At 45.1% G+C, this 72,089-nt stretch overlaps 1 protein-coding gene across 1 annotated transcript; it reads left to right on the plus strand.

Moving 5' to 3' along the window:
- Positions 1-11,084: 11,084 nt before the first annotated feature.
- LOC139832564 (uncharacterized) lies at positions 11,085-60,690 on the plus strand. The gene is made up of 2 exons (XM_071822349.1): positions 11,085-12,078; positions 60,635-60,690. Exons 1-2 carry the CDS (start codon positions 11,085-11,087, stop codon positions 60,688-60,690), a joined length of 1,050 nt encoding a protein of 349 aa, XP_071678450.1.
- Positions 60,691-72,089: the final 11,399 nt, after the last annotated feature.

Below are 72,089 nucleotides of genomic sequence, written 5' to 3' on the forward strand. Positions count from 1 at the left end.
TTTGATGATTGCTACTTTGTTGAATTTGCTCCCACTACAACTAATAAAATTGATTATGCTTATGTGGAGAGTAATAATTTTATGCATGAGACTCATAATAAGAATGCTTTATGTGATAGTTATATTGTTGAGTTTGCTCATGTTGCTACTGAAAGTTATTATGAGAGAGGAAAATATGGTTGTAGAAATTTTCATGTTACTAAAACACCTCTCTATGTGCTGAAATTTTTGAAGCTACACTTGTTCTATCTTCCTATGCTTGTTACTTTGCTCTTCATGAACTTGTTTATTTACAAGATTCCTTTTCATAGGAAGCATGTTAGGCTCAAATTTGTTTTGTATTTGCCTCTTGATGCTCTCTTTTGCTTCAAATACTATTTCTTGCGAGTGCATCATTAAAACTGCTGAGCCCATCTTAATGGCTATAAAGAAAGAACTTCTTGGGAGATAACCCATGTGTTATTTTGCTACAGTACTTTGTTTTATATTTGTGTCTTGGAAGTTGTTTACTACTGTAGCAACCTCTCCTTATCTTAGTTTTGTGTTTTATTGTGCCAAGTAAAGTCGTTGATAGCAAGGTTCATACTAGATTTGGATTACTGCGCAGAAACAGATTTCTTTGCTGTCACGAATCTGGGCAAAATTCTCTGTAGGTAACTCAGAAAATTATGCCAATTTACGTGAGTGATCCGCAGATATGTACGCAACTTTTATTCAATTTGAGCATTTTCATTTGAGCAAGTCTGGTGCCTCTTAGAAATTCGTCTTTACGGACTGTTCTGTTTTGACAGATTCTGCCTTTTATTTCGCATTGCCTCTTTTGCTATGTTGGATGGATTTCTTTGTTCCATTAACTTTCAGAAGCTTTGGACAATGTCCAGAAGTGTTAAGAATGATTGTGTCACCTCTGAACATGTGAGTTTTTGATTATGCACTAACCCTCTAATGAGTTTGTTTCGAGTTTGGTGTGAAGGAAGTTTTCAAGGGTCAAGAGAGGAGGATGATACAATGTGATCAAGAAGAGTGAAAAGTCTAAGCTTGGGGATGCCCCGGTGGTTCATCCCTACATATTTCAAGAAGACTCAAGCATCTAAGCTTGGGGATGCCCAAGGCATCCCCTTCTTCATCGACAACATTATCAGGTTCCTTCTCTTGAAACTATATTTTTATTCGGTCACATCTTATGTACTTTACTTGGAGCGTCTGTATGTTTCTTGTTTTTGTTTTTGTTTGAATAAATGCTTGTGTGGGAGAGAGACACGCTCCGCTGGTTCGTATGAACACATGTGTTCTTAGCTTTTAATGTTCATGGTGAAGGTTGAAACTGCTTCGTTAAATTGTTATATGGTTGGAAACGGGAAATGCTACATGTAGTAATTGGTAGAATGTCTTGGATAATGTGATACTTGGCAATTGTTGTGCTCATGTTTAAGCTCTTGCATCATATACTTTGCACCTATTAATGAAGAAATACATAGAGCTTGCTAAAATTTGGTTTGCATAATTGGTCTCTCTAAGGTCTAGATAATTTCTATTATTGAGTTTGAACAACAAGGAAGACGGTGTAAAGTCTTATAATGTTTACAATATGTCTTTTATGTGAGTTTTACTGCACCGCTTCATACTTGTGTTTGTTTCAAATAACCTTGCTAGCCTAAGCCTTGTATCGAGAGGGAATACTTCTCATGCATCCAAATCCTTGAGCCAACCACTATGCCATTTGTGTCCACCATACCTACCTACTACATGGTATTTCTCCGCCATTCCAAAGTAAATTGCTTGAGTGCTACCTTTAAACAATTCAAAATTTATTACCTCTGATTTGTGTCAATGTTTTATAGCTCATGAGGAAGTATGTGGTGTTTATCTTTCAATCTTGTTGGGAAACTTTCACCAATGGACTAGTGGCTTCATCCGCTTATCCAATAATTTTGCAAAAAGAGCTGGCAATGGGATTCCCAGTCCCAAATTAATTAATAAAAATAGACACTCCTCCATGGTATGTGATTGTTGGACGGCACCCGAAGGATTCGGTTAGCCATGGCTTGAGAAAGCAAAGGTGGGGAGGAGTGTCATCATAATAAAACTAAAATAAAAAGGCACTCCTTCATGGTATGAGATTATTGGCAGGCACCCGAGGATTCGGTTAGCCATGGTTTGTGAAAGAAAGGTTGGAAGGAGTGCCACCCAAAAATAAAATAAAATGGGAGCCGCTCTTTGAAGGTTTGTCTGGCAAGGGGGTTAGAGTGCCCACTACCATTCGTTGACAACAACAAACACCTCTCAAAATTTTACTTTTATGCTCTCTTTATGTTTTCAAAATCAAAGCTCTAGCACAAATATAGCAATCGATGCTTTCCTCTTTGAAGGACCATTCTTTTACTTCTATGTTGAGTCAGTTCACCTATTTCTCTCCATCTCAAGAAGCAAACACTTGTGTGAACTGTGCATTGATTCCTACATACTTGCATATTGCACTCGTTATATTACTCTATGTTGACAATATCCATGAGATATACATGTTACAAGTTGAAAGCAACCACTGAAACTTCATCTTCCTTTGTGTTGCTTCAATGCTTCTACTTTGAATTATTGCTTTATGAGTTAACTCTTATGCAAGACTTATTGATGCTTGTCTTAAAGTACTATTCATGAAAAGTCTTTGCTATATGATTCACTTGTTTACTCATGTCATTTACATTGTTTTGATCGCTGCATTCATTACATATGCTTACAATAGTATGATCAAGGTTATGATGGCATGTCACTCCAGAAATTATCTTTGTTATCGTTAACCTGCTCGGGACGAGCAGGAACTAAGCTTGGGGATGCTGATACGTCTCCGACGTATCGATAATTTCTTATGTTCCATGCCACATTATTGATGATATCTACATGTTTTATGCACACTTCATGTCATATTTGTGCATTTTCTGGAACTAACCTATTGACGAGATGCCGAAGGGCCAGTTGCTGTTTTCTGCTGTTTTTGGTTTCAGAAATCCTAGTAAGGAAATATTCTCGGAATCGGACGAAATCAACGCCCAGCATCCTATTTTTCTACGAAGCTTCCAGAACACCCGAGAGTCGCCAGAGGGGGGCCACAGGGGCCCCAGATGATAGGCCGGCGCGGCCCAGGCCCTGGCCGCGCCGCCCTATAGTGTGGTCGCCCCTTCGACCTCCTGACGCCACCTCTTCGCCTATATAAAGCCCCTGGACCTAAAACCTCGATACGGAAAAGCCACGGTACGAAAAACCATCCAGAGCCGCCGCCATCGCGAAGCCAAGATCTGGGGGACAGGAGTCTCTGTTCCGGCACGCCGCCGGGACGGGGAAGTGCCCCCGGAAGGCTCCTCCATCGACACCACCGCCATCTTCATCACCGCTGATGTCTCCCATGAGGAGGGAGTAGTTCTCCATCGAGGCTCGGGGCTGTACCGGTAGCTATGTGGTTCATCTCTCTCCTATGTACTTCAATACAATAATCTCATGAGCTGCCTTACATGATTGAGATTCATATGATGATGCTTGTAATCTAGATGTCATTATGCTAGTCAAGTGAATTTTACTTATGTGATCTCCGGAGACTCCTTGTCCCACGTGTGTAAAGGTGACAGTGTGTGCACCGTGTGGGTCTGTTAGGCTATATTTCACAGAATACTTATTCACTGTTATGAATGGCATAGTGAAGTGCTTATTTATATCTCTTTATGATTGCAATGTGTTTTGTATCACAATTTATCTATGTGCTACTCTAGTGATGTTATTAAAGTAGTTTATTCCTCCTGCACGGTGTAATGGTGACAGTGTGTGCATCCGTGTTAGTACTTGGCGTAGGCTATGATTATGATCTCTTGTAGATTATGAAGTTAACTATTGCTATGATGGTATTGATGTGATCTATTCCTCCTACATAGTGTGAAGGTGACAGTGTGCATGCTATGTTAGTACTTGGTTTAGTCGTGTTGATCTTTCATGCACTCTAAGGTTATTTAAATATGAACATTGAATTGTGGAGCTTGTTAACTCCGGCATTGAGGGTTCGTGTAATCCTACGCAATGGTGTTCATCATCCAACAAAAGAGTGTAGAGTATGCATTTATCTATTATGTTATGTGATCAAAGTTGAGAGTGTCCACTAGTGAAAGTATGATCCCTAGGCCTTGTTCCTAAATACTGCTATCGCTGCTTGTTTACTGTTTTACTGCGTTACTGCTGCTTGTTTACTGTCCTGGGCAAAGCACTTTTCTGGTGCCGTTGCTACTGCTCATACTTATTCATACCACCTGTATTTCACTATCTCTTCGCCGAACTAGTGCACCTATTAGGTGTGTTGGGGACACAAGAGACTTCTTGCTTTGTGGTTGCAGGGTTGCATGAGAGGGATATCTTTGACCTCTTCCTCCCTGAGTTCGATAAACCTTGGGTGATCCACTTAAGGGAAACTTGCTGCTATTCTACAAACCTCTGCTCTTGGAGGTCCAACACTGTCTACAGGAAAAGGAGGGGGCGTAGACATCAATACGTCGGAGACGTATCAGCATCCCCAAGCTTAGTTTCTGCTCGTCCCGAGCAGGTAAACGATAACAAAGATAATTCCTGGAGTGAAATGCCATCATAACCTTGATCATACTATTGTAAGCATATGTAATGAATGCAGCGATCAAAACAATGTAAATGACATGAGTAAACAAATGAATCATATAGCAAAGACTTTCATGAATAGTACTTTCAAGACAAGCATCAATAAGTCTTGCATAAGAGTTAACTCATAAAGCAATAATTCAAAGTAAAGGTATTGAAGAAACACAAAGGAAGATTAAGTTTCAGCGGTTGCTTTCAACTTGTAACATGTATATCTCATGGATAATTGTCAATGTAAAGTAATATAACAAGTGCAATATGCAAGTATGTAGGAATCAATGCACAGTTCACACAAGTGTTTGCTTCTTGAGATGGAGAGAAATAGGTGAACTGACTCAACATAAAAGTAAAAGAAAGGCCCTTCGCAGAGGGAAGCATTGATTGCTATATTTGTGCTAGAGCTTTGGTTTTGAAAACAAGAAACAATTTTGTCAACGGTAGTAATAAAGCATATGTGTTATGTAAATTATATCCTACAAGTTGCAAGCCTCATGCATAGTATACTAATAGTGCCCGCACCTTGTCCTAATTAGTTCGGATTACCGGGATTATCATCGCAATACATATGTTTTAACCAAGTGTCACAAAGGGGTACCTCTATGCCGCCTGTACAAAGGTCTAAGGAGAAAGCTCGCATCGGATTTCTCGCTATTGATTATTCTCAACTTAGACATCCATACCGGGACAACATAGACAACAGATAATGGACTCCTCTTTTATGCATAAGCATTCAACAACAATTAATTTTCTCATATGAGATTGAGGATATTTGTCCAAAACTGAAACTTCCACCATGGATCATGGCTTTAGTTAGCGGCCCAATGTTCTTCTCTAACATTATGCATGCTCTAACCATTAAATGAGTGGTAAATCTCCCTTACTTCAGACAAGACGGACATGCATAGCAACTCACATGATATTCAACAAAGAATAGTTGATGGCGTCCCCAGGAACATGGTTATCGCACAACAAGCAACTTAATAAGAGATAAAGTGCATAAGTACATATTCAATACCACAATAGGTTTTTAGGCTATTTGTCCCATGAGCTATATATTGTAAAGGTAGAGGATAGAAATTTAAAGGTAGCACTCAAGCAATTTACTTTGGAATGGCGGAGAAATACCATGTAGTAGGTAGGTATGGTGGACACAAATGGCATAGTGGTTGGCTCAAGGATTTGGATGCATGAGAAGTATTCCCTCTCGATACAAGGTTTAGGCTAGCAAAGTTTATTTGAAACAAACACAAGAATGAACCGGTGCAGCAAAACTCACATAAAAGACATATTGTAAACATTATAAGATTGCACACCGTCTTCCTTGTTGTTCAAACTCAATACTAGAAATTATCTAGACCTTAGAGAGACCAATTATGCAAACCAAATTTTAGCAAGCTCTATGTATTTCTTCATTAATAGGTGCAAAGTATATGATGCAAGCGCTTAAACATGAGCACAACAATTGCCAAGTATCACATTATCCAAGACATTTTATCAATTACTACATGTATCATTTTCTGTTTCCAACCATATAACAATTTAACAAAAAAGATTCAACCTTCACCATGAATACTATGAGTAAATCCTAAGGACATATTTGTCCATATGCAACAGCGGAGCGTGTCTCTCTCCCACACAAAGAATGCTAGGATCCATTTTATTCAAACAAAACAAAAACAAAAACAAACCGACGCTCCAAGCAAAGTACATAAGATGTGATGGAACAAAAATATAGTTTCACTAGAGGAACCTGATAATGTTGTCGATGAAGAAGGGGATGCCTTGGGCATCCCCAAGCTTAGACGCTTGAGTCTTCTTGAAATATGCAGGGGTGAACCACCGGGGCATCCCCAAGCTTAGAGCTTTCACTCTCCTTGACCATATTGTATCATCTCCCTCTCTTGATCCTTGAAAACTTCCTCCACACCAAACTCAAAACAACTCATTAGAGGGTTAGTGCACAATTAAAATTTACATGTTCAGAGGTGACATAATCATTCTTAACACTTCTGGACATTGCACAAAGCTACTGAAAGTTAATGGAATCGAAAAATCCATCAAGCATAGCAAAACAGGCAATGCGAAATAAAAGGCAGAATCTGTCAAAACAGAACAGTTCGTAAAGACGAATTTTATTGAGGCACCAGACTTGCTCAAATGAAAATTCTCAAATTGAATGAGAGTTGCGTACATATCTGAGAATCACTCACGTAAATTTGCATAATTTTCTGAGTTACCTACAGAGAATTAGGCCCAGATTCGTGACAGCAAAGAAATCTGTTTCTGCGCAGTAATCCAAATCTAGTATGAACCTTACTATCAACGACTTTACTTGGCACAACAATGCACAAAACTAAGATAAGGAGAGGTTGCTACAGTATTAACAACTTCCAAGACTCAAATATAAAACAAAAGTACTGTAGTAAAAACATGGGTTGTCTCCCATAAGCGCTTTTCTTTAACGCCTTTTAGCTAGGCGCAGAAAGGGTGTATCAAGTGTTATCAAGAGATGGTGTATCAACATTACCTTGGGCTATGCCCTTACCTTTCTTGTTATTTTTCTTACCTTTTGATTTAGGGAATACATGTCTTCCCTCCGGTGTAGAGGTGAATTTCAGGGTGCCTTCTCCCATATCTATGACTGCTCCCAATAGTTTCAGCAGGGATCTTCCGAGTGTGATTTGTCCTGTTCCTACACATTCAATAACAAGATAATAAATGGATATTGTTCTTCCAAGAATGGTTGTATGCACACCTGCGGCTATTCCCTTAGGGATTATAACAGAGTTATCAATAAGAGTTATTCCTTCTCCCCCTTCGACAAATCCCCAAAGTTTCAAAGATTCATGAATACTCTTAGGCATAAGGCAAAATTCAGACATAATATCACAATTGGCATGAAGAGTTTGATCACCGATAACAATTTTAATAGTAGGATCCCATAATGAAGGTTCAGAGTTCACTAAAACTTGTTCAAGACGGTTACGAACATAGCGATAGTTGTCATTCAAGCGAGATGCACTTGTCTCAAGAGTGTTTAATCTATTATAAATGCTAATAAGGGCTGAATCAAAGTTATTAGCTGAATCATGTGATGCAACCAACTTCTTTATGGCATTAAAAGCTTGATCCCCATTGCAATGAAGGAAATCTCCTCCCACTAAAGCATCCAAGGCATATCTATAGCGAATCATAAGACCAAAATAAAAGTTACTAAGGAGCAAACTTAGAGTCATTTGAGGTTCAGCTTTACGATAAGAATCAAAAATTCTGGACCAAGCATCTTTAAAACTCTCCTCATCCCCTTGTTTAAAAGTGAAGACTAATTCCTCCGGTGAAGAAGTAATAGGTGCAGAACTAGACATGGTAACAAAAGTAAAATGCAAGTAACTAAGTAAAATGCAAGTAACTAATTTTTTTGTGTGTTTTTGATATAGAGTATGCAAACAAGACAGTAAGTAAAGTAAAACTAGCAACTAATTTTTTTGTATTTTGATTTAGTGCAGCAAACAAAGTAGTAAATAAAACAAAGCAAGACAAAAACAAAGTAAAGAGATTGGAATGTGGAGACTCCCCTTGCAGCGTGTCTTGATCTCCCCGGCAACGGCGCCAGAAAATCTTCTTGCTGCGCGTGGTTGACGTATGTCTTTTCCGTTCAACACGCGTCCGTTGGGAACCCCAAGAGGAAGGTGTGATGCGTACAACAGTAAGTTTTCCCTCCGTAAGAAACCAAGGTTTATCGAACCAGTAGGAGCCAAGAAGCACGTTGAAGGTTGATGGCGGCGAGATGTAGTGCGGCGCAACACCAGGGATTCCGGCGCCAACGTGGAACCTGCACAACACAACCAAAGTACTTTGCCCAACGAAATAGCGAGGTTGTCAATCTCACCGGCTTGCTGTAACAAAGGATTAGATGTATAGTGTGGATGATGATTGTTTGCAGAAAACAGTAGAACAAGTATTGCAGTAGATTGTATTCGATGTAAAAGAATGGACCGGGGTCCACAGTTCACTAGTGGTGTCTCTCCCATAAGATAAATAGCATGTTGGGTGAACAATTTACAGTTGGGCAATTGACAAATAGAGAGGGCATGACAATGCACATACATGATATGATGAGTATAGTGAGATTTAATTGGGCATTACGACAAAGTACATAGACCGCTATCTAGCATGCATCTATGCCTAAAAAGTCCACCTTCAGGTTATCATCCGAACCCCTTCCAGTATTAAGTTGAAAACAACAGACAATTGCATTAAGTATGGTGCGTAATGTAATCAATAACTACATCCTCGGACATAGCATCAATGTTTTATCCCTAGTGGCAACAGCACATCCACAACCTTAGAACTTTCTGTCACTGTCCCAGATTTAATGGAGGCATGAACCCACTATCGAGCATAAATACTCCCTCTTGGAGTTAAGAGTAAAAACTTGGCCAGAGCCTCTACTAATAACGGAGAGCATGCAAGATCATAAACAACACATAGGTAATAGATTGATAATCAACATAACATAATATTCTCTATCCATCGGATCCCAACAAACACAACATATAGCATTACAGATAGATGATCTTGATCATGTTAGGCAGCTCACAAGACCCGACAATGAAGCGCATAAGGAGAAGACAACCATCTAGCTACTGCTATGGACCCATAGTCCAGGGGTGAACTACTCACTCATCACTCCGGAGGCGACCATGGCGGTGAAGAGTCCTCCGGGAGATGATTCCCCTCTCCGGCAGGGTGCCGGAGGCGATCTCCTGAATCCCCCGAGATGGGATTGGCGGCGGCGGCGTCTCTGGAAGGTTTTCCGTATCGTGGCTCTCGGTACTGGGGGTTTCGCGACGAAGACTATATGTAGGCGGAAGGGCAGGTCAGGAGGCGTCACGGGGGCCCCACACGCTAGGGCCGCGCGGGCCCTCCTGGGCCGCGCCGCCCTAGTGTGGCAGCACCCCGTGGCCCCACTTTGTCTTCCCTTCTGTCTTCTGGAAGCTTCGTGTGAAAATAGGCCCCTGGGCGTTGATTTCGTCCAATTCCGAGAATATTTCCTTACTAGGATTTCTGAAACCAAAAACAGCAGAAAACAGCAACTGGCTCTTCGGCATCTCGTTAATAGGTTAGTGCCGGAAAATGCATAAATATGACATAAAGTATGCATGAAACATGTAGATATCATCAATAATGTGGCATGGAACATAAGAAATTATCGATACGTCGGAGACGTATCAGTCGCGGCCTTTTGTCGCGGGCCGTATTACGACCCGCGACACCCCTTTTGTCGCGGGTCGTAATACGGCCCGCGACAAAAGGGCCATGCCTATATATATAGACACACAGTCAGCCCCCCCACCTCATTTTTTCCTTGGTGGTAAAGGTGGAGGTGTATGCTAGCTCATTTTTTCTACATGTGCACAAGAGGTGTTTGATGGAATGCTTGTGAGAGGGATGCCACTTGATTTTATTTGATAAGATTTCTCCTCTTTTTGATCCTAAAAGGTTAGCAACTATTTTCTCGACTGTATATGCATAGTCCGTACAATACTAATTTTAGCAAAGTGATTGCATCTGATACATATATAATTGTACTTATGATGCAGATGAGTCATCCATGGATGTACGGTAACCGATGTGCTCCCGCTTTCAGAGAGGGCGTGAATTCTTTCCTGCTTGTGGTCGAGGCCAACAAGTTGAAGCAAGGTTTTATGTGCTGTCCATGTCTAAAATGTAAGAACGAGAAGGATTACTCTTGCTCAAGAGACATTAAGAGCCACCTGCTTCGGTTTGGATTCATGTCCAGCTATAATGTTTGGACCAAGCACGGAGAAGAAGGGGTTATGATGGAAGACGCCGATGAAGAAGAAGATAATGATGACCAATACCGATCTATGTTCTATGAATGCGATGATACCGCAATGGACGACAATGGAGAAGAAGGAGGTGAAGAACAGGCATCAGATGATCCTGTTGATGATGATCTTCGTCAGGCCATTTCTGATGCAAGAAGAGACTGTGGCATGGATAAGGAGAGGTTGCAGTTCGACAAGATGTTAGAGGACCACCACAAATTGTTGTACCCGGGTTGTGAAGATGGGCAGAGAAAGCTGGGTAGCATATTGGAATTGCTGAAATGGAAGGCAGAGGTCGGTGTGACTGACTCGGGATTTGAGAAATTGATGATAATATTAAAGAAGCTATTTCCAAGAAATAATGAATTGCCCGTCAGTACATATGAAGCAAAGAAGCTTGTCTGCCCTCTAGGATTAGATGTGCAGAAGATACATGCATGCATTAATGATTGTATCCTCTACCACGGTGAGAAGTACGAGAATTTGAATAAATGTCCGATATGTGGTGCGTTGCGGTATAAGATCAGAAAAGATGACCCTGGTGATGTTGAGGGCGAGCCACCCAGGAAGAGGGTTCCTGCGAAGGTGATGTGGTATGCTCCAATAATACCACGGTTGAAACATTTGTTCAGAAACAAAGAGCATGCCAAGTTGTTGCGATGGCACATGGAAGAACGTAAGAAAGACGCGATGTTGAGGCACCCCGCTGATGGTCGGCAGTGGAGAAACATCGGGAGAGAGTTCCCGGATTTTGCAGGTGAGGCAAGGAACTTATACTTTGGTCTAAGTACAGATGGCATGAATCCTTTTGGGGAGCAGAGCTGCAGTCACAGCACCTGGCCCGTGACTTTATGTATCTACAACCTTCCTCCTTGGTTGTGCATGAAGCGAAAGTTCATTGTGATGCCAGTGTTTATCCAAGGCCCAGAGCAACCCTGCAACGACATTGATGTGTACCTAAGGCCATTAGTTGATGAACTTTTGGAGTTGTGGGCCAAACCAGGTGTACGTGTGTGGGATGAGCACACCGAGCAAGAATTTGACCTACGAGCGTTGCTATTCGTAACCATCAATGATTGGCCTGCTCTTAGTAACATTTCAGGACAGACAAACAAAGGATACAACGCATGCACACACTGTTTAGATGAGACTGAAGGTAAATATTTGGGAAAAAGCAAAAAAGTTGTGTACCCGTACAATCGCCGTTTCCTTCCGCGCAAGCATCCCTTAAGGAAAAAAGGAAAGCATTTCGATGGCGAGGCAGACAACCGTCCGAAGCATGTCCCCCGTAGTGGTGGTGATATATTTGACATGGTCAAGGATTTAAATGTTATCTTTGGAAAGGGTCCAGGTAGTCGACCTGTTCCGAAAGACGCCGACGGACACGCGCCCATGTGGAAGAAGAAATCTATTTTTTGGGAGCTAGAATATTGGAAAGTCCTGGAAGTCCGCTCTGCAATCGACGTGATGCACCTGACCAAGAATCTTTGTGTGAATATTCTAGGTTTCCTGGGCGTGTATGGGAAGACAAAAGATACACCAGAAGCACGGGAGGACCAGAAACAACATAAAGGACGAAACGGCAATCATCCAGGGAAGTTTGAAGGGCCTGCCAGCTACGCTCTTACCAAACAAGAGAAGGAGATCTTTTTTGAAGCCCTATTCAGTATCAAGGTTCCGTCTGGTTTCTCGTCGAATATAAAGGGAATAGTAAATATGAAGGAGAAAAAATTCCAGAACCTAAAGTCCCATGACTGCCACGTGCTTATGACACAATTGCTTCCGGTTGCATTGAGGGGACTTCTACCAGAAAATGTTCGACTAGCCATTGTGAAGATATGTGCATTCCTCAACGCAATTTCTCAGAAGGTAATGGATCCAGAAACTTTGTCAGGATTACAGGAAGATGTGGTCGAATGTCTTGTCAGCTTCGAGTTGTTGTTCCCACCATCCTTCTTCAATATTATGACGCACCTCCTCGTTCACCTAGTTGAAGAGATTAGAATTCTCGGTCCTGTATTTCTACACAATATGTTCCCCTTCGAGAGGTTCATGGGAGTTTTAAAGAAATATGTTCATAACCGAGCTAGGCCGGAAGGAAGTATCTCAAAGGGCTACGGAACTGAGGAGGTCATTGAGTTTTGTGTTGACTTTATTCCTGACCTTAAGCCAATTGGTGTTCCTGAATCTCGGTATGAGGGGAGGCTGACTGGACAAGGCACACTAGGAAGGAAAGAAACGGCGTGCAGGGACAAGATTTCTTTCAATCAAGCACACTACACAGTTCTATACAATTCCAGCTTGGTGGCTCCGTACATCGAGAAACATAAGAATGTTTTACGAGAAATAAACCCGGGCAAGCCCCATTCATGGATTACACGTGAACACATGAATACCTTCGGCAGTTGGTTGCAAAGACATCTCATCTTTTCCATCGAAGCGGACACCACTGTTGTAGAGCAGTTGTACTTGTTGGCCAGTTTACCATCTTCAAACATATGTACATTCCAAGGGTACGAGATAAATGGAAATACATTTTACACGATCGACCAAGATAAAAAGAGCACCAACCAAAATAGTGGTGTCCGCTTCGGTGCAAAAGACGAGAATGGGCAAACCACCACATATTATGGATACATAGAGGAGATATGGGAACTTGACTATGGACCCACTTTTAAGGTCCCTTTGTTTCGGTGATGGGTAAAGCTCAGCGGTGTACATATAGACGATAAGTACGGTATGACAACAGTGGATCCCAACAATCTTGCATACATGGACGAGCCATTTGTCCTAGCCAACGAGGTGGCTCAAGTTTTCTACGTGAACGACATGTCTAGCAAATCGAGAAAAAGAAATCAACAAAATAATACATCAACGGAGGAGCCAAAGCGCCACATGACATAGGCATCCCCGATGGGCCTGCCGAAGATAGTACCCGGGGTTTACTGAAGGCCCACTACTCGAAGAATAAGAAGATTCAGAAGCCCAAGATATTGTTAAGGAAAGATAGAGTTGTAATAGGAAGCATTATTTGTAATCTTGCGGGATGAGTTAGAAACCTTCCCGGACTCTGTAACTTGTACAATACGAATCCCTCGGCTCCACCTCCTATATAAGGGGGAGTCGAGGGACAAAGAAATCATCGAATCATTGTCTCTCAAACCCTAGTTTTCATAATCGTCGAGTACTTTTCGGCTGAAACCTTCGAGATCTACTTGCCCTCTACTTCCAACTAAACCCTAATCTACAACCTGTAGGCATTGACAAGTTAATACCTTGTCAATTGGCGCTGTCTGTGGGGATTAGAGGCAGCAAGGATCTGATCTCGATGGCACGTTCAAGATCGTCGACTTCGTCAACTGCAAGCAACGCGATGGATCGAGGTAAACATATCTCAACTGGTCCTGTCGATTTTGTTCCTCACCCGCCCTCCCGTTTGGATGCATATGCGTATCTGGAGGAGCCTATGGAGATGACGTTCGGAAGATTTCACTTTCGCGTCGAGAAAGAGGGAGCGTATCGTGTCGAAATTCCGATCTCGTCGGGATTGTCGGCGGTCGATTCCGATTTTTCGAACTCTACATCGTCAATCGAGTCAGGAGAGGAAGAAACTTCGTCGTCACGCTTCATCAGCACTAGGGCAAGAGAAAAGCTCGCCAAGATCTTCAATGACATGTCGTTTGAGTCATCTGCGGACTCCTATATAAGCGATGACTCAAGCAGTGTCGACAACTTCAACTTCATCGACAAATCCACTACAGTGGGCAAGGTCTTCGCCAATCTTCATGATGGTGTCACCAAACCCAGCATAGATCTGAATACAAAGTATCATCAGATTTATGTCATCGGAGAGCCAAGCCGTGACCAGGAGGAAACATCTGAGGCTTTCGACGATTTGGGAAATCCATACGTCGATCCCTCTGATTTGCGATGAGGTCTAGGCAACAAATATATCGGATCTGAACCTCGAGATAGAGTTCAACTTCTGCAAGTAGCATGGGATAGAGCCGCAAGGGCTATGGATGGCTCAGAACCAATGGCTACCACAGCCACGCCAGAAGAATTGCAAGCATATCAATATAGGCTCGCACGAGCTGCAAGGGAATTGGAAAAACAGACAGCTGCTTTAAACAGAAGAAAAGAGGCAGCCTCTGCATCGAGCAGGCGAAGGGCAGAACTGAGTCGACAATCTGGAACTTCGGGTGATAGCTACAGGGAAGCTCGGAACAGAGCAAGATCAAGGTTGCAAAATATACCTGAAGGAGAAAGAGGGCACTTGGTTCAAAACCTCGACATGTCTTTTATGTCAATAGACACGAGAGGGAACATCATCCCCAAGACACCAGAAGCTGGGTATATGGCGACACAAGCTTTCATCCTTGCATCCAGGCCACCCCCAGGAGATCCAAGGGAGGCATTGTATAACATGGAAATGGCAGGAGTTGGAGCCATGGGAACGGCGTTTGCATCAACACCCCCCGAAGCAACAGCAAGGCAAAATAGTCCACGACCTGCGGCAGCAACAGCAGCAGCTCCCGAAGGACCAAGTGGAGCAAGAGACACGGCAGCACAAGCAAGGGTCGACAGAGCGCGACAAAGCAGAAGGGAACATCGGCATTCCCCAGAGTTAAACGACGAGGATATGTGCGGTTTGCCATGCTTCACGAGGAGAGTCCGAAAAACTCGAGTCCCTTCGGGATTTAAGTTGCCTGATAACTTCAAAAAATTCGACGGCCTGCAGGATCCAGAGGATTGGCTAGTTGATTACCTCGAGACGGTGAAGCTCACAGGAGGGACTAGAGCAACAGCTATGCAAAGCATCCAGGTGCATTTGAGTGGAGCCGCGCGATCTTGGATAAAGAAACTTCCTCCAGGATCTATCGATAGTTGGGATAGCTTCGAGGATGTATTCGTCAAGAATTTCCGGTCTACCTGCAAAAAACCTGCATCACTAGAGGAACTGAGGGCGTGCCGACAAAAGCCAGACAAGCCAATGAGAAAGTATATCCAAAGGTGGAATATCATCAAAAACTCGGCAGAGAATATATCTGACGAGAGAGCAATATATGCGTTTGTCGCAGGAATCAGGCGAGGAGATTTTGTCGAGGATTTGGGGAGAACCAATCCAAAGACAGTATCTGCATTAATGGAGATAGCAAATAGATGGGCAGATGGAGAAGATGCTGTTCACAACAAACGGCATAGGTCACCAGAGGAGGACCACGGCCGAAATTATCAAAGTAGGCGAAGATTTCCTCGGCAGTACTCAAGCTATGATGCTCCAGGACAAATCTCGGCTGGCTTCCGAGCAAGCGTCGGAGGAAACAATAGAGATGATTACCAGAGGAGCAATGAGCAACGAGGCGACAATAGAGATGACTCTCGAAACAATAGGCAAAATACCGGGTCAAGGTTCCAGAGGCCTTTCGTGTCTCCCGAGGAGATGATGAACGGGCCGTGTCAGATGCATTTTTTCCTCGACAGCAACGGAAAAAGACAGTCAGGACATCTCCAGAAGGATTGTCGAAATTTCCAGGCAATGCTAAGGTGGGCAGGGCATGCTAATGCTCAGGCAGCACATAGAAATCCTCGAGAACCCAGGAGTGAGATTCACTTGCCACCTCCTCCCGCGATTACGGACGAAAATCGACATCAGCTCAGAATAGCGGCAGCACCTGCACCACCGCCTTATGTTGATCCTAACTCTAACGGAGCGGTCTCAATGATTCAGAAAGGAAGGCCATCCAATAGAGCTCAGAAAGTAATCTCGCGACAGGTGTTCATGGCAAAAAAAATGCCTCCACCAACAGTCGAGTATCTTAATTGGTCAGGGCAAGATATTGGCTTCACCATAGCGGACCATCCACAGCAAGTTCCTCGACCAGGGCAGTCAGCACTCATCTTACCAGCAGTCATCGCAGGGTTCGACATATCTCGCGTGTTCATAGATGGCGGTAGTAGCTTAAACCTTATGTACGCAGATACATTAAGGAAGATGAACATATTGTAGGATAACGTTGCATAGAAAACAAAAAATTTCCTTCCGCGAACACGCAATCCAAGCCAAGATGCAATCTAGAAGACGGTAGCAACGAGGGGTTTATCGAGTCTCACCCTTGAAGAGATTCCAAAGCCTACAAGATGAGGCTCTTGTTGCTGCGGTAGACGTTCACTTGCCGCTTGCAAAAGCGCGTAGAAGATCTTGATCACCGGCGCCACGAACGGGCAGCACCTCCGTACTCGGTCACACGTTCTGTTGTTGATGAAGACGACGTCCACCTCCCGTTCCAGCGGGCAGCGGAAGTAGTAGCTCCTCTTGAATCCCACAGCACGATGGCGTGGTGTCGGTGGCGGTGGAGAACTCCGGCGGAGCTTCGCTAAGCGCGCGGGAGCTTATGGAGGAGAGGGGGGCGGCTAGGGTTTGGGAGCGGGTGGCCGGCCACTTGAGGGGGGCGGCCAGGTTGTGGTCTTGGGGTGGCCGGCCCCCTCCCCTTGGCCCCTCATTATATAGGTGGAAGCCCCAAGTGTTGGACTACAAGTCTCCGAATAAGACCCGAACCCAAAACCTTCCATGTGATAGGGAAACCTACCCAAGGTGGGAATCCCACTTGGGGTGGGATTCCCCCCTTCCATGTGTGGGGGGGGTGGCCGGCCCCCATAGGGGGAGTCCACTTGGGACTCCTCCCCCTCTAGGGTTGGCCGGCCATGGAGGTGGAGTCCCTCCAGGACTCCACCTTCCTTGGTGGTTTCTTCCGGACTTTTCTAGAACCTTCCATAGAACCTTCCGGATCATATTAATTCACATAAAATGACATCCTTTATATGAATCTTATTCTCCGGACCATTCCGGAACTCCTCGTGATGTTCGGGATCTCATCCAGGACTCCGAACAAATATTCGAACTCCATTCCATATTCAAGTTCTACCATTTCAACATCCAACTTTAAGTGTGTCACCCTACGGTTCGTGAACTATGCGGACATGGTTGAGTACTCACTCCGACCAATAACCAGTAGCGGGATCTGGAGATCCATAATGGCTCCCACATATTCAACGATGACTTTAGTGATCGAATGAACCATTCACATACGATACCAATTCCCTTTGTCACGCGATATTTTACTTGTCCGAGGTTTGATCTTCGGTATCACTCTATACCTTGTTCAACCTCGTCTTCTGACAAGCACTCTTTACTCGTACCGTGGTATGTGGTCTCTTATGAACTTATTCATATGCTTGCAAGATATTAGATGACATTCCACCGAGTGGGCCCAGAGTATATCTATCCGTCATCGGGATGGACAAATCCCACTGTTGATCCATATGCCTCAACTCATACTTTCCGGATACTTAATCCCACCTTTATAACCACCCATTTACGCAGTGGCGTTTGGTGTAATCAAAGTACCTTTCCGGTATAAGTGATTTACATGATCTCATGGTCATAAGGACTAGGTAACTATGTATCGAAAGCTTATAGCAAATAACTTAATGACGAGATCTTATGCTACGCTTAATTGGGTGTGTCCATTACATCATATATACAATGATATAACCTTGTTATTAATAACATCCAATGTTCATGATTATGAAACTAATCATCCATTAATCAACAAGCTAGTTAAGAGGCATACTAGGGACTCTTTGTTTGTTTACATATCACACATGAACTAATGTTTCGGATAATACAATTATAGCATGACATATAAACATTTATCATAAACATAGAGATATAAATAATAACCACTTTATTATTGCCTCTAGGGCATATCTCCTTCAGTCTCCCACTTGCACTAGAGTCAATAATCTAGATTACATTGTAATACACCTAACACCCATGGCATTCTGGTGTTGGTCATGCTTTGCCCTAGGGAGAGCTTTAGTCAACGGATCTGCTACATTCAGATCAGTGTGTACTTTGCAAATCTTTACTTCTCCATCTTCGATGTACTCGCGAATCGAGTGGTAACGCAGCTTGATATGCTTCAGCCTCTTGTGTGACCTTGGCTCTTGTGCATTGGTGATGGCACCCATGTTATCACAGTAAATGATTAATGGGTCCAATGCACTAGGAACCACACCGAGCTCTACAATGAACCTCTTCATCCATACCGCTTCTGATGAAGCCTCTGAAGCCGCTATGTACTCTGATTCTGTTGAAGACTTCGCCACCGTGCACTGCTTCGAGCTTGCCCAGCTTACTGCAGCACCATTCAATATAAACATGTACCCAGACTGTGACTTAGAGTCATCAGGATTAGTGTTCCAACTTGCATCGGTGTAACCACTTACAACGAGCTCTTGGTCACCTCCATAACAAAGAAACATATCCTTAGTTCTTTTCAAGTACTTCAGGATATTCTTGACCGCTATCCAGTGTTCCATTCCTGGATCACTTTGATATCTGCTAGTCAAACTAACAGCATGCGCTATATCCGGTCTAGTACATAGCATGGCATACATGATAGATCCTACTGCCGAGGCATAGGGGATATTACTCATCCTTTCTCTTTCTTCTGCCGTAGCCGGTCCTTGAGTCTTACTCAAGACCTTGCTGGGTAACATAGGTAAGAACCCTTTCTTACTTTCGTCCATTCTAAACTTCTTTAGAATCTTGTCTAGGTATGTACTCTGTGATAGCCCTATTAGGCGTCTTGATCTATCTCTGTAAATCTTGATGCCTAATATATACGATGCTTCACCAAGGTCTTTCATTGAAAAACTATTATTCAAATAACCTTTTACACTGCTTAATAGTTCTATATCATTCCCGATCAATAATATGTCATCTACAAATAATATCAGAATGCTACAGAGCTCCCACTCACTTTCTTGTAAATACAGGCCTCTCCATGACACTGTATAAACCCGAAGTCTTTGATCACCTTATCAAAGCGTCGGTTCCAACTTCTTGATGCTTGCTTCAGTCCATAGATTGAACGTTGAAGTTTGCATACTTTGTCAGCATTTTTAGGATCGACAAAACCTTTGGGTTGTACCATATACAACTCTTCCTCAATGTCTCCATTAAGGAACGCCGTTTTGACATCCATCTGCCAAATCTCATAATCGAAAAATGCAGCTATTGCTAACAAAATCCTCACAGATTTTAGCTTCGCTACAGGTGAGAAAGTCTCATCGTAGTCAACTCTTTGAATTTGTCAGAAACCCTTTGCGACAAGTCGAGCTTTATAGACAGTAATATTACCATCAGCATCTGTTTTTCTCTTGAAGATCCATTTATTCTCGACAGCCTTGCGGCTATCAGGTAAGTCTACCAAAGTCCATACTTTGTTATCATACATGGATCCCATTTCGGATTTCATGGCTTCTTGCCATTTGTTGGAATCTGGGCGCATCATCGCTTCTTCATACGTCGCAGGGTCCTCATCATTGTTATCCACAATCATGACATTTAGACAAGGATCATACCAATTAGGAGTGGCACGCTCCCTTGTCGATCTGCGAGGTTCAGTAGTTTCCTCGTTCGAAGTTTCATGATCATTATCATTAGCTTCCTCTGTTGCCGGTGTAGGCGGTACAGGTACAACTTCCGGTGCTACTCTACTCTGATCAACGAGTATAGATTCATCAATCTCATCGAGTTCTACTTTTCTTCCAGTCACTTCTTTAGTGAGAAATTCTTTCTCAAGAAAGGTTCCGTTCTTAGCAACAAAGATTTTGCCTTCGGATTTGTGATAGAAAGTGTACCCTATAGTTTCCTTAGGGTATCCTATGAAGACACATTTCTCCACTTTGGGTTCTAGCTTGTCCGGTTGTAACTTCTTTACATAGGCTTCGCAACCCCAAACTTTCAGGAACGACAGCTTAGGTTTCTTATTAAACCATAATTCATACTGTGTCATTTCTACGGATTTTGATGGTGCTCTACTTAAAGTGAATGCGGTTGTCTCTAATGCATAACTCCAAAATGATAACGGCAAATCAGTAAGAGACATCATAGAATGAACCATATCTAAGAGAGTTCGATTACGACGTTCGGACACACCGTTTCGTTGTGGTGTTCCCGGCGGTGTCAATTGTGAAAGTATTCCGCATTTCTTTAAATGCATGCCAAACTCATAACTCAGATATTCTCCTCCACGATCAGATCGTAGAAATTTAATCTTCTTGTTACGTTGATTTTCTACTTCACTTTGGAATTCCTTAAACTTCTCGAAAGTTTCGGATTTATGTTTCATGAAATAGATATACCCATATCTACTCAGATCATCTGTGAAGGTCAGAACATAACGATAACCACCGCGTGATGCTACACTCATTGGTCCACATACATCGGTATGTATGATTTCCAATAAGTTAGTAGCTCGCTCCATCATACCAGAAAATGGAGTCTTATTCATTTTACCCATTAGACATGCTTCGCATCTATCAAGTGACTCAAAGTCAAGTGATTCAAGTAATCCATCAGTATGGAGTTTCTTCATGCGTTTCACTCCAATATGACCAAGACGACAGTGCCACATATAAGTAGAATTATCATTCAATTTAATTCGCTTAGCATCAATGTTATGTATATGCGTATCACTACTATCGAGATCTAACAGAAATAAGCCATTCTTTTCTGGTACTCGACCATAAAAGATATTATTCATAAAAATAGAACAACCATTATTCTCAGACTTGAATGAATAACCGTCTTGCATTAAACAAGATCCAGATATAATGTTCATGCTCAACGCGGGTACAAAATAACAATTATTTAGGCTTAAAACTAATCCCGAAGGTAGATGTAGAGGAAGTGTGCCGACAGCGATCACATCGACTTTGGATCCGTTTCCAACGCGCATCGTCACTTCATCTTTCAGTAGTCTTCGTTTATTCTTTAGTTCCTGTTTCGAGTTACAGATATGAGCAACCGAACCAGTATCAAATACCCAGGTACTAGAACGAGAACCAGTGAGATAAACATCTATAACATGTATATCAGATATACCTTCTTTCTTCTTCTTGACAAGGCCGCTCTTCAGATCAGCCAGATACTTGGAGCAATTACGCTTCCAATGTCCCTTCTCCTTGCAGTAATAGCACTCAGCATCAGGCTTAGGGCCGTTCTTAGGTTTCATAGGAGGCGTGGCAGCTTTCTTGCCACCCTTCTTGAATTTTCCCTTAGACTTGCCCTGTTTCTTGAAACTGGTGGTCTTGTTGACCATCAACACTTGGTGCTCTTTCTTGATCTCAATCTCAGTAGCTTTTAGCATGCCAAAGAGTTCAGGTAACTCCTTGTTCATGTTCTGCATATTGTAGTTCATCACAAAGTTCTTGTAAATTGGTGGCAGTGATTGAAGGACACGATTAATCCCCAGTCTGTTAGGAATCACTATTCCCAAGTCACTGAGTTTCTTCACATGCCCGGTCATGGCGAGCATGTGCTCACTAACGGAGCTGCCTTCTTCCATCATACAGCTGAAGAAATGTTTCGATGCTTCATAGCACTCCACGACCGCATGAGTCTCAAAAATAGCTTTCAGCTCTTTCATCAACTCATGAGGATCGTGGTGCTCAAAACGTTTTTGAAGATCGGATTCCAGACTGCACAGGATGGCACACTGAACTTGAGAGTACCGAGTTTTCCGAGTCTCGTAAACAGCTTTTACTTCATCGGTTTCAGTTTCTGCAGGAGGGTCACCTAGCGGTGCATCAAGCACATATTGCAGATTTCCGCCAGAGAGGAAGATCCTCACATGACGGAACCAGTCGGTGAAGTTGCTACCATTGCTCTTAAGTTTTTCTTTCTCTAGGAACTGGTTAAAATTGATTGGGGACGCCATCTCTACAACATATATTTGCAAAAGTTTAGACTAAGTTTATGACAAATTGAGTTCAAATTTTAATTCAACATAATTGAAAATCTAGGTGAACTCCCACTCAAAACAATATCCCTCGCATTGTCTTAGTGATCACACGAACCAAATCCACCGCACCTAAGTCCGATCATCACGAGACAAGGTGTGATTTCAATGGCGAACACTCAAAGTGTTCATCATATCAACCATATGATTCATGCTCTACCTTTCGGTATCACGTGTTCTGAGACCATGTCTGTACATGCTAGGCTCGTCAAGGCCACCTTAGTATCCGCATGTGCAAAACTGTCTTGCACCCGTTGTATGCACTTGTTGATTCTATCACACCCGATCATCACGAGATGCTTCGAAAACGACAAGTCTTGGCAACGGTGCTAATAAGGATGAACACTTCATTATCTTGAGATTTTAGTGAGGGATCATCTTATAATGCTACCGTCGCGATCTAAGCAAAATAAGATGCATAAAAGGATTAACATCACATGCAGTTCATATGTGATATGATATGGCCCTTTTGTCTTTGCGCCTTTGATCTTCATCTCCAAAGCACGGACATGATCTCCATCATCTTCGGGCATGATCTCCATCATCGTCGGCGTAGCGTCAAGGTCAATGGCGCCGTCTTCATGATTGTCCTCCATGTAGCAACTATTACAACTACTTTGAAATACTACTCAACATGAAATTTAAAGACAACCATAAGGCTCCTGCCGGTTGCCACAATACAATAATGATCATCTCATACATATTCATCATCACATTATGGCCATATCACATCACCAAACCCTGCAAAAACAAGTTAGACGTCTCTAATTTGGTTTGCATATTTTACGTGGTTTAGGGTTTTCGAGAGAGATCTAATCTACCTACGAACATGAACCACAACGTTGATACTAATGTTTTCAATAGAAGAGTAAATTGAATCTTCACTATAGTAGGAGAGACAGACACCCGCAAAGCCTCTTATGCAATACAAGTTGCATGTCGAACGAGGAACAAGTCTCATGAACGCGGTCATGTAAAGTTAGTCCGAGCCGCTTCATCCCACTATGCCACAAAGATGCAAAGTACTCAAACTAAAGATAAAAAGAGCATCAACGACCACAAAACCATTGTGTTCTACTCGTGCAACCATCTATGCATAGACACGGCTCTGATACCACTGTAGGATAACGTTGCATAGAAAACAAAAAATTTCCTACCGCGAACACGCAATCCAAGCCAAGATGCAATCTAGAAGACGGTAGCAACAAGGGGTTTATCGAGTCTCACCCTTGAAGAGATTCCAAAGCCTACAAGATGAGGCTCTTGTTGCTGCAGTAGACGTTCACTTGCCGCTTGCAAAAGCGCGTAGAAGATCTTGATCACCGGCGCCACGAACGGGCAGCACCTCCGTACTCGGTCACACGTTCGGTTGTTGATGAAGACGACGTCCACCTCCCGTTCCAGCGGGCAGCGGAAGTAGTAGGTCCTCTTGAATCCGACTGCACGACGGCGTGGTGTCGGTGGCGGTGGAGAACTCCGGCGGAGCTTCGCTAAGCGTGCGGGAGCTTATGGAGGAGAGGGGGGCGGCTAGGGTTTGGGAGAGGGTGGCCGGCCACTTGAGGGGGGCGGCCAGGCTGTGGTCTTGGGGTGGCCGGCCCCCTCCCCTTGGCCCCTCATTATATAGGTGGAAGCCCCAAGTGTTGGACTACAAGTCTCTGAATAAGACCCGAACCCAAAACCTTCCATGTGATAGGGAAACCTACCCAAGGTGGGACTCCCACTTGGGGTGGGATTCCCCCCTTCCATGTGGGGGGGTGGCCGGCCCCCATAGGGGGAGTCCACTTGGGACTCCTCCCCCTCTAGGGTTGGCCGGCCATGGAGGTGGAGTCCCGGAGGGACTCCACCTTCCTTGGTGGTTTCTTCCGGACTTTTCTAGAACCTTCTAGAACCTTCCATAGAACCTTCCGGATCATTTTAATTCACATAAAATGACATCCTATATATGAATCTTATTCTCCGGACCATTCCGGAACTCCTCGTGATGTCCGGGATCTCATCCGGGACTCCGAACAAATATTCGAACTCCATTCCATATTCAAGTTCTACCATTTCAACATCCAACTTTAAGTGTGTCACCCTACGGTTCGTGAACTATGCGGACATGGTTGAGTACTCACTCCGACCAATAACCAATAGCAGGATCTGGAGATCCATAATGGCTCCCACATATTCAACGATGACTTTAGTGATCGAATGAACCATTCAAATACGATACCAATTCCCTTTGTCACGCGATATTTTACTTTTCCGAGGTTTGATCTTCGGTATCACTCTATACCTTGTTCAACCTCGTCTTCTGACAAGCACTCTTTACTCGTACCGTGGTATGTGGTCTCTTATGAACTTATTCATATGCTTGCAAGATATTAGACGACATTCCACCGAGAGGGCCCAGAGTATATCTATCCGTCATCGGGATGGACAAATCCCACTGTTGATCCATATGCCTCAACTCATACTTTCCGGATACTTAATCCCACCTTTATAACCACCCATTTATGCAGTGGCGTTTGGTGTAATCAAAGTACCTTTCCGGTATAAGTGATTTACATGATCTCATGGTCATAAGGACTAGGTAACTATGTATCGAAAGCTTATAGCAAATAACTTAATGACGAGATCTTATGCTACGCTTAATTGGGTGTGTGCATTACATCATTCATACAATGATATAACCTTGTTATTAATAACATCCAATGTTCATGATTATGAAACTAATCATCCATTAATCAACAAGCTAGTTAAGAGGCATACTAGGGACTCTTTGTTTGTTTACATATCACACATGTACTAATGTTTCGGTTAATACAATTATAGCATGACATATAAACATTTATCATAAACATAGAGATATACATAATAACCACTTTATTATTGCCTCTAGGGCATATCTCCTTCACATATCCCTAGCAAACCTGAAACCAACTGACACGCGATTCCACGGTATCACACCGGAGAAGCCAAGTTATCCGCTGGGGAAGATTAATCTCGACGTTCAGTTTGGAACCCGAGAAAACTACAGAATCGAGAGGCTAGAGTTTGAAGTCGTAGATTTCCCATCACAGTACCACGCTTTGTTGGGACGACCAGCATACGCTAGGTTTATGACGGTACCACATTACACGTACCTGTTGTGGAGGATGCCTGGACCTAAGGGACCAATCACGGTCAAAGGAAGCTTTGCCTTAGCCGATAAGTGTGATAAGGATTTTCATCGACTGTCAGAAAGTTTCGGGATGCAAGCCGAGTATATGGCGTCAAGGCTTACGACTGACTACGACGTGCTACCAGACGTCGGAAGGCCAAATAAAGAATCAATTTTCAACACTGAGAAAAATTCTAAGGAGGTGTAGATTCACCTGACAGACCCAAAAAAGACGACGTCCATCGCAAAAGACATGGACCTCGCATAGGAAAGCGCGCTCGTCGAGTTCCTCCGTGAGAACTGGAAAATCTTCGCATGGTGTCCAGCTGACATGCCAGGAGTACCCAGGGAACTTGCCGAGCACCACCTAAACTTGGATCCATTAGCGAGACCAATCAAACAACCTTTGCGGCGTTTTTCGGAACCAAACCGCAAGGCTATGCTGTCAGAAATCGATCGACTAAGAGAAGTTAGTTTTATCAAGGAGCTGCATACAGAGGCCACATGGGTAGCAAACCCAGTGTTGGTGCCAAAGAAAAACACTAAAGTCCTTCACATGTGCGTCGATTTTACATGTCTCAATAAACATTGTCCAAAGGATCACTTTCCCCTCCTGAGGATCGATCAAATTATCGACTCCACGGCAGGATGTGGACGTCTTTCCTTCCTGGATGCGTATTCTGGTTATAACCAGATCAGATTGAAAGAAGAAGATGAGGTCAAAACAGCGTTCATCACACCGTACGACGTGTTTTGCTACAGAACAATGCCTTTTGGTTTGAAAAACGCGGGAGCAACATACCAGAGGATGATGCAGAAGTGTTTGGCGACGCAGATTGGAAAAAAACGTACAAGTATACATCGATGATGTCGTCATAACATCAAAGAAGGGGACGACGCTAATCGAGGATCTGAAGGAAACTTTCGACAACCTCAACAAATTCTTCCTCAAGTTGAACCCGACGAAGTGTTCCTTCGGCGTCCCAGCAGGAGAACTTCTTGGGTTTTTAGTTTCAACAAGAGGGATTGAAGCAAATCCCGATAAAATACAAGCTATCGTAACAATGAGGAAGCCAACAAAGTTGAAAGAAATACAGCAACTAACTGGGCGAGTCACAGCTTTAAGAAGATTCATCGCCAGGCTGGGAGAAAAATCGTTACCATTCTACGCTTTAATAAAGCAAGGAGAGAAATTCCAGTGGAATGAAGAAGCCGATAGAGCCTTCGAGGACTTGAAACGCACAATGTCAACACCACCAATCTTGGTGGCGCCAAAAGAGAAAGAACCTCTTCTGCTATACATCGCAGCCACACCTGAGGTGGTTAGCACGGTGCTAGTCGTTGAAAGAGAAGAAGAAGGAAAACTCCATGGAGTGCAAAGGCCGGTATATTTCATCAGTGAAGTTTTATCGCCTTCTAAACAGCGGTACCCGCAGTACCAGAAGCTAGCATACGGAGTGATCACAACAGCAAGAAAGTTGCGCCATTATTTTTCGGCACACCCGATAATAGTGGTCAATGAAGCACCTCTTTCAAATATACTGAATAATCCAGAAGCTACAGGGCGTGTCTCCCTTTGGGGAATAGAACTTTCCCCTCGGGACATCACTTATGAAAAAAGAAAGGCAATCAAGTCGCAAGTTCTGCCGGATTTTATTGCAGAGTGGATGGAGCTGCAAAACACAGGACCCCCAGATTTATCGAGAACTTGGACCATGAACTTCGATGGATCCAAGAGAGTAGAAGGAGCTGGTGTAGGAGTGATACTCATATCACCCGAAGGCGACAAATTGAAGTATGTCCTACGGATGACGTTCCCAAACGCATCTAACAATGAAGCAGAATATGAAGCCCTTATACACGGGATGAAGATGGCGAAAGCTTGCGGCGCAACTCGACTAAAAATCTTTGGCGACTCACAATTGGTAGCTCAGCAAGTTATGAACCAATGTGATGCAGTCAATGATAGCATGAGAGCATATAAGGAGGTGTACAATGAGCTTGAGAAGCTGTTTGATGGATGCGAAGTAAATCACATCAGTAGGTTGAGCAATGATGAAGCCGACGTTCTCGCAAACATCGGGTCGCAGTGCCTCCCAATCCCGCCAGGTGTATTTTGGGAAGAAATAGCAGAGAGATCCACAAAGCCAAAGAAGGCGCAGAAGAAAGCGAAGGAAGAGAAAACTTCAGCACCTCTTAAAGAAGCTGCGGATGACAAAGAGGACCAAGAGCTGGTGATGATGGTAGAAGTTCCATGGATGCAAGCGTACATATCGTATATCCTAAGAAAAGAAATACCCGACGATCCAGTTGAAGCTAGGCGAATTATTCGACGATCCAAAGCCTTCACAGTGGTCAAAGGGGAGTTATATAAGCGAAGCATTTCAGGCGTCCTGCAAAGGTGCGTTACACCCGAAGAAGGAAGGATAATCCTAAAGGACGTGCACGAAGGAATATGTGGTCACCACGCGAGCAGTCGAGCTATTGCTGCCAAGGTTTTTCGGGCAGGATTTTACTGGCTAACAGCAATCGAGGATGCAAAAGAGATAGTACGAACCTCCGACGCGTGCCAAAGATTCACCGCAAAACCTCACTCTCCGGCGGCAGAGCTGATGCCAATACCATTGTCTTGGCCCTTCGCCCAATGGGGACTCGATATGGTGGGAAAATTGCACAAGGCGTCACCAGGAGGATATGAGTACATGTTGGTTGCTATCGACAAATTCACCAAGTGGGTAGAAGTGAAGCCAATAAACTCACCAGACGCAGCGTCGGCAATAAAGTTCGTGAAGGGCCTAGTTTTTCGGTTTGGAGTACCTCATAGCATCGTGACAGACAACGGCAGCAACTTTATAGCTAAGGAGTTCAAGGCATACTGCGCAGAAGTAGGCATCAAATTGCACTTTGCGTCAGTTGGACACCCGCAAACCAATGGCCAAGTTGAGAAAGCCAATGGTATTATCTGCAACGGCATTAAAAAGCGCCTGCTAGGACCGCTTGAAAAGGCTCGACATACTTGGCCAGAGGAATTACCAAGTGTTTTGTGGAGCATCCGAACAACACCAAATACGGCGACACAAGAAACTCCAATTTTCTCGTCCACGGAGCCGAGGCAGTACTACCAATTGAAATAGAGCATGACTCCCCAAGAGTGACGGAGTATGATGAGGAAACCTCAAGAAAAGCTCAGGAAGATGATGTAGATGCACTCGATGAAGCTCGAGATGAAGTACTATCACGAGTCACCAAGTACCAGCAGGACCTGAAAAACTACCACAGTCGACTATTGCGGCCAAGATCTTTCCAGGTCGGCGACTTGGTCCTACGGCTCAACCAGCAGAGTACCGAAAAGCTCGAGTCACCATGGTTGGGCCCTTACGTCGTCACAGAAGTAATCGACGGAGGAGCATACAGGATCAAGGACAAGAAGACAGGGGTTCCCGAGAAAAACCCCTGGAACGTGGCGCAGCTCAGGCGGTTCTACGCTTAGAGTCGAAATATAGTCCTCCTCTGTAAAAATAAAATGTACTGAAACGCCCGCGAGTTTTCAGACGCACTCTTTTCCATTTCAGGGCACCGAGTGGGGCTGGAAAGGTTTTTAATGAGGCGGGCTCGCGGTGCTGCAATATAATAAAGATAGTGGAGATATACTTCTTGTTTTTCAACATGCTCGGGGGCTAAAAGCCTTCAAAGTTACAAAATATACACAATATAGACGAACCAGACTTACAAAAATATTTCTCCTTGGTACAAAAATACCTCGCCAAATAGATAATCAGGGGCTAACACCCATAAATATAGTATACTCATCAAATTTCTATTGCTTTGGTCTGAAAACCACGCAACAAAAATATAGAACGTCGCCACCAAGACACTCGGGGGCTTGACGATCAAAAACAAAAAAAATATAAATATACATAGTTGGCAGCTTTACAATATAGATACACAAAGACGCATCAATGGAGAAAATACAGCAAGAAAATGGAAAAAACCCTCAGTGGATACCTAGCACATGGTCTATGGTTATTCGCTCATTGGAAGCACGAGTACTATGCTCGGCATAGCTACCCTTCACAAAGAACTCAGCATCCATCCGAAGAAGTTCATCCATCATATCTTCGGCTATAGGAGTCACAAGATCATCAATTTTGCCCATGTTTTTCTTCTTTTTTGACATCTTAGCTAGGCACTTGGAAACAATTTGATTCATGGGCAATTTTGGATAGAAAATCTTTATCATCATCATAGCAAATCTTGCGCCAGCAGAGAGTTGAGCTCGCACGAAGCCATGGATTCGAGGAGCATCTCGAAATTTCTCCATCAAAGCAGGAAGAGTTTCTGGCATCTTGTTGCGCGGGAACATGGTTCCATACACTAAAAACAAGGTCTTTGTACAGAAGTCGAGGAAATCACGGACCTGAGCCGCGCGATCTTGGAATCTGACAATTTGGCGGGTACGCTCAGGGGTAACCCAAAAGTTAGAACCATGTTGTGCAGCAAGTCTGAGTAGAACACTGGCTCGAGCTTCAACGCGTTGATCTTCGGCAGCAGTATCCAAAAAAGAGCCTGGTCCAGCGGAGAAAATATTAAGGGAAAATAGCAGGAATTACATAAGTATGGTTACGCATAGGAAGCATACCTGTCATGTCCAGACTGGCGTCACTCATTAGTTGAAGCATATAATTTTCTCGAGAAGAAGCTTCAGTAGCCTCAGCAACCGCGGCATCCTTTGCAGCAATGGCATCTTGAGCCTGTTGAAGAGCAATTTTTTCTCTCTCCGAAGATCTTCGAGACTGTTCCATTAGCACAAGCATTTGTTTTTTCATGGATTGAAGTTGCTGGCAAAGTTCTTGCAAATCTTGCGACAAATGTTTACTCGAAGATCCTTCGATGAGGCTATCATCGACGAGTGTTTTCTTCGAGAAGGAGGAAGCAGGAGAAGTATCGGCAGGATGAGGATTTGCAGAGTAGTTATCGAATATCAACTGGAAAAGAAAATCTCAATATCAAATGATCGCGCAAGATAGAATTCCATTGATCTTCAGGAAATTTACACAGACATTACAGAAGGAGTTCTTCAAAAGGATTACTAGGACAATTATCGCCAAAGCTATTGTGGCGACAACGGCAAAAGAAACAGGAAAAATAAAAAAATAAAAAGAAGGGGCATTCAACTAGACCTCCGGCTTCGACGAGCTAGGAGTCGAAGTTGGCTTGATTCCGAGATAGGCCAGGATCTGCTTCGTGTTGGGCTTTGCCGCCCTGATCAGTGCTCGCCACTTTGTGGTCTCCATCTGACATAGGCATCCCCAATGGGCCTGCCGAAGATAGTACCCGGGGTTTACTGAAGGCCCACTACCCGAAGAATAAGAAGATTCGGAAGCCCAAGATATTATTAAGGAAAGCTAGAGTTGTAATAGGAAGCATTATTTGTAATCTTGCGGGACGAGTTAGAAACCGACCCGGACTCTGTAACTTGTACAACACGAATCCCTCGGCTCCGCCTCCTATATAAGGGGGAGTCGAGGGACAAAGAAAGAATCGAATCATTGTCTCTCAAACCCTAGTTTTCATAATCGTCGAGTACTTTTCGGCTGAAACCTTCGAGATCTACTTGCCCTCTACTTCCAACTAAACCCTAGTCTACAACTCGTAGGCATTGACAAGTTAATACCTTGTCAATTGGTGCCGTCTGTGGGAACTAGAGGCGTCAAGGATCTGATCTCGATGGCACGTTCAAGATCGTCGACTTCATCAACCGCAAGATCGTCGACTTCATCAACCGCAAGCAACGCGATGGATCGAGGTAAACAGATCACAACTGGTCTTGTCGATTTTGTTCCTCACCCGCCCTCCCGTTTGGATGCATATGCGTATCTGGAGGAGCCTATGGAGATGACGTTCGGAAGATTTCACTTTCACGTCGAGAAAGAGGGATCGTATCGTGTCGAAATTCCGATTTCGTCGGGATCGTCGGCGGTCGATTCCGATTTTTCAAGCTATACATCGTCAACCGAGTCAGGAGAAGAAGAAACTTCGACGTCACGCTTCATCAGCACCAGGGCAAGAGAAAAACTTGCCAAGATCTTCAGCGACATGTCGTTTGAGTCATCTGCGGACTCCTATATAAGCGATGGCTCAAGCAGTGTCGACAGCTACGACTTCATCGACAAATCTACTACAGTGGGCAAGGTCTTCGCCAATCTTCAAGATGGTGTCACCAAACCCAACATAGATCTGAATACAAAGTATCATCAGATTTATGTCATCGGAGAGCCAAGTCATGATCAGGAGGAAACATCTGAGGCTTTCGACGATTTGGGAAATCCATACGTCGATCCCTCTGATTTGCGACGAGGCCTAGGCAATAAATATATCGGGCCACAGCCGCGAGACAGAGTCCGACTCCCGCAAGCAGCATGGGATAGAGCCGCAAGAGCTATGGATGGCTCAGAACCAATGGCTACCACAGCCACGCCGGAAGAATTACAAGCATATCAATATAGGCTCGCACGAGCTGCAAGGGAATTGGAAAAACAGACAGCTGAGCTAAACAGAAGAAAGGAGGCAGCCTCTGCATCAAGTAGGCGAAGGGCAGAGCTGAGTCGACAATCTAGAACTTCGGTGATAGCCACGGAGAAGCTCGGAACAGAGCAAGATCAAGGTTACAAAATGTACCTGAAGGAGAAAGAGAGCACTTGGTTCAAAACCTCGACATGTCTTTTATGTCGATAGACACGAGAGGAAACATCATACCCAAGACACCAGAAGCTGGGTATATGGCAACACAAGCTTTCATCCTTGCATCCAGACCACCCCCAGGAGATCCAAGGGAGGCATTGTATAACATGGCAATGGCAGGAGTTGGAGCCATGGGAACGGCATTTGTATCAACACCTCCCGAAGGAACAGCGAGGCAAAATAGTCCACGACCTGCGGCAGCAACAGCAGCAGCTCCCGAAGGACCAAGTGGAGCAAGGGACACGGCAGCACAAGCAAGGGTTGATAGAGCACGACAAAGCAGAAGGGAACATCGGCAGTCCCAGAGCTAAACGACGAGGACATGTGTGGGTTGCCATGCTTCACAAGGAGAGTTCGAAAAACTCGAGTCCCTTCAGGATTCAAGTTACCCGATAACTTCAAGAAATTCGATGGCCTTCAAGATCCAGAGGATTGGCTAATCGATTATCTCGAGACGGTGAAGCTCACAGGAGTAACCAGAGCAACAGCTATGCAAAGCATCCAGGTGCATCTGAGTGGAGCTGCACGATCTTGGATAAAGAAACTTCCTCCAGGATCTATCGATAGCTGGGAAACCTTCGAGGACGTGTTCGTCAAGAACTTCCGGTCCACATGTAAAAAACCTGCGTCATTAGAGGATCTAAGAGCATGCCGACAGAAGCCAGACGAGCCTATGAGAAAATATATCCAAAGGTGGAATATCATCAAAAACTCGGCAGAAAATATATCTGACGAGAGAGCAATAGATGCGTTTGTCGCAGGAATCAGGCGTGGAGATTTTGTCGAGGATTTGGGAAGGACCAATCCAAAGACAGTTGATACGTCTCCGACGTATCGATAATTTCTTATGTTCCATGCCACATTATTGATGTTATCTACATGTTTTATGCACACTTTATGTCATATTCGTGCATTTTCTGGAACTAACCTATTAACAAGATGCCGAAGTGCCAGTTGCTGTTTTCTGCTGTTTTTGGTTTCAGAAATCCTAGTAAGGAAATATTCTCGGAATTGGACGAAATCAACGCCCAGGGGCCTATTTTGCCACGAAGCTTCCAGAAGTCCGAAGACGAAACGAAGTGGGGCCACAGGGTGCCCAAACCCTAGGGCGGCGCGGCCCCCCCCTTGGCCGCGCCGGCCTGTGGTGTGGGGCCCCTGTGCCCCCTCCTGACTTGCCCTTCCGCCTACTTAAAGCCTCCGTCGCGAAACCCCCAGTACCGAGAGCCACGATACGGAAAACCTTCCAGAGACGCCGCCGCCACCGATCCCATCTCGGGGGATCCAGGAGATCGCCTCCGGCACCCTGTCGGAGAGGGGAATCATCTCCCGGAGGACTCTACGCCGCCATGGTCGCCTCCGGAGTGATGTGTGAGTAGTCTACCCCTGGACTATGGGTCCATAGCAGTAGCTAGATGGTTGTCTTCTCCCCATTGTGCTATCATTGTCGGATCTTGTGAGCTATCTAACATGATCAAGATCATCTATCTGTAATTCTATATGTTGCGTTTGTTGGGATCCGATGAATAGAGAATACTTGTTATGTTGATTATCAAAGTTATATCTATGTGTTGTTTATGATCTTGCATGCTTTCCGTTACTAGTAGATGCTCTGGCCAAGTAGATGCTTGTAACTCCAAGAGGGAGTATTTATGCTCGATAGTGGGTTCATGCCTGCATTGACCCCGGGGACAAGGATGAGAAAGTTCTAAGGTTGTGTTGTGCTGTTGCCACTAGGGATAAAACATTGATGCTATGTCTAAGGATGTAGTTGTTGATTACATTACGCACCATACTTAATGCAATTGTCTGTTGCTTTGCAACTTAATACTGGAGGGGGTTCGGATGATAACCTGAAGGTGGACTTTTTAGGCATAGATGCAGTTGGATGGCGGTCTATGTACTTTGTCGTAATGCCCAATTAAATCTCACTATACTCATTATGATATGTATGTGCATGGTCATGCCCTCTTTATTTGTCAATTGCCCAACTGTAATTTGTTCACCCAATATGCTGTTTGTCTTATGGGAGAGACACCTCTAGTGAACTGTGGACCCCGGTCCAATTCTCTTTACTGAAATACAATCTACTGCAATACTGTTTTACTGTTTTCTGCAAACAATCATCTTCCACACAATACGGTTAATCCTTTGTTACAGCAAGCCGGTGAGATTGACAACCTCACTGTTTCGTTGGGGCAAAGTACTTTGGTTGTGTTGTGCAGATTCCACGTTGGCGCCGGAATCCCTGGTGTTGCGCCGCACTACATCCCGCCGCCATCAACCTTCGACGTGCTTCTTGACTCCTACTGGTTCGATAAACCTTGGTTTCTTACTGAGGGAAACTTGCTGCTGTACGCATCACACCTTCCACTTGGGGTTCCCAACGAGCGTGTGCTTTACGCGTCATCAAGCTAAATTTCTGGCGCCGTTGCCGGGGAAATCAAGACACGCTGCAAGGGGAGTCTCCACTTCTCAATCTCTTTACTTTGTTTTTGTCTTGCTTAGTTTTATTTACTACTTTGTTTGCTGCACTAAATCAAAATACAAAAAAATTAGTTGCTAGTTTTACTTTATTTGCTATCTTGTTTGCTATATCAAAAACACAAAAAAATTAGTTACTTGCATTTACCTTACTTGATTCATCATGTTTCCTTTTAATTTTACCACAAAAGACATACCGGTAGGACGTGGGTCTATAGTTGGGAGAAATAATATAGAAGAATTTTTCAATCATGTTAGTACCATTGAAAATTTTGAAGATAGACACTTGGTAGACCTTGCGCCTACTTATGAAATTGCTGCTGCACATTTAGTTCGCCTGTTGGAAACTAAATTTGTTAATCTTAATCCTATAATCCAACACATGTTTCTCACACTTGGTGATATGGAAGAAGGGGAAAAGAAAGATTTTGTTTTAGAAACCCTTCTTAGAGAATTTGGTGGTATAGCAAGAGAGGCTAGAAAGGTCTTTGCTAAATTTAATATGCTTGGTTCTTATACCAATTTTGTTAGTCTCCTTGAAAAGATGGATATGGATAGAATAAAGTACACTAATAATATTAATGATGGAGGGGAGATCAAAGCACCAATACCATGTAAACTCTTAGCTATGAATGATGCACTAGAAAATAACTATGCTTGGCTTGTTCCTGAAAATTTGTTTGATGAGAGTAGCACGCCTAAGACTAATGAAAAGGGAGATGCTAAAACTTATGTATCTAATATATTATGCCTGGTTGAGAAAACTCCGCTCCCCGCTGAGAATGCACCATCCTTTGATAACACTTGATGCACACTTTCTGCGCCTAGCTGAAAGGCGTTAAAGAAAAGCGCTTATGGGAGACAACCCATGTTTTTACCTACAGTACTTTGTTTTTATTTTGTGTCTTGGAAGTTGTTTACTACTGTAGCAACCTCTCCTTATCTTAGTTTAGTGTTTTTTTGTGCCAAGTTAAGCCGTTGATAGAAAAGTAAGTACTAGATTTGGATTACTGCGCAGTTCCAGATTTCTTTGCTGTCACGAATCTGGGTCCACCTCCCTGTAGGTAGCTCAGAAAATTAAGCCAATTTACGTGCATGATCCTCAGATATGTACGCAACTTTCATTCAATTTGAGCATTTTCATTTGAGCAAGTCTGGTGCCATTTTAAAATTCGTCAATACGAACTGTTCTGTTTTGACAGATTCTGTCTTTTATTTCGCATTGCCTCTTTTGCTATGTTGGATGAATTTCTTTGATCCACTAATGTCCAGTAGCATTATGCAATGTCCAGAAGTGTTAAAAATGATTGTGTCACCTCTGAATATGTTAATTTTTATTGTGCACTAACCCTCTAATGAGTTGTTTCGAGTTTGGTGTGGAGGAAGTTTTCAAGGATCAAGAGAGGAGTATGATGCAACATGATCAAGGAGAGTGAAAGCTCTAAGCTTGGGGATGCCCCGGTGGTTCACCCCTGCATATATCAAGAAGACTCAAGCGTCTAAGCTTGGGGATGCCCAAGGCATCCCCTTCTTCATCGACAACATTATCAGGTTCCTCCCCTGAAACTATATTTTTATTCCATCACATCTTATGTGCTTTTTCTTGGAGCGTCGGTTTGTTTTTGTTTTTTTTGTTTTGTTTGAATAAAATGGATCCTAGCATTCACTTTATGGGAGAGAGACACGCTCCGCTGTAGCATATGGACAAGTATGTCCTTAGTTTCTACTCATAGTATTCATGGCGAAGTTTCTCCTTCGTTAAATTGTTATATGGTTGGAATTGGAAAATGATACATGTAGTAATTGCTATTAATGTCTTGGGTAATGTGATACTTGGCAATTGTTGTGCTCATGTTTAAGCTCTTGCATCATATGCTTTGCACCCATTAATGAAGAAATACATAGAGCATGCTAAAATTTGGTTTGCATATTTGGTTTCTCTAAGGTCTAGATAATTTCTAGTATTGAGTTTGAACAACAAGGAAGACGGTGTAGAGTCTTATAATGTTTTCAATATGTCTTTTATGTGAGTTTTGCTGCACCGGTTCATCCTTGTGTTTGTTTCAAATAAGCCTTGCTAGCCTAAACCTTGTATCGAGAGGGAATACTTCTCATGCATCCAAAATACTTGAGCCAACCACTATGCCATTTGTGTCCACCATACCTACCTACTACATGGTATTTTCCGCCATTCCAAAGTATATTGCTTGAGTGCTACCTTTAAAATTCCATCATTCACCTTTGCAATATATAGCTCATGGGACAAATAGCTTAAAAACTATTGTGGTATTGAATATGTAATTATGCACTTTATCTCTTATTAAGTTGCTTGTTGTGCGATAACCATGTTCACTGGGGACGCCATCAACTATTCATTGTTGAATTTCATGTGAGTTGCTATGCATGTTCGTCTTGTCTGAAGTAAGAGCGATCTACCACCCTATGGTTAAGCATGCATATTGTTAGAGAAGAACATTGGGCCGCTAACTAAAGCCATGATCCATGGTGGAAGTTTCAGTTTTGGACATATATCCTCAAATCTCAAATGAGAAAATTATTAATTGTTGTTACATGCTTATGCATAAAAGAGGAGTCCATTATCTGTTGTCTATGTTGTCCCGGTATGGATGTCTAAGTTGAAGAATAATCAATAGCGAGAAATCCAATGCGAGCTTTCTCCATAGACCTTTGTACAGGCGGCATAGAGGTACCCCTTTGTGACACTTGGTCAAAACATGTGCATTGTGATGATCCGGTAGTCCAAGCTAATTAGGACAAGGTGCGGGCACTATTAGTACACTATGCATGAGGCTTGCAACTTATAAGATATAATTTGCATGATACATATGCTTTATTACTACCGTTGACAAAATTGTTTCATGTTTTCAAAATCAAAGCTCTAGCACAAATATAGCAATCGATGCTTTTCCTCTATGGAGGACCATTCTTTTACTTTCAATGTTGAGTCAGTTCACCTATTTCTCTCCACCTCAAGAAGCAAACACTTGTGTGAACTGTGCATTGATTCCTACATACTTGCATATTGCACTTATTATATTACTCTATGTTGACAATATCCATGAGATATACATGTTATGAGTTGAAAGCAACCGCTGAAACTTAATCTTCCTTTGTGTTGCTTCAATGCCTTTACTATGAATTATTGCTTTATGAGTTAACTTTTATCCAAGACTTATTGATGCTTGTCTTGAAGTGCTATTCAGGAAAAGTCTTTGCTTTATGATTCACTTGTTTACTCATGTCATATACATTGTTTTGATCGCTGCATTCACTACATATGCTTTACAAATAGTATGATCAAGATTATGATGGCATGTCACTCCAGAAATTATCTGTGTTATCGTTTTACCTGCTCGGGACGAGCAGAACTAAGCTTGGGGATGCTGATACGTCTCCGACGTATCGATAATTTCTTGTGTTCCATACCACATTATTGATGATATCTACATGTTTTATGCACACTTTATGTCATATTCGTGCATTTTCTGGAACTAACCTATTAACAAGATGCCGAAGTGCCAGTTGCTGTTTTCTGCTGTTTTTGGTTTCAGAAATCCTAGTAAGGAAATATTCTCGGAATTGGACGAAATCAACGCCCAGGGGCCTATTTTGCCACGAAGCTTCCAGAAGTCCGAAGACGAAACGAAGTGGGGCCACAGGGTGCCCAAACCCTAGGGCGGCGCGGCCCCTCCCTTGGCCGCGCCGGCCTGTGGTGTGGGGCCCCTGTGCCCCCTCCTGACTTGCCCTTCCGCCTACTTAAAGCCTCCGACGCGAAACCCCCAGTACCGAGAGCCACGATACGGAAAACCTTCCAGAGACGCCGCTGCCGCCGATCCCATCTCGGGGGATCCAGGAGATCGCCTCCGGCACCCTGCCGGAGAGGGGAATCATCTCCCGGAGGACTCTACGCCGCCATGGTCACCTCCGGAGTGATGTGTGAGTAGTCTACCCCTGGACTATGGGTCCATAGCAGTAGCTAGATGGTTGTCTTCTCCCCATTGTGCTATCATTGTCGGATCTTGTGAGCTGCCTAACATGATCAAGATCATCTATCTGTAATTCTATATGTTGCGTTTGTTGGGATCCGATGAATAGAGAATACTTGTTATGTTGATTATCAAAGTTATATCTATGTGTTGTTTATGATCTTGCATGCTTTCCGTTATTAGTAGATGCTCTGGCCAAGTAGATGCTTGTAACTCCAAGAGGGAGTATTTATGCTCGATAGTGGGTTCATGCCTGCATTGACACCTGGGACAAAGGATGTAAAAGTTCTAAGGTTGTGTTGTGCTGTTGCCACTAGGGATAAAATATTGATGCTATGTCTAAGGATGTAGTTGTTGATTACATTACGCACCATACTTAATGCAATTGTCTGTTGCTTTGCAACTTAATACTGGAGGGGGTTCGGATGATAACCTGAAGGTGGACTTTTTAGGCATAGATGCAGTTGGATGGCGGTCTATGTACTTTGTCATAATGCCCAATTAAATCTCACTATACTCATCATGATATGTATGTGCATGGTCATGCCCTCTTTATTTGTCAATTGCCCAACTGTAATTTGTTCACCCAACATGCTATTTGTCTTATGGGAGAGACACCTCTAGTGAACTGTGGACCCCGGTCCAATTCTCTTTACTGAAATACAATCTATCGCAATCGTTTTTATCGTTTTCTGCAAACAATCATCCTCCACACAATACGGTTAATCCTTTGTTACAGCAAGCCGGTGAGATTGACAACCTCACTGTTTCGTTGGGGCAAAGTACTTTGGTTGTGTTGTGCAGGTTCCACGTTGGCGCCGGAATCCTTGGTGTTGCGCCGCACTACATCCCGCCGCCATCAACCTTCGACGTGCTTCTTGACTCCTACTGGTTCGATAAACCTTGGTTTCTTACTGAGGGAAACTTGCTGCTGTACGCATCACACCTTCCACTTGGGGTTCCCAACGAGCGTGTGCTTTACGCGTCATCGACAGTATCCGCGTTAATGGAAATAGCAAACAGATGGGCAGATGGAGAAGATGCTGTTCACAACAAACGGCATAGGTCGCCAGAGGAAGACCACAGTCGAAATTATCAACCAAGGCGACGATTTCCTCGGCAGTACTCAAGCTATGATGCTCCAGGACAAATCTCGGCTGGTTTCCGATCAAGCGCAGGAGGAAACAACAGAGAGGAGTACCAGAGAAGCAACGAGCAACGAGGCAACAATAGAGATGACTCTCGAAACAATAGATAAAATAGCGGGCCAAGGTTCCAGAGGCCTTTTGTGTCTCCCGAAGAGATGATGAACGGGCCGTGCCAGATGCACTTTTTCCTCGACAGCAACGGGAAAAGACAGTCAGGACATCTGCAGAAGGATTGTCGCAATTTCCAGGCAATGCTAAGGTATGCAGGGCATGCTAATGCTCAAGCAGCACAGAGAAATCCTCGAGAACCAAGGAGTGAGATTCACTTGCCACCTCCTCCCGCGATTACGGACGACAATCGACATCAGCTCAGAATAGCGGCAGCACCTCCACCACCGCCCTACGTTGATCCTAACTCTAACGGAGCGGTCTCGATGATTCAGAAGGGAAGGCCATCCAATAGAACTCAGAAAGTAATCTCACGACAGGTGTTCATGGCAGAAAAAATGCCTCCACCAACAGTCGAGTACCTCAATTGGTCAGGGCAGGACATTGGCTTCACCATAGCGGACCATCCACAGCAAGTTCCTCGACCAGGGCAGTCAGCACTCAGACTACCAGCGGTTATCGCAGGATTTGACGTATCTCGCGTGTTTATAGATGGTGGCAGCAGCTTAAACCTTATGTATGCAAATACATTAAGGAAGATGAACATATCCCTAGCAAACCTGAAGCCAACAGACACGAGATTCCACGGTATCACACCAGAGAAGCCAAGTTATCCGTTGGGGAAGATTAATCTCGACGTTCAGTTTGGTACCCGAGAAAATTACAGAATCGAGAAGTTGGAGTTTGAAGTCGTAGATTTCCCATCACAGTACCACGCTTTGTTGGGACGACCAGCATATGCTAGATTTATGGCGGTACCACATTACACGTACCTGTTATGGAGGATGCCTGGACCTAAGGGACCAATCACAGTCAAAGGAAGCTTTGCCCTAGCCGATAAATGTGATAAGGATTTTCATCGAATATCAGAAACTTTCGGGATGCAAGCTGAGTATTTGGCGTCAAGGCTCATGACTGACTACGACGTGCTGCCAGACGTTGGAAGGCCAAATAAAGAATCAACTTTCAATACTGAGAAAAATTCTAAGGAGGTGCAGATTCACCCGACAGACCCGAAAAAGACGACATCCATCGCAAACGACATGGACCTCGCATAGGAAAGCGCGCTCGTCGAGTTCCTCCGTGAGAACTGGAAAATCTTTGCATGGTGTCCAGCTGACATGCCAGAGTACCTGTGGAACTTGCCGAGCACCACCTAAACTTGGATCCACTAGCGAGACCAATCAAACAACCCTTGCGACGTTTTTCGGAACCAAACCGCAAGGCTATGCTGTCAGAAATAGATCGACTAAGAGAAGCTGGTTTTATCAAGGAGCTGCATACAGAGGCCACATGGGTAGCTAATCCAGTGTTGGTGCCGAAGAAAAACACTAAGGTCCTTCGCATGTGCGTCGACTTTACGTGTCTCAATAAACATTGTCCAAAGGATCACTTTCCCCTCCCGAGGATCGACCAAATTATCGACTCCACGGCAGGATGTGAACGTCTTTCCTTTTTGGACGCATATTCTGGTTATAACCAGATCAGGTTAAAAGAAGAAGATGAAGTAAAAACAGCGTTCATCACACCTTACGGCGTGTTTTGCTACAGAACAATGCCCTTTGGTCTGAAAAACGCGGGAGCAACATATCAGAGGATGATGCAGAAGTGTTTGGCGACACAGATTGGAAAAAATGTGCAAGTATACATCGACGATGTCGTCATAACATCAAAAAAGGGGACGACGCTGATCGAGGATCTCAAGGAAACCTTTGACAACCTCGACAAATTCTGCCTCAAGTTGAACCCGACGAAGTGCTCCTTCGGCGTCCCAGCAGGAGAACTTCTTGGGTTCCTAGTTTCAGCAAGAGGGATTGAAGCAAATCCTGACAAAATACAAGCTATCGTAACAATGAGGAAGCCAACAAAGTTAAAAGAAATACAGCAATTGACTGGGCGAGTCGCAGCTTTAAGTAGATTCGTCGCCAGGCTGGGAGAAAAAGCGTTACCATTTTACGCTTTAATAAAGCAAGGGGAGAAATTCCAGTGGAACGAAGAAGCCGATAGAGCTTTCGAGGATTTGAAATGCACAATCTCGACACCACCAATCTTGGTGGCACCGAAGGAAAAGGAACCTCTCCTGCTGTACATTGCAGCCACACCCCAGGTGGTTAGCACGGTGCTAGTCGTCGAAAGAGAAGAAGAAGGGAAACTCCATGGAGTGCAAAGGCCGGTATATTTCATCAGTGAAGTTTTATCGCCTTCCAAACAGAGGTACCCGCAATACCAGAAACTAGCATATGGAGTGATTACAACGGCAAGAAAGTTGCGCCACTATTTTTCGGCACACCCGGTAATAGTAGTCAATGAAGCACCTCTCTCAAATATACTGAACAATCCAGAAGCTACAGGACGTGTCTCCCTTTGGGGAATAGAACTTTCCCCTCGGGACATCACGTACGAAAAAAGAAAGGCAATCAAGTCGCAAGTTTTGCCAGATTTCATTGCAGAGTGGATGGAGCTGCAAAACACGGGACCCCCAGATTTGTCGAGAACTTGGACTATGAACTTTGATGGATCCAAGAGAGTAGAAGGAGCTGGCGCAGGAGTGATACTTATATCACCTGAAGGCGATAAGTTAAAGTACGTCCTACGGATGACGTTCCCAAACGCATCCAACAATGAAGCGGAATACGAAGCCCTCATACACAGGATGAAGATGGCGAAAGCTTGCGGCGCAACTCGACTAAAAATCTTTGGCGACTCACAATTGGTAGCTCAGCAAGTTATGAACCAATGTGATGCAGTCAATGATAGCATGATAGCATACAAGGAGGTGTACAATGAGCTTGAGAAGCTGTTTGATGGATGCGAGGTAAATCACATCAGTAGGTTGAGCAATGATGAAGCCGACGTTCTCGCAAACATCGGGTCGCAGTGCCTCCCAATCCCGCCAGGTGTATTTTGGGAAGAAATAGCGGAGAGATCCACAAAGCCGAAGAAGGCGCAGAAAAAAGCAAAAGAAGAAAAAACTTCGGCGCCCCTCAAAGAGGCCGTGGAGGACGAAGAAGACCAGGAGCTTGTGATGATAGTAGAAGTCCCTTGGATGCAAGCGTACATATCGTATATCCTTAGGAAAGAAATACCCGATGATCCAGTTGTGGCAAGGCGAATTATTCGACGGTCCAAAGCTTTCACAGTGATCAAAGGGGAGTTATACAAGCGAAGTATTTCAGGCGTCCTGCAAAGGTGTGTCACACCCGAAGAAGGAAGGATAATCCTAAAGGATGTGCATGAAGGAATATGTGGTCACCATGCGAGTAGTCGAGCTATTGCAGCCAAGGTTTTTCGGGCAGGATTTTACTGGTTGACAGCAATCGAGGATGCGAAAGAGATAGTAAGAACCTGCGACGCGTGCCAGAGATTCGCCGCAAAACCTCACTCTCCGGCGGCAGAGCTGATGCCAATACCATTGTCGTGGCCTTTTGCCCAATGGGGACTCGACATGGTGGGCAAGTTGCACAAAGCTTCGCCAGGAGGATATGAGTACCTGTTGGTTGCTGTCGACAAATTCACAAAGTGGGTAGAAGCGAAGCCAATAAATTCACCAGATGCAGCATCAGCAATAAAGTTTGTGAAAGGCCTCGTTTTTCGGTTCGGAGTGCCTCATAGCATTGTCACAGACAACGGTACCAACTTTACATCCAAGGAATTCAAGGAGTACTGCGCAGAAGTAGGCATTAAATTGCACTTTGCGTCAGTTGGGCACCCGCAAACCAATGGCCAAGTCGAGAAAGCCAATGGGATCATCTGCAACGGTATCAAAAAGCGCTTGCTAGGACCGCTTGAAAAGGCTCGACATACCTGGCCAGAAGAATTGCCAAGTGTTTTATGGAGCATCCGAACAACACCAAATACGGCGACACAAGAAACTCCGTTCTTCCTCGTCCACGGAGCTGAGGCAGTACTGCCAATTGAGATAGAGCATGATTCTCCAAGAGTGACAGATTATGACGAGGAAACTTCAAGAAAAGCTTTGGAGGACGACGTAGACGCACTCGACGAAGCTCGAGATGAAGTACTTTCACGAGTCACCAAATACCAGCAGGACCTCAAAAACTACCACAGTCGACGATTAAGACCAAGATCTTTCCAGGTCGGAGATTTGGTCTTACGGTTAAATCAAAAAAGTACTGAAAAGCTCGAATCGCCATGGTTAGGCCCTTACATCATTACAGAAGTAATCGAAGGAGGTGCATACAGGATCAAGGACAAGAAGACAGGGGTTCCCGAGAAAAACCCCTGGAAAGTGGCGCAGCTCAGGCGGTTCTACGCCTAGAGTCGAAATATAGTCCTCCTCTGTAAAGATACAATGTACTGAAACGCCCGCGAGTTTTCAGACGCACTCTTTTTCCTTTTCGGGGCACCGAGTGGGGCCGGAAAGGTTTTTAATGAGGCGGGCTCGCGGTGCTGCAATATAATAAAGATAGTGGAGATATACTTCTTATTCTTCGACACGCTCGGGGGCTCAGCTCTTTCAAATTACAAAATATACACAATATAGATAAACTAGACTTACCGAAATATTTCGCCTTGGTACAAGAATACCTCGCCAAATAGAACATCGGAAGCTAATAATTATAAATATAGTGTGCTCGTCAAAATTTTACTGCTTTGGTCTGAAAAACCTCGCAACAAAAATATAGAACTTCGCCACCAAGATACTCGGGGGCTCATAACCCATCGATGGAAAAATAAATATATCTTCTTGCAACAAGAAAAAGAATCTTTGAAGCAGTATAAACCCCAGCCAAAGGCTCGGGGGCTCGGCGATCAAAAATAGAAACAATACATATTTACAGAGTTGACAGCTTTACAATATAGATCATGTTCACAAATACACAAAGACGTATCAATGGTGGAACTACAGCAAGAAAAAAGGAAAAAACCCTCAATGGATACCTAGCACATGGTCTATGGTTATTCGCTCATTGGAAGGACGAGTACTATGCTCAGCATAGCTTCCCTTCACGAAGAACTCAGCATCCATCCGAAGAAGTTCATCCATCATATCTTCGGCGACAGGAGTCACCAGATCATCAATCTTGCCCATATTTCTCTTCTTCTTCGACATTTTAGCCAGGCACGTGGGAACAATTTGATCCATTGGCAATTTTGGATAGCAAATTTTTATCATCATCATGGCAAATCTTGCGCCGGCAGAGAGTTGAGCCCGCACAAAGCCATGGATTCGAGGAGCATCTCGGAATTTTTCCATTAAAGCAGGAAGGGTTTCTGGCATCTTGTTCCGAGGGAACATGGTTCCATAAACTAAAAATAAAGTCTTCGTACAGAAGTCAAGGAAGTCACGGACCTGAGCCGCGCGATCTTGGAATCTGACAATTTGGCGGGTGCGCTCAGGAGTAACCCAAAAGTTAGATCCATGTTGTGCAGCCAGCCTAAGCAAAACATTGGCTCGAGCTTCAACACGTTGATCTTCGGCAGCAGTATCCAAAAATGAGCCTGGTACAGCAAATAAATTATCAAGGAAGGAAAAAACAGCAAGAACAATATCCAACATGGTTATGAACAGGAAACATACCTGTCATGTCCAGGCTGGCATCAGTCATTAGCTGAAGCATATAATTCTCGCGAGAAGAAGTTTCGGTAGCCTCAGCAACAGCAACATTCTTTGCAGCAATGGCTTCTCTCGCCTGTTGAAGAGCAATTTTCTCTCTCTCGGATGCTTGTCGAGATTGTTCCATCATTGCAAGAGTTTGTTTCTTCATGGATTGGAGTTGTTGGCGAAGTTCTTGCAAATCTTGCGATAAATGTTCACTTGAAAAATCTCCGATAAGGGTTTTCTTCGAGAATGAAGAAGCAGGCGAAGTATCGGCAGAGCAAGGATTGGTCGAGTAGTTATCAAATATTAACTAGAAAAGAAAGTCTCAGGATCAATGATAGTGCAAGGAAGAATTTCATTGATTTCCAGGAAATTTACATGGATATTACAGAAGGAGTTCTCCAAAAGGACTACTAAGGCAATTGTCGCCAAAGCTAGTATGGCGACAATAGCAAAAGAAAAAGAAAAAAAACAAAGAAAGAAAAAGAAGAGGCATTCAACTAGACCTCCGGCCTTGATGAGCTAGGAGTTGAAGATGGCTTGATCCCGAGATAGGCCAGGATTTTCTTCGTGTTGGGCTTGGCTGCCTTGATCAAAGATCGCCATTTTGTTTGCTCTATCTGTTCGGTGTCGCCAACTTTCATCCAAATACAGTTTGTTGGCTGTCCGCGACCAAGGCAACAGTGCTTTCGACAGCAATCTTCATGTTCTCCTGGCGCATCTTCAGTCCAAGATCTTCTGGTGGATTGAAGTCCTTGGCAAGAGCAAGGAAAGTCTTAGACTCCTCTTTCTTCGGGAAGAAGTAGGAGAACAGCCTTGATAATCCTGCGTCAGCATGCTCCATGCCTTCGCGAACTTCAGTTCCATGAAACTCCAGGAAAGAGAGTGCGTCAAGGAGAGGATCATTGTCGGGATCTTCAAGCTCAAATTCTTGGTTTGTTTTACCTGCCGCAGAAAATATATGTTGGTTGACAGGAAGCAAGGAAAAGCAAGTCTAAGAAAGATAGAAGGGATCGACAAAATTACCGACGAAGCGCCGATTCTGCGTGTTCAAGCGCTTGACGATCGCCTTTTCACGAGTAGCCTGGGCGGCCTTGTGCTCATTCAAAGCAGTTTCGGCGTCATCAAGTCTTTTTTGCAGATCTTCGACACCAGCAGCTTTTTCCTTGGCCTTCTCAGCCTCTGCTTTAGCTTGGCTAGCGTCAAGTTCAGCTTTCTTGCGAGCTGTTTCACTTTGCTCCAGTTTCTGAGCAAGAGTGTCGACAAGCTTGTTGGCTTCTGCAAGTTTCTCTGCCAAAATAGTAAAGAATCGTCAAAATTGCGACAAAACATGAGCAAGAAGTTATAAACAAGGGTCATTAAAAAGTTATTACCTTCAGTCTTGCTGGCATATTCACGGTACCCAATAAATTGGGCACCGATACGAACAAGCTCTTTGATCATAGGCTGTCAAAGAAGGACAAACAAAGAAAACGTCGGTATGGGAAAAATATGAAGGCATAAAGAATCAAACAGAGGAAATATAGATAGTGACAAGCAAATTAAGAACTTACATGATCCAAGAGAGGATTGGAGGAGCTACCCAATTGGAGGGTAGGCTCCACGATCGTTTCCACCCTTGTCCTTTTTGGTGAAGGGACAAGAGGGCTTGAAGGAGGAGTGGGAGCGCCAACGTTTTGTTGAGGAGGCGAGGATTCCTCTCCTTCAACCGGCGTCTCCGAAACAATTAAAGTATGTGACGTACTCGTTCGAGCAGCCACATCAAGAGTTGGTATTTCTTCCTCATCATCACTGCGATTAAAAGTCGACAGCATAAAAAGCAAGATAGACAAAAATCTTCGAGTACAAAAATAAGGAAAAATAAAGGTGACTTACGAGCTGATGAGGGATTCAAGATATGGATCATAAGTTGCCTTCTGACGTGAAGGACCAACTTCTTCGGCTTTGGAGGTGCCGGAATCTTCAACATCATTCCTTTTCCTCTTGTTCCTTGGAGAAACAGCAGGAGGAGGAGATTGTGCCGATGCTGTGCCTTCGGAGGCAGCCTCCTTTTCAGAAGATCCCGCAGATTTTAGAGAATCCACGGGTTCATTCACAAAAGAGGGGGCATCTTGGTTGTCGTCAATGACAACGGCCCTTTCTTCGACTTCTCCACCTTCAGGAAGGGGGGGAAGCGAAACAAGATTTGGATGGTTCTATACAAAAAAAGGGGAAGATGTCAAAAAAGGAGTTACAAAAAGATAGCAAGGCAATAACAAATCAATCGACAAAGGTTACCTTGGGAAGTGGATTGGTGGCGCTGTATGGTTTTACACGGCAAGAAGACGGGACAGATCTTTTTTGCTGAGAGACGAGATTTTTCGGACAAGCTTTTCTAAGTCCTTGACCTCTAAATCCGCCGACAACCGATCTACGTCCTTGTCGCCAGCATACTTCCAGAGAGGGTATTTGCGAGCTTGAAGAGGCTGCACCCTAGTTCTAAGAAAATATGCTGTGATCTGAATACCTGACAGCTCCTTGCCGCGAGTATTTTGCAACTCATGGATACGAGTCATCAGGGCCTCTGTCGACATTTTTTCTTCTTCGGTAGCCTCTGCATCCCAGGAGCGGCGGCGAAGGATTTTCTCATCACCATCGAAGGGAGGGATGTTGTCTTCAGCACATCCATGGTTTTCTTCCTGAATGTACAACCACTTCTTGCGCCACCCCTGAACTGAGTCAGGGAGTTTGACGTCGAAGTAGTCGACTGTGGGGCGAACGGAAATAACAACGCCGCCTATATTATAGGCGACATTGGGAGAGCCATTACGGCGACAAAAGAAAATGCGCTTCCATAGCGCCCAATTAGGCTGGACGCCAAGGAAGGCTTCACAGAGGGTGATGAAAATAGAAATATGGAGGATGGAATTGGGCGTAAGGTGGTGAAGTTGCAGACCGTAAATAAAAAGTAGTCCGCGGAGGAAAGGATGAATGGGGGCGGAGAGACTGCGGATGAGATGGTCGATGAAACTTACCTGATACCCCATTGGAGGGGTTGGGTAGCTTTCTTCACTAGGGAAGCATAGCGCCTTCGGCTTCTTGCTGATCCCCAGCTTCTTCAGGAGATTGATGTCCTGGGTGGAAATTTTGGACCTTTCCCACTCCGCGCTTCCCAGATCTACGGCAGCCATTGACGACTCCGGCGTGCTGTGTCTGATCAACCGACGAGGTGGCATCAACAATGGCGCGGGAATGCAGCTAGGAGAGGATGAGCTCTGGGAGTTGTGGGGCGCAGGAGGAAGTTTTGCAGATGAAAGCAGGGGAACGGCGCGAGCGGAAGTGCTCGAGTAAAAAGAAGGGGATCTTATATAGAGGTGCGGTGAAGCGGCGGACCGTTGGATGGAAAAAGTGTGCGGCAGATGATAACCACGTGGAGACAGGGGTAAAAAAGTATTTTAACATTGAGAAGTTACGGTACGTGCGCCAGGAAAAGCGGAGGACGTGTGTCCCCCACCTGCACGACGTGTCAAGATAATGGTTACTTTGGGCCCGCAAGGCAGCGGGAGAAAACTTCTCGCGATTTTCGGACTCGAAATCGTGGCTATAGTCAGCAATAACGTCACCTTTGCAGGAAAAAATTCGCCTCAACAGTTTCATAAAAAAGGCGACATGGAAAAATATTGATGAGCCTTTGATCAAATACAAGTTTTTGATCAAATGCTCGGGGGCTACTTTGAAAAAATGAAAAGATCAAGAAAGACAAAATAGAAATGGTGTGAGCCTATGATTAAATACAAATATTTGTTCATAGCCTTGGGGGCTACTCCCATCGGGAGCGCTGTTCGCGCACCCGAGAAAATTGTAAAACTTCGGGAGAGAAAGAAAATATAGCGGCATAAGACGTGGAGCCTACACCCAAGCACAAGTCCTTGGCTGTAGCCTCGGGGGCTACTCCCATCGGGAACGCTGTTCGCGTGCCCGATGAAATTATAAAAAAGAAAGAATGAATGAAAAGAAGAAAGATAGAAGAGCAAAAGAGTATATTTCGAGTTATAAATAACTCTGCATATACTCCCATCGGGAGAGCAATATAAGTCATCTTTGACTCAATAAAATGTGCCATTCCAACAGCCAAATAAGCACTCGACAATATATTCTCACAACGCCAAAGTTGCGATCAATTTCTGAATGCCGCAAAACTTTGCGAAGGTAAGACCCCAGATCCGTTCTGTGAGGCGTGGCGCCGTCTCTGACGTCGGTTTGCTACTTTTATCCGTATCAACAGATACGAAGTAAAATCCTAACGGACGCATTAGGTACCCGATAAATATGACTGGGACTCGACAGAATGGTAAGACCTTAAGCGGCACCTGTCGAAGTTTACGCCAGTATCCCGAGATCATGTCCAGGGACGTGATCTTGAAGTAGGTTTTTGCGGATTGCCACTAGAGCAGTTAACTAGTACCTGATCCGTCAGATGAACTAGCCCCAACTACCATTATCCCTGTACAATATAGAAATTTATGTGAAGAAATATAGAAAAGTTTTAAGTTGTTGAGTAAAAATAAACAGTCGAGATTTTCCCTGACTCTACGATTCAAGCAAAATCTCGGGGGCTACTGACATAGGCATCCCCAATGGGCCTGCCGAAGATAGTACCCGGGGTTTACTGAAGGCCCACTACCCGAAGAATAAGAAGATTCGGAAGCCCAAGATATTATTAAGGAAAGCTAGAGTTGTAATAGGAAGCATAATTTGTAATCTTGCGGGACGAGTTAGAAACCGACCCGGACTCTGTAACGTGTACAACACGAATCCCTCGGCTCCGCCTCCTATATAAGGGGGAGTCGAGGGACAAAGAAAGAATCGAATCATTGTCTCTCAAACCCTAGTTTTCATAATCGTCGAGTACTTTTCGGCTGAAACCTTCGAGATCTACTTGCCCTCTACTTCCAACTAAACCCTAGTCTACAACCCGTAGGCATTGACAAGTTAATACCTTGTCACCATCTCTTCTGTGTCGCCCACTTTCGTCGAGTCGATAGTTTGTTGGCTGTCAGCAACCAAGGCGACAGTGCTTTCGACAGCAATCTTCATATTTTCTTGGCACATCTTTAGTCCAAGATCTTCTGGTGGATTGAAGTCCTTGGCAAGAGCAAGGAAAGTCTTGGGTTCCGTTTTCTTCGGGAAGAAGTAAGGGAACAGCCGTGACAATCCTACTTCAGCCTGTTCAATGCCTTCACGAGTTTCTGTTCCATGAAACTCAAGGACAGAGAGTGCGTCGAGAAGAGGATCGTTGTCGGGATCTTCAAGCTCAAATTCTTGGTTTGTTTTATCTGTCAAAGAAAATATATATTGGTCGACAAGCAAGTAAAGAAAAGAAAGTCTAAAGAAGACAGAATAGATCGAAAAACTTACTGACAAAGCGCCGATTCTGCGAGTTCAAGCGCGTGAGGATCGCTTTTTCACGAGCAGCCTGCGCGGCTTTATGCTCGTTCAAAGAAGTTTCGGCATCATGAAGCCTTTTCTGCAGATCTTCGACACCAGCAGCTTCTGCCTTGGCCTTATCAGCCTCCGCTTTAGCTTTGCCAGCATTAAGTTCGGCCTTCTTGCGAGCCGCCTCACTTTTCTCTAATTTCTGAGCAAGCATGTCGGCAAGTTTGTTGGCCTCCGCAAGTTTTTCTGCCGAAATAGTCAAAAATAGTCAAAATTGCGATAAAACAGGAGCAAGAAGTCATGAACAAAGGCAAGCAGGGAGTCATTACCTTCAGTCTTGCTGGCATACTCGCGATACCCAATGAATTGGGCACCGATGCGAATAAGTTCTTTGATCATGGGCTGTCAAAGAAGGAAAAAAGAAAGAAAGCATAGGTATGAGAAAAAACATGATGGCACAAAGAAGCAAACAGAGAAAATATAGACAATGACAAAAAAAAATTAAGGACTTACATCGTCCAAAAGAGGACTCGAGGAGCTACCCAATTGCAGGGTAGGCTCCGTGAATGTTTCAACCCTTGTCCTTTTTGGTGAAGGGACAAGGGGGCTTGCAGGAGGAGTAGGAGCGTTGAGGTTTTGTTGAGGAGGCAAAGATTCTTCTCCTTCCACTTGCACCTCAGAAACAACCAGAGTGTGCGACGTACTCGTTCGAGCAGTCGCATCAAAAGCTGGTACTTCTTCCTCGTCACCACTACGATTAAATGGCGGCAGCATAAAAAGCAAGATAGACAAAAATCTTCGAGTACAAAAATAAGGGGAAATAAAAGGTGACTTACGAGCTGATGAGGGCCTCAAGGTATGGATCAAAAGCTGCCTTCTGACGTGAAGGAGCAGCTTCTTCGGCTTTGGAGGTGCCGGAATCTTCGACTTCAGCCCTTTTCCTTTTGTTCTTTGGAGAAACAGCAGGAGGAGGAGACTGTGCCGATGCAGTAGCTTCAGAGGCAGCCTCCTTTTCAGAAGATCCCGCAGATTTTTGAGAATCCGCGGGTTCATTCTCAAAAGAAGGGGCCTCTTGGTTGTCATCGGTGACAACAGCCCGTTCGTCGACTTCTCCACCTTTAGGAAGGGGAGGAAGCGAGACAAGATTTGGATGGTTCTATACAAAAACAAGGGGAGGCGTCAATAAAAGAGTAACGCAAAGTATGCCAAAACAATAACAAATTAGTCGACAAAAGGTTACCTTGGGAAGCGCATTGGTGGTGCTATATGGTTTCACGCGACAAGAAGACGGGACAGGATCTTTCTTGCTGAGGGAGGAGATTTTCCGGACAAGTTTCTCTAAGTCCTTGACCTCTAAATCCACCGACAACCGATCCGCATCCTTGTTGCCAGCATACTTCCAGAGAGGGTATTTGCGAGCCTGAAGAGGCTGCACTCTGATTCTAAGGAAATACGCCGTGATTTGGATACCTGACAGCTCTTTGCCGCGAGTGTTTTGCAACTCGTGGATGCGAGTCATCAGTGCCTCTATCGATATTTTTTCTTCCTCGGTAGCCTCTGCATCCCAGGAACGGCGGCGATAGATTTTCTCGGCACCGTCAAAAGGAGGAATATTGTCTTCAGCACATCCATGGTTCTCCTCACGGATGTACAGCCACTTCTTGCGCCACCCTTGAACTGAGTCAGGGAATTTGACATCGAAATACTCGACTTCGGGGCGATTGCAGATAACAACGCCGCCTATATTATAGGCGACATTGGGAGAGCCATTGCGGCGACAAAAGAAAATGCGCTTCCATAGCGCCCAGTTAGGCTGGACGCCAAGGAAGGCTTCGCAGAGGGTGATGAAAATGGAAATGTGGAGCATAGAATTGGGCGTGAGGTGATGAAGTTGCAGACCATAAACAAAAAGCAATCCTCGAAGGAAAGGGTGAATGGGGGCAGAAAGGCCGCGGATGAGATGGTCGACAAAACTAACCCGATACTCCATTGGAGGGGTTGGGTAGCTTTCTTCGCTGGGGAAGCACAGCGCTTTGGGCTTCTTGCTGATCCCCAGTTTCTTCAGGAGGTTGATGTCTTGGGTGGAGATTTTGGATCTCTCCCACTCGGCACTTCCCAGATCCACGGAAGCCATCGTCGACTCTGGCGTGCTGTGTCTGGTCAATCTACGCGGTGGCATTAACAATGGCGCAGGAATGCAGTCTGGGAGAGGATGAGCTCAGGGAGTTGTGGGGCGCAAGAGGAGTTTTTGCAGAGGAGAGCAGGAGAACGGCGCGAGCGGAGGTGCTCGAGGAAGAAGAAGGGGATCTTATATAGAGGTGCGGCCAAGCGGCGTACCGTTGGATGGAAAAAGTGTGCGGCAGATGATGACCACGTGGAACGGGGGTAAAAAAGTAATTTAATCCTGGCGAAGTTACAGTGCGTGCGCCAGGAAAAGCGGAGGACGTGTGTCCCCCACTTGCACGACGTGTCAAGATAATGGGTAATTTGGGCCCGCAAGGCAGTGGGAGAGGACTTCTCGCAATTTCAGGACTTGCAATCGTGGCTATCGTCAGCAGTAACGTCGCTTTAGCAGGAGAAAAATTCGACTCAACAGCTTCATAAAAAAGGCGACAGGGAAAAATATTGGAGAGCCTTTGATCAAATACAAGTTTTTGATCAAATGCTCAGGGGCTACTTCGGAAAAATGAAAATATCAAGAAAGACAAAATAGAAATGGCGTGAGCCTATGATCAAATACAAATATTTGTTCATAGCCTCAGGGGTACTCCCATCGGGAGCGCTGTTCGCGCACCCGACAGATTTGAAAACTTCAGGAGAAAAAGAAAATATAGCAGCATAAGGCGTGGAGCCTACACCCAAGCACAAATCCTTGGCTGTAGCCTCGGGGGCTACTCCCATCGGGAATGCTGTCCGCGTGCCCGATGAAATTATAAAAAAAAGGGGAAGAAAGATAGAAGAACAAGAGAGTATATTTCGAGTTATAACTAACTCTACATATACTCCCATCGGGAGAGCAATATAAGTCATCCGTTGACTCAATAAAATGTGCCATTCCAACAGCCGAATAAGCACTCGACAATATATTCTCAGAACGCCAAAGTTGCGAACAATTTCTGAATGCCGCAAAACTTTGCGAAGGTAAGACCCCAGATCCGTTCTGTGTGGCGTGGCGCCATCTCTGACGTCGGTTTGCTACTTTTATCCGTATCAACAGATACGAAGAAAAATCCTAACGGACGCGTTAGGTACCCGATAAATATGATTGGGACTCGACAGAATGGTAAGACCTTAAGCGGCACCTGTCGAAGTTTACACCAGTATCCTGAGATCATGTCCAGGGACGTGATCTTGAAGTAGGTTTTTGCGGATTGCCACTAGAGCAGTTAACTAGTACCTGATCCGTCATATGAACTAGCCCCAACTACCATTATCCCTGTACAATATAGAAATTCATGTGAAGAAATATAGAAAAGTTTTAAGTTGTCGAGTAAAAATAAACAGTGGAGATTTTCCCTGACTCTACGATTCAAGCAAAATCTCGGGGGCTACTGACATAGGCATCCCCGATGGGCCTGCCGAAGATAGTACCCGGGGTTTACTGAAGGCCCACTACTCGAAGAATAAGAAGATTCGGAAGCCCAAGATATTGTTAAGGAAAGATAGAGTTGTAATAGGAAGCATTATTTGTAATCTTGCGGGATGAGTTAGAAACCTTCCCGGACTCTGTAACTTGTACAATACGAATCCCTCGGCTCCACCTCCTATATAAGGGGGAGTCGAGGGACAAAGAAATCATCGAATCATTGTCTCTCAAACCCTAGTTTTCATAATCATCGAGTACTTTTCGGCTGAAACCTTCGAGATCTACTTGCCCTCTACTTCCAACTAAACCCTAGTCTACAACCCGTAGGCATTGACAAGTTAATACCTTGTCACCACATAGTTCTTTCTGGGAAAAGAAACATAGTGGGAGTGGATGACAAGACAGACATGTCAGAAGATTATAATAAGTTTAAAGAAATTCCACCCTTCACGGTGAAAATTGACCCAAGCATCTTGATAAATGATGAAGATTCTCCATGGCTACGGCGTAGAAGATCACAACAGTAGATGGCGATGTAAGAATGTATTCCCAAGAAAATCTCTACATTTATGTAATAATAAGAACCCTTTCCCCAACACTGTTAGAGGGCTTGCAGGGAAATTTTTCCGAGGAGCAGCTTCCGAAGATGCCATAGGGCGTGTGCACCAACGACATCTTCGAGAAGCTGCGTCGTAAGCGCGCGCCGCCAGCTCCGGCGTGTTGTACGTGCCGAGGGTGAGGCGGAAGCCACCGACGCGTATCTCAGCGTAGAACCTACCGCTCGAACGCACTCGAACGCCACGGAAACCGGACGCCCCTCGACGACGTGGAGGCATCCCGGAGATGAATGAGCAGAGGCGGTGGAGACGTGTGGTTGCGCCCGCACTCGTCGCTCTACATAGCGCACGCGGGGCATGGCACGTGTAAGCCACGGCTACACATGTCGCACGCCGGCAGCGATGGGGCGAGGCACGTGGAAGCGGCGGCGACACGTGGCGAGGCACGTATAAGCCACGACTACACACGTCGCACGCTGGCAGCGATGGGGTGAGGCACGTGGAAGCGGCGGCGACACGTGGTGAGGCACGTGTAAGCCACGGCTACACACGTCGCACGCCGGCAGCGACGGGGCGAGGCACGTGGAAGCGGCAGCGACACGTGGTGAGGCAGGTGTAAGCCACGGCTACAAACGTCGCACGCCAGCAGCGACGGGGCGAGGCACGTGGAAGCGGCGGCGACACGTGGCGAGGTGAAACCTTACTCGGTGTCACTCTGCATATCATTAGGGGTGAAACATACACGACTATGTTGATTGTGAGATGCAAATAGTTATATGGATGTCATATTCATGTTCATTGTATTTTTCTGACAAGTTTTCACATATAACACTTTTTATTTGATTTACCATTTAAAAGTTATTGAAATAAGAAAAAAAAGGAAAAAAAACAGAGGCTGATCCGTGTCCAACGGCTCCAGGCCGTTGGATTCAAACGGCCGGAGCCGTTGGATGCGCAGTGCCACGGATCAACCAAAAGGGCCTTTTGTCGCGGGTGGTGGCTCAACCCGCGACAAAAGACCCCCCCTTTTGTCGCGGGTCGTGCCACAGCCCGCGATTAAAGTGGGGCCTTTTGTCGCAGCTTGAGCCACGACCCGCGACAAAAGGGGGGTACGTATATAAACACGCGCGTCGCGGGCGGGCCGCCCACCCGCAACACCTGGAGGCCAAACCCTATCGCATCGCGCCGCCAGGCTGCCGAAATTTCGCGCCGCGCGCCGCCGCCGTCTTCCTCGCCTCCGGCCGCCGCCCCCGCCTCTGCCTCTCGGGCCGCCGCCGCGCTCTGCCTCACGGGCCGCCGCCGCCGCCCCTACGTACTTCTACGCGCCGCCGCGCCTCGGGCCGCCGCCTCGCCCGCTGCAGGAAGAGGTAGCGCCCTGGCCGTACCGCCGCCGATCGAGCCCCTTTTTTACTTTTTTTAATTACTGTAATTGTTTTAGTTTTTAAATTTCTGTAATTGTTTTAGTTTTTAGGTTTAGTTAGTTAATTAGTTAATGTATTTAGTAGTTAGTTTTTAGGTTTAGTTAGTTAATTAGTTAATGTTTTAGTTGTTTTAGTTTTTATGTAATTAGTAGTTAGTTTAATAGTTAATTTGTTAGTTACTTTTTTAGTTTTTTAGTATATGTATTTAGTTAGTTATTTAGTGTATTTAGTTATAGTACATAGCCCTAGCGGACGACTCCCTCTCGCGAACACCCCCGACGCCGACACCGGCCCTCTCCTCTCCCTCTCGCGCAATCGCCGTCGTCCCGTGCTCCCTCTCCCTCTCGCGATCACTCGACGCCGCAACTCCCCTCTCCTCTACCTCTCGCGAACACCCGAGCCTCTCGCAAACACACGTCGCCGACACCCTCTCCCTCTCACAAACAAGCGTCGCCGACACCCTCTCCCTCTCGCAAACACGCGTCGCCGACACCCTCTCCCTCTCGCAAACACGCGTCGCCGACACCCTCTCCCTCTCGCAAACACGCGTCGCCGACACCCTCTCCCTCTCGCAAACACGCGTCGCCATTAGGGTTAGGGTTTGGTTAGGGTTAGACAATGTACTTATCGATTTAATATTTTGCAGAAACAATGGATCCATTCGAAATCCGTCGAGACTTGGAACAGGAAGACTTTTTCGAGGACATAATCCGTGAAGGTCTAGAAGCCGACGGCTCCGGAGCTGGATAAGACCGCGGCTCCGGTGATGGAGAAGCCGACGGCTCCGGAGCTGGAGAAGACAGCGGCTCCGGTGATGGAGAAGCCGAGGACTTCGGTGATGGAGAAGCCGACGGCTCCGGTGATGGAGAAGCCGACGGCTCCGGTGATGACGAGGTATACGATCAGTTGAGGCATTAATGGAATTCCATATGTACATATGTATATAAATTAACTGATTTTTATTCTCTTAGGCCTCCGAAGATAAGTTGGAGAAACGAGGCCCGTCAAAGAAATTGGGTAAAAAAGACCACTTCAACATTGAAGCTATATCACCGAAAGGCCATTCGGTGGCACCCGCAAGTGTCAGAGTGACATTTAAGAATCAGTGCGGAGTTCTGGTTAGAGATCATCTCCCGATCACTATTAGAGAATGGAACAAGACCAAGAATGTGTCCGAAGATCAGGTTGCCGATAGGTACAAGAACACACTTTTTGACGACCTCATGTCACATTTCAGTTTGCCAAATTTGGGATCGGACTCTGAGAATGCCAAGCAGAGGGTGCTAGTGAAGAAATGGGCTCTTAAGAAGATGGGGGAACTTTTCCGAGCATATAAGAACCGGTTATGGAAAGCTTATAAGGCCGAGAAGAAGCCTCCAGTATTCGAAAACTACCTAGCGAAGCAGGAGCATAACTGGGAAGAATTTGTGAGGTACAAAGAATCAGAGGAGGCTGTGAACCTGTCAAAGAAAAACAAGAAGAATGCAAGCGAAAAGAAATATCACCATCATACGGGCCGAGGGGGCTACGAAGTAGCCATGCCTAAGTGGGATGCACAAGAGGCTGAGATGAAGCTGAATGGGATCACTCCAGAACCACTGTGAGAAGGATGGGACACTAGGGCTCGAAATTGGTTCCTTGGGCATGGCTGTGAGTATGACATGAAGACAGGGAACCTTGTTGAAAGTGACAGCAAGGTTAGGGTACCCAGGCAAAAATGGATTGAAGTGACGGCTGATATTAAAGTGGGAAAACTGAAGTTTGCTCCCGATAGAGAGAAAGACTTGCTGACGCTTGTCCTCGGTAATCCTGAAAAGGGAGGACGAACAAGAGGCTACGGCCCTAGTGTTCCGTGGGCGCTTGGGTTTCCGAATGACGCGGAGACTTATAGAAGCCGAGCGAGAGCAAAACAACGCGAGCTGGAGGTGCAGAATGACCGGATGGCTGAGTTCCAACGGCAACTAGACCAGCAGAAGCAGGAGATTCAGCAGCAGCAGCGGGAGATTAATGAACTTAAAGGACATCGCCAGCCAGATAATACTCCTGGCATATCTCAGCGACGAGACAGCAGCGTGGCCAACTCGGAGGCCCCGCCTACACGGATGATGATAGATGCCGGTCCTGGCGACCCCTTGGATGGAATCAAGGAGCAAACACCTTGTGATCTCCATGAGGTGTTCAGGAAGGTGTCTCTTAAGGTGGCGGTCGGCTATGTCTTACCGGCATTTGGACCTGAAGGTGAGCCGGCAACATGGCATGGCAATCCGATTCCAGCTGGCTATGCTCGTGTCGGGGTGGATTTAGTTGTACCGTCGTGGGAGACATTGGAGCTCGAAATCCCTGGAGGTGATGGGGGGCTTACACTCAGAGAGGTGCTGGGAGAAATCATTCTCTGGGAAAAGAAGAACATCAGGCTGCCAGGTTGGGTAGCCCCTAGTACCCGTCGTCCTAGTAGGTCACCATCACCTCCTCCAGGTGATCGCAGGCCACCATCACCTCCTCGTACTGATCACATGTCGCCACCATCACCCCATGGGTACGACGTCGACCACGACATCTATAGTCCATCTCCATCTCCAGCACCGCCGCCTCCGCCCACTAAGACTCGGAATGCACCCAGCCGGAAGCGTTTCAAGAGTCTTGTCCGCAAGATGTCGCGCCTCCCAAAAGTACCAAAGGTTCCCCCCCCCCCCCCCCCCCCCGTCCTTACGATCGTACTGAGGAGGAAAATGATGCCATTGTTAAGAAATACAATTATGATTTTTTTCATAAGCCAAAACCTCCAGCGCCAGAGCCATACACAGAGAAGCAAAAAGAATATGCTACTAGTTTTGTGAACACACCATTGCAGTATGACTTACACGAGAAGAAGGATGACTATACATGCACTCTTGCGAAGGTAATTGAAAAGAAGAAGGATGAAAAGGCTAAGGAGAAGGATATTGCTGGCACGAGCAAATCATCAGCTAGAAGTGCAGCCGAGAAAAAGTCAAGTTCAACAAGTGCACCCCTCAAGGCCAAGCAAACGACAAAAGGCAAAAAGAGAAAGGAAGTTCCCCTCCTCGGAGATCAGCCCAAACAATCGATCCCTGCACTCAAAGTGTTTAATGTTCCCAAGGTGTACCAGGAACATGGTGGTTTCGATATGGAAGAAGTTGCAAGCCTAACGGCTGCCTGTAAAGTTTCCGTGGAGGAATTGCTGCTTGCAGCAGATGCTGCACTACCCATTGCTGATATAGCTCCTAAATTTGTCTACGGGGCCGACTTGGTCAGCAAAGAGCAGCTGCATAAACTGCCAACACATATGCGGAATTTGCATCAGTGGTACCTTGATGCATGCAACGAGAACATAAGGTACATCGTGCGAGTATACCATTTGAATATTACTACCGAAAGGAGGAGATCCATATTGAGATGAATGAACTCTGGCAGTTATTCAATTTAGATGCCCTCGACAAATCTCTCATAAGTTGCTATTGCTTGTAAGTTGTTAACTACGTATAAGTTCATTTTCATTCAGTTCATGTTCGTTTTCATTGCATATACTCATTATATCTTATGTGTTCTCTTATGCAGACTGAAGATCAGTGAATGCAAAAGTAATAATATTATCAATATTGGGTTTATTGACCCAGATAAAATACATGTTGAAACGGTAAAGCATAAACGCCAAGAAACGGGGGGAAACCTACTAAGGTTTTTGGGGGAGCAATATTTTTGTGATTCAATATTGTTTCCTTACAACTACGAGTGAGAGTCTTAATGATTTTTTATGCACATTCAATTTTTCTTACTCGATGTTAAGTGTAATTCCTGACGTATATACATAACATGTGCAGCTTCCACTGGATTCTACTAGACATTCAACCTGATAAGGGAATAGTTGAAGTAAGAGACCCACTGAGTAGAGGCGTGGACGGGTTCCACGACTTGCAGAAGTTGCTTGAAGTGTAATTTCCTTCATCGCCGCGATTTATCTTTCGTGAGATATCAATTAATTATCCACTCATTCAATCATTCTTTTGCCTGTCAGGGCTTGGAGAGCTTTCAAGACTCATCATAAGGAGGTTACCTGGGCAGAGAAGCTAACATTTACTCCCGTACCGTGCCCCCAGCAGCCACAAGGGACGAATCTATGTGGATACTACGTTTGCGAGTCCATTCGCATGTTAACCACTGAGAAGCAGAACAAAAATAAATTTGACGTAAGCAATAACATTCACAACTTTATTTATTATCATCAATATTTCGTTATCAAGATTGATATAGTCATACTCATCTCATTTTCGTATATAGGTCGACTTCATGCGGGACAGACTCCAACCAAAGGAACACCTACTAGGAATCGCGAGGAACTGGCGGGACTTTTGGTTAGAGAAGTAATAAACAACAAAGGCTTGTTTAGTCCAAATAGATGTTCTACCTCCAAATAGACGGTCGTTAGTACCGCTTGTCGATCGTGATCTCCATGTATATATATATGTAAGAGGAATCTACGAATATGTGTAAGGGGAATCGACTTTTGCTTCCAATATTTGTTTGATCTATATATATATATATATATATATATATATATATATAATGAATGAACATGTACCACTTCTAGTAGCGTACAAATATATGCAACTTTTATTTTCGAATGAAAAAAATGAAATAAAAGGGGGTCGGTGGCGGGGGGGTGCTGCACCCCTCAAACCCTAAAGCAGCAGCGTTGTGTGCGCGCCACGTACAGGGCCTTTTGCCGCGGGTGGTAATACCGCCCGCGACAAAAAGGTCTGTCCCCTGCGCGCCCCGCGCCTGCCACATGGTGGACTATATGTCACGGGTGGTAAGCGACCCGCAACAAAAGATGGACCCTTTTATCGCGCCTCTTTTGTCGCGGATGGCAACCCGCGACAAAAGGCCCTTACCACCCGGAACAAAAGCCCCGTTTTCCACTAGTGCTACCCCGCATATTAAATGTTCGTTAGCAATGGCATAAGCATGGCATAGGTGCGCTACACAAATTTAAATGGAACCGGGATAAGAGAGAAACAATCCCGCACAATTCCATATTTAAATTAGGTGATTCGCTATTACCCAAACCACCACAAGATATCCGACGCACACAAGATGATATGATATATGCAACATGTTAGATGCACATTTATAAAATAAGTCTTATGGTCGGGGTCTCACGGTATCGGAACAAGGCGGTCGTCGGATTAAAGAGACCGTGAAGGAGAACTTGGTTCGATGTTCAGTGTACTTAGGGTTTGGGATCAACGGTCTTTGGATCCGGGAAGGAGAACTTGAGATTCCAGCTTCATTTGCCGGTGGCGAACTAGAAATGGCGACGAAGTGTCACGTTAGGTTGCCCTTGTGGACGAGAAGATCCTGACGATGAAGGAAGCACATGAGGGAGCCAAACAAGCTCGTGCATCACTTGGAGCATTCGGTCTGAGACGATGCGCTCTTTGCGGGCGACGGCGGACACGAACCAGAAGCAAAACGCACATATGCATGTGCCAAAATAATGGCATAGCGCGAGCAGCTAAAGCTCTGCATGGGCACATGCTACACGAGCCACAGCTCACATGCGTCGGGATGGATGGTAACGCGCAGGTCATGGCGGCGAGCACAAGCGTGCAGTGGTAGTGTCGGGGAGCAGCACTTGTGCAGTTCAAGACAACGGAGGTTGATGCCGAGGTTGGGGAAGGAAGGAGGACGGCGCGGCAGGAGGTGCAGGCCAGCAGGGCGACGTCGGGGACAAGCTCGCTTGAGCAGAGGCCGGGCCGGTCGAGGGCGAACTTGGGTGCATGGAGGTGCGCTCGGGGACGACAAGAAGAGCGCGAGGGCGGTTCCTGGCGGTGGCGCAATGGAGAGCTCCCGGCGACGAGGTCATGGCGGGGTCGCGGCGCTGCTTGCGTCCGAGCCGAGAGGCGACAAAAAAGGGGAGCTCAACGCGGACGCGTGGGCGCACGAGCGAGGCGGAGAGGAGCAGCAGCGCAGGAGACACGACGGTCGGCGCTGACCGGCGATGAGAGAGACGAAGGGGAGAGGAGGTAGCGTGCGGCGTCGGGCTCTCCTCGGGTCGGGGCCTACGGGGATGGAAGCGAAGAGTGGCTGAAAGCTGGGGGGACCTGATTGCTTTTGGAAAAGGAAGTGGAGGGGGCGGCTGCAAAACCACCAGAGGAGGTTTTGGCAGGAGTTAGGGTTTCTGAGGGGAGGTCCAGGTGGGCCGCCGGCTGGGCCAAGAAGGTGGCCGATTGTGCTCTGCCTTGGCCTCGCCGGGTGGGAGGACTTCTCCCTTTTTAAAAATTGTTTGCTTTTTCTAATGTGATATGTCCGTATTCGAAATTAAAAGACATTTTCAAAAATATGTGTGCCGCCACACCTAATGTGCTCTCGCCGTAACTACACAATCTCTTTGAGAAAACCCTCTCACATTCTAGAGTACCCCTCTGACGTGCACCACTCGAGCGGGGGCTGGGAATGGTGTCCTATCCAGGACCAGCCCCTAAGGCCTCAAGCCTGGATTACTGAGCTCTGGCTTCGGGGTCAGTACCCATCACGGCCACCTCACCAAGGTACTTGTGTGTTGGATATCTCGAGCACCACACACACTAGAACCAAATTAGAATACAAAGTGCATGTGAAAATGGACACTAGGGAATCCTCCATGAGGAATCGATAGTGCTCCATCACGGTGGAAAATGTACGCTAGGGCATCCTCTATGAGGAACTGATAGTGCTCCATGAAAGGTGCAAAATGGACACTGAGGCATCCTTTATAGGGAAGCGACAGTGCTCCATGCGGAAACCATGGACGCTTAATTTACCTCCTCGAGGAACTGTTAGTGCTACCATTACAAGACGACCCTCGCATAAAATCTGGGATAAGTTCCTTTGCGTGGGGCACTCCATTATGAAGATAAGTCTCCTCTGCCTCCTACTCTCGCAAACTTTTTGCGTGGTTCTTATGCACTCTTGTTCCTTCTAAGCATACTAGGGCAGGACTCCGAGGCACACCCTCACGAGTTACATCAGCTACCTCGCCTAGAAAATTGCAAGTGACTAGTTGATACGTCTCCGACGTATCGATAATTTCTTATGTTCGATGCCACATTATTGATGATATCTACATGTTTTATGCACACTTTATGTCATATTCGTGCATTTTCTGGAACTAACCTATTAACAAGATGCCGAAGTGCCGATTCTTTGTTTTCTGCTGTTTTTGGTTTCAGAAATCCTAGTAAAGAAATATTCTTGGAATTGGACGAAATCAACGCCCAGGGTCCTATTTTGCCACGAAGCTTCCAGAAGACCGAAGAGGAGACGAAGTGGGGCCACGAGGTGGCCACACCCTAGGGCGGCGCGGCCCAGGTCTTGGTCGCGCCGACCTGTAGTGTGGGCCCCTCGTGACGCCCCTTGACCTGCCCTTCCGCCTACAAATAGCCTTCGTCGCGAAACCCCCAGTACCGAGAGCCACGATACGGAAAACCTTCCAGAGACGCCGCCGCCGCCAATCCCACCTCGGGGGATTCAGGAGATCGCCTCCGGCACCCTGCCGGAGAGGGGAATCATCTCCCGGAGGACTCTACGCCGCCATGGTCGCCTCCGGAGTGATGAGTAAGTAGTCTACCCCTGGACTATGGGTCCATAGCAGTAGCTAGATGGTTGTCTTCTCCCCATTATGCTTAATTGTCGGGTCTTGTGAGCAGCCGAACATGATCAAGATCATCTATCTGTAATTCTATATGTTGTGTTTGTTGGGATCCGATGAATAGAGAATACTTGTTATGTTGATTATCAATTTATATCTATGTGTTGTTTATGATCTTGCATGCTCTCCGTTACTAGTAGATGCTCTGGCCAAGTAGATGCTTGTAACTCCAAGAGGGGGTATTTTTGCTCGATAGTGGGTTCATGTCTCCGTGAATCTGGGGAAGTGACAGAAATCTCTAAGATTATGGATGTGCTGTTGCCACTAGGGATAAAACATTGGTGCTATGTTCGAGGATGTAGCTACTGATTACATTACGCGCAATACTTAATGCAATTGTCTGTTGTTAGCAACTTAATACTGGAGGGGGTTCGGATGATAACCTGAAGGTGGACTTTTTAGGCATAGATGCATGCTGGATAGCGGTCTATGTACTTTGTCGTAATGCCCAATTAAATCTCACTATACTCATCATAATATGTATGTGCATGGTCATGCCCTCTTTATTTGTCAATTGCCCAACTGTAATTTGTTCACCCAACATGCTGTTTATCTTATGGGAGAGACACCTCTAGTGAACTGTGGACCCCGGTCCAATTCTCTATACTGAAATACAATCTACTGCAATATTGTTCTACTGTTTTCTGCAAACAATCATCATCCACACTATACATCTAATCCTTTGTTACAGCAAGCCGGTGAGATTCACAACCTCGCTGTTTCGTTGGGGCAAAGTACTTGGTTTGTGCTGTGCAGGTTCCACGTTGGCGCCGGAATCCCTGGTGTTGCGCCGCACTACATCTCGCCGCCATCAACCTTCAACGTGCTTCTTGACTTCTACTGGTTCGATAAACCTTGGTTTCTAACTGAGGGAAACTTACTGCTGTACGCATCACACCTTCCACTTGGGGTTCCCAACGGTCGCGTGCTGTACGCGTGTCAAGCTAAATTTCTGGCGCCGTTGCCGGGGACCTGAAGAAAAGTTACACCATAAAGATTTCTAACTCCCACGTCAACTACACGCCAGCAAGTAAATTTCTGGCGCCGTTGCCGAGGAGATCAAGACACGCTGCAAGGGGAGTCTCCACATCCCAATCTCTTTACTTTGTTTTTGTCTTGCTTAGTTTTATTTACTACTTTGTTTGCTGCACTAAATCAAAATACAAAAAAATTAGTTGCTAATTTTACTTTATTTGCTATCTTGTTTGCTATATCAAAAACACAAAAAAATAGTTACTTGCATTTACTTTACTTATTTCATTATGTTTCCTTTTAATTTTACCGTAAAAAACATGCTGGTAGGACGCGGGTCTATAATTGGGTGAAATAATATAGAAGAATTTCTCAACCATGTTAGTACCGTTGATGATTTTGAAGATAGACACTTGGTAGACCTTGCTCCTACTTATGAAATTGCCGCTGCTGCTTTAGTTCGTATGATGGATACTAAATTTGTTAATCTCAATCCTATAATCCAACACATGTTTCTTACACTAGGTGATATGGAAGAAGGGGAAAAGAAAGATTTTGTTTTAGAAACCCTTCTTAGAGAATTTGGTGGTCTAGCAAGAGAGGCTAGAAAGGTCTTTGCTAAATATGATATGCTTGGTTCTCACACCAATTTTGTTAGTCTCCTTGAAAAGATGGATATGGATAGAATAAAGGACATTAATAATATTAATGATGGTGGGGAGATCAAAGCACCAATACCATGTAAGCTCCTAGCGATGAATGATGCACTAGAAAATAACTATGCTTGGCTTGTTCCTGAAAATTTGTTTGATGAGAGTAGCAAGTCGAAGACTAATGAAAAGGGAGACGCTAAAACTTATATATCCAATATACTATGCTTGGCTGAGAAAACTCCAAACCCCGCTGTAGATGCACCACCCTTTGATAATACTTGATACACACTTTCTGCGTCTAGCTGAAAGGCGTTAAAGAAAAGCGCTTATGGGAGACAACCCATGGTTTTTACTACAGTACTTTGTTTTTATTTTGTGTCTTGGAAGTTGTTTACTACTGTAGCAACCTCTCCTTATCTTAGTTTAGTGTTTTTTTGTGCCAAGTAAAGTCGTTGATAGAAAAGTTCATACTAGATTTGGATTACTGCGCAGAAACAGATTTCTTTGCTGTCACGAATCTGGGCAAAATTATCTGTAGGTAACTCAGAAAATTATGCCAATTTACGTGAGTGATCCTCAGATATGTACGCAACTTTCATTCAATTTGAGCATTTTCATTTCAGCAAGTCTGGTGCCTCGATAAAATTCGTCAATACGAACTGTTCTGTTTTGACAGATTCTGCCTTTTATTTCGCATTGCCTGTTTTGTTATGTTTGATGGATATTTCGATTCCATTGACTTTCAGTAGCTTTGTGCAATGTCCAGAAGTGTTAAGAATGATTATGTCACCTCTGAACATGTATATTTTTGTGCACTAACCCTCTAATGAGTTGTTCTAAGTTTGGTGTGGAGGAAGTTTTCAAGGATCAAGAGAGGAGGATGATACAACATGATCAAGGAGAGTGAAAGCTCTAAGCTTGGGGATGCCCCGGTGGTTCACCCCTGCATATATCAAGAAGACTCAAGCGTCTAAGCTTGGGGATGCCCAAGGCATCCCCTTCTTCATCGACAACATTATCAGGTTCCTCCCCTGAAACTATATTTTTATTCCATCACATCTTATGTGCTTTTCTTGGAGCGTCGGTTTGTTTTTGTTTTTGTTTTGTTTGAATAAAATGGATCCTAGCATTCACTTTGTGGGAGAGCGACATGCTCCTCTGTAGCATATGGACAAGTATGTCCTTAGGCTCTACTCATAATATTCATGGCGAAGTTTCTTCTTCGTTAAATTGTTATATGGTTGGAATTGGAAAATGATACATGTAGTAAATTGCTATAATGTCTTGGGTAATGTGATACTTGGCAATTGTTGTGCTCATGTTTAAGCTCTTGCATCATATGCTTTGCACCTATTAATGAAGAAATACATAGAGCATGCTAAAATTTGGTTTGCATATTTGGTCTCTCTAAGGTCTAGATAATTTCTAGTATTGAGTTTGAACAACAAGGAAGACGGTGTAGAGTCTTATAATGTTTTCAATATGTCTTTTATGTGAGTTTTGCTGCACCGCTTCATCCTTGTGTTTGTTTCAAATAGCCTTGCTAGCCTAAACCTTGTATCGAGAGGGAATACTTCTCATGCATCCAAAATACTTGAGCCAACCACTATGCCATTTGTGTCCACCATACCTACCTACTACATGGTATTTCTCCGCCATTCCAAAGTAAATTGCTTGAGTGCTACCTTTAAATTTCTATCCTCCACCTTTACAATATATAGCTCATGGGACAAATAGCTTAAAAACTATTGTGGTATTGAATATGTACTTATGCACTTTATCTCTTATTAAGTTGCTTGTTGTGCGATAACCATGTTCACTGGGGACGCCATCAACTACTCTTTGTTGAATTTCATGTGAGTTGCTATGCATGTTCGTCTTGTCTGAAGTAAGGGAGATCTACCACCTTATGGTTAAAGCATGCATATTGTTAGAGAAGAACATTGGGCCGCTAACTAAAGCCATGATCCATGGTGGAAGTTTCAGTTTGGACATATATCCACAATCTCAAATGAGAAAATTAATTGTTGTTACATGCTTATGCATAAAAGAGGAGTCCATTATCTGTTGTCTATGTTGTCCCGGTATGGATGTCTAAGTTGAGAATAATCAATAGCGAGAAATCCGATGCGAGCTTTCTCCTTAGACCTTTGTACAGGCGGCATAGAGGTACCCCTTTGTGACACTTGGTTAAAACATGTGCATTGCGATGATCCCGGTAGTCCAAGCTAATTAGGACAAGGTGCGGGCACTATTAGTATACTATGCATGAGGCTTGCAACTTGTAAGATATAATTTACATGATACATATGCTTTATTACTACCGTTGAAAAAATTGTTTCTTGTTTTCAAAATCAAAGCTCTAGCACAAATATAGCAATCGATGCTTTTCCTCTTCGAAGGACCTTTCTTTTATTTTTATTGTTGAGTCAGTTCACCTATTTCTCTCCATCTCAAGAAGCAAACACTTGTGTGAACTGTGCATTGATTCCTACATACTTGCATATTGCACTCGTTATATTACTCTATGTTGACAATATCCATGAGATATACATGTTACAAGTTGAAAGCAACCGCTAAAACTTCATCTTCCTTTGTGTTGCTTCAATGCCTTTACTTTGAATTATTGCTTTATGAGTTAACTCTTATGCAAGACTTATTGATGCTTGTCTTGACGTACTATTCATGAAAAGTCTTTGCTATATGATTCACTTGTTTACTCATGTCATATACATTGTTTTGATCGATGCATTCACTACATATGCTTTACAAATAGTATGATCAAGGTTATGATGGCATGTCACTCCAGAAATTATCTTTGTTTATCGTTTACCTGCTCGGGACGAGCAGGAACTAAGCTTGGGGATGCTGATACGTCTCCGACGTATCGATAATTTCTTATGTTCCATGCCACATTATTGATGATATCTACATGTTTTATGCACACTTTATGTCATATTCGTGCATTTTCTGGAACTAACCTATTAACAAGATGCTGAAGTGCCGATTCTTTGTTTTCTGCTGTTTTTGGTTTCAGAAATCCTAGTAAAGAAATATTCTCGGAATTGGACGAAATCAACGCCCAGGGTCCTATTTTGCCACGAAGCTTCGAGAAGACCGAAGAGGAGACGAAGTGGGGCCACGAGGTGGCCACACCCTAGGGCGCCGCGGCCCAGGTCTTGGCCGTGCCGACCTGTAGTGTGGGCCCCTCGTGACGCCCCTTGACCTACCCTTCCGCCTACAAATAGCCTTCGTCGCGAAACCCCCAGTACCGAGAGCCACGATACGGAAAACCTTCCAGAGACGCCGCCGCCGCCAATCCCACCTCGGGGGATTCAGGAGATCGCCTCCGGCACCCTGCCGGAGAGGGGAATCATCTCCCGGAGGACTCTACGCCGCCATGGTCGTCTCCGGAGTGATGAGTGAGTAGTCTACCCCTGGACTATGGGTCCATAGCAGTAGCTAGATGGTTGTCTTCTCCCCATTATGCTTAATTGTCGGGTCTTGTGAGCTGCCGAACATGATCAAGATCATCTATCTGTAATTCTATATGTTGTGTTTGTTGGGATCCGATGAATAGAGAATACTTGTTATGTTGATTATCAATTTATATCTATGTGTTGTTTATGATCTTGCATGCTCTCTGTTACTAGTAGATGCTCTGGCCAAGTAGATGCTTATAACTCCAAGAGGGGGTATTTATGCTCGATAGTGCGTTCATGTCTCCGTGAATCTGGGGAAGTGACAGAAATCTCTAAGATTATGGATGTGCTGTTGCCACTAGGGAAAAAACATTGGTGCTATGTTCGAGGATGTAGCTACTGATTACATTACGCGCAATACTTAATGCAATTGTCTGTTCTTAGCAACTTAATACTGGAGGGGGTTCGGATGATAACCTGAAGGTGGACTTTTTAGGCATAGATGCATGCTGGATAGCGGTCTATGTACTTTGTCGTAATGCCCAATTAAATCTCACTATACTCATCATAATATGTATGTGCATGGTCATGCCCTCTTTATTTGTCAATTGCCCAACTGTAATTTGTTCACCCAACATGCTGTTTATCTTATGGGAGAGACACCTCTAGTGAACTGTGGACCCCGGTCCAATTCTCTATACTGAAATACAATCTACTGCAATATTGTTCTACTGTTTTCTGTAAACAATCATCATCCACACTATACATCTAATCCTTTGTTACAGCAAGCCGGTGAGATTGACAACCTCGCTGTTTCGTTGGGGCAAAGTACTTGGTTTGTGTTGTGCAGGTTCCACGTTGGCGCCGGAATCCCTGGTGTTGCGCCGCACTACATCTCGCCGCCATCAACCTTCAACGTGCTTCTTGACTCCTACTGGTTCGATAAACCTTGGTTTCTAACTGAGGGAAACTTACTGCTGTACGCATCACACCTTCCACTTGGGGTTCCCAACGGTCGCGTGCTGTACGCGTGTCACTAGTCCTGATCAGACTAATCACTATGTCACTTTGACCGGAGGATAGTCTCCGAGACGATATGTGGCTGAACACAACAATGTACGGAACCTCCAAGAGAGTCAGGGGTGCACACTAAACGACTTCATTCAAAAGCATATGCATATTACAGATTACGCCTCATGGGCAAAGGTCTACAATAACTTGCTACTACTTACACTCCCTTCGCCAGAAGGAGTACACCCTATCCTCCTGTAGCAGGGTTCGGCCTCTCCATGAGCAAGAACAACCTCCCACCAGGTGGATCTTCGATGGGAGATCACCAGTCCAGCAGGAAGGAAGGAATGTCGACGCAGAGACCAGAGTTGTCCCAGACGCTCACGGAGAAGTTGCCTTCACCGCAGTAGCAAAGCCTCAGGATGTACCCGTGGTATAGGCCGTTCTCCTCGACAAAGCTCCACCAGACCAGCGCCAGCACTAGGACTCCTAACGCGGGAACCTCAGCGGCGACGTGCCAATGATGCCGACCTCCGGGGTGATGCAGCCTCACGCCGCACGACATATCGTGAAGAGTCTCGTGTGCGAAGCGCTCGGGCAGACGAAGCCTCTCATTCCAGCCTGAGCGTCAAGCCTGACAAGGAGGTCTCAAGTACTGCGGGACCTAACCATCTCCGGTTTCTTCTTCTTCGAGCGAGACAGAACTGGATCTAGAGCCAAATCCAGGCTCGATGCAGGGGCACCTCACCTACGACGGGGGGTCTTGTATCGGCTTCCGCGAGAGCATCCACGTTGGCTCTTCTCCGGCAGAGACTCGTCATCCCCCGCGGGCATCAACAACGACGCCTCTCCAACACGGCCGCGACCGCCTTTACCTCGACCACCACGATTCCTGCTCCCGGGAGGGCGACCCTGTGGTCTTTTCACCACAGGACTCATGCCCTCCAGCGCGGCGGGGGACTTTCCCTTCAGGTCGACTGAGACCTCCTTGGTGCCATCTTATGGTAGGAAGAAGAAGAGTGAGGAGTGGGGAAGGCAAAGAACCTTCTCCCCTAATTATACCCGGACCGATGGGTTCGCCGGTGCTTCGATCATCGCGCATTAATCACTGGGAAGCGCCATGCACCCCAATAAATCTGCGTGCAGACCCAAGGACGTGTCTTGTCACGCCACGGTTTCCAAACTAGAGGCGGGGAATCTTTTGTCATTTGGTATGCACGGCTCAGATGCAATCCCCTTCTCTAACCGGTGGACCCGCTCGAAGAAATCCATGCCAGCAACTGTTAGCCACTTGCCCCTTCATGGCCATCAACGGCCACGTGCGGGACAAGCGCCCGGGGGCTACTGTGGGATCCCTGGCAACTAGGGTGCCATAGACCTACGGTTGATGGCCCCGTAGTAACTACCCGGAAGCAATCACTCGAGGAGGCGACTCCCAAGTGAGGCTCCATGACGCGTAAAACCCTCTTGGAGACATCAAGCTGGAGCGGAAGACGGGCTCGGGGAGGAATTCCCTCACGGAGGCTCCCGAGTCACCAGCCTCTCTAGGTCAGAGAGCCTTCTTTGGAGTGATAAGATCAACCAAGGGAGCATCGGATGCCACCTACGCAGGCCCCGCCTTCGAGAGTAATCAACGGGCTCAATAGGCTACAAGAAAAGCCCGACAGACGTCGCGAGGAGGCGGGATGCCATTACCTCTTCGGTGATTAAAGCAAGCACGAC

This window comes from Lolium perenne, chromosome 6 (assembly GCF_019359855.2).
Source record: "Lolium perenne isolate Kyuss_39 chromosome 6, Kyuss_2.0, whole genome shotgun sequence".
Classification (NCBI taxonomy): Eukaryota; Viridiplantae; Streptophyta; class Magnoliopsida; order Poales; family Poaceae; genus Lolium; species Lolium perenne.

Excerpts from the sequence above, each read along its gene's own strand:
- LOC139832564 (XM_071822349.1), top strand. The coding sequence starts at position 11,085 with ATGTGGTATGCTCCAATAATACCACGGTTGAAACATTTGTTCAGAAAC. Across the intron at positions 12,079-60,634 it reads ACAACATAAAGGACGAAACG|GGCTTGGAGAGCTTTCAAGA; the intron begins GCAATCATCCAG and ends TTTGCCTGTCAG.